This window comes from Bombina bombina, unplaced genomic scaffold, assembly GCF_027579735.1.
Source record: "Bombina bombina isolate aBomBom1 unplaced genomic scaffold, aBomBom1.pri scaffold_734, whole genome shotgun sequence".
Classification (NCBI taxonomy): Eukaryota; Metazoa; Chordata; class Amphibia; order Anura; family Bombinatoridae; genus Bombina; species Bombina bombina.
Genome location: NW_026511211.1, coordinates 74,458 through 146,546, shown reverse-complemented (window position 1 = coordinate 146,546; position 72,089 = coordinate 74,458). Strand labels below are relative to the sequence as shown.

The window sequence follows — 72,089 nt, the reverse complement described above, 5'->3', positions numbered from 1 at the left end:
TGCTAATTGTAGCTCACAATACGTGGTCTACTTGTTGACATGCAACTTTTGTTGTGGCCAATATGTAGGAAAAACGACAAGGATGCTCAGAACCAGGTATAGTGAACACGTTAGAGACGTTAAGAACTACAATAAAAATTCCACAGTTGCCAACCATTTTAACAACTTCCATTTCACACACATTGCAAATCTATCAGTTCAAGTTATAGATATGGCCACATTGCCAATCAGGGGAGGGGACAAGGCCAAGATTTTGGAGAAAAAGGAATTATAATGGATACTTAAGCTTCCGACTCTTACCCCACAGGGCATGAACAGGGAATGTGATATCACTAAAATCACATAATATTTTTGTATTATCTGTTCATGCCAGGTTTAAGGATAAGAGGCAGATGTTATTAGCTCTACCTTCTCCTTGTCCCCACTTCTATTCAGTTTTTTATAGTCGTTTATGTTGTTCTTTATGCAGTTTTCTTTAGGTCTCTTTTTTCCATTATTTTCAGCGTGTATTCATATACATTGTAGCCAAATAATCATGATAGCCTGTAGTATATAACATTGCAGGCTTTATATATCAAATATTTTTATATTTCAACCCCATTTTAGTATGAACTGCTATGGGGGATTGTTTATTGTATGTGTGTGACATTTTTGGCTTCCTGTATCTTTTCATTTGATCAATTAAGTATTTATTATGTATTTGCTGCCTATGAATTATTAATGACTTTTTTGAAGTCTCTTCTACTCCATGAATAGTAAGCCATTTGTACCTCAATATCCTGTGTCTAGTAACTTGCATTCTGTTTTTAACTTTTTTTATTTGTGTGGCAATGAAATAGTTAACTCTATGGCTCACACTGCATAAATAGACAGCGTTTTTACAGAGTTCCTTGTCTATGAGTAAGCGCCTGTAAGGGGGCGCGAAACGCATAAGATATCCTTGCAAGTTTTAACCTGCCATGTCTGTATCGCTTTTTAATGTTTAATAAAATTTAGATTTTTTAGCATCAAGTTTGGGAATGAGTGCCTGCCGTACTTTTTTGCTCTTCGTATTGCTCGTCTTTCTTCCTTGGTCAGATTGTCATTGAATCTTCTGGGTGTTTTCTTAGGTATCTGTTACAGTAAATAGTTGGTCACAGTGTGGATGGTGGAATTATCTGAGTGCGGATCAAAACGTCCTTTGGACCTGAATACTTCAATTCCGTCCGTATCTGTACCAAAATGTTCCTTCAGTCGGAGATTCCTACCGAATTTCTGAATATCTAAATATAGATCAAACTCATTACTCTTTGTTTAACAGACTTAATTCGGCTGCGCCCAAATGGCGATTGCTGATGTTGCATACCATATTCATTGTCTCATCTGTAGCGGAGGGAGGCAGGTGGTGCCTCCCCCCTCCTCGTGTGTGGCCTTGACCTCGGCCTAAAAAACGGTGTCCTGCAATGGGTGGCAGGGAAGTAGTGTTAGTATTGGGGTTGTCCCACTGTTGGTAACCTCTTCCGCCTCTGGATCGTGTCATGATCCCTCTAAATCCACCTTCCTCTCCTCCCATATTGGTGTCAGCATCTGAGCTCTCCCCTGATCTTGTGTCAACTGTGATGATGCTCTTTTTGGTGAATCTTCTTTCCCTCCTGGGGCGGACCGCTCGTCTTTCTTCAGGTGCCATCATCCACCTATAAATACTTTTATGAGTATAATCCAGATTCACTGTTTGTAGTTTTCTATTTTTAAATGATATCAACTCTTGTTTGGATTAACAAATTGGAGACGCAAATTAAATTATACAATCTGTATTAGTGTCTGACCTCAGGATGACGGATTTTTCTTGTTCATATATTTGTATTTCAACTTTAATCTCTTTAAAGAGACGGCCAACCTCTCTAATTACCAATAGCATTAGGTCAAAACAGCATTTATTAAGTATTTTACACCAATTGATGCAAAATTCAGTGTTGGACCGGCCTATGGTAGGTACATTCCTTACCCTAAAACCTCTAGGGATCATGCGCTTTTTGTGGTAATCTGAGAGGTATGTCCCGTGTAGGTTGAGATCAACCTCCCTTTGCTTTAATTTCACTAGTGTGTTGTATAATGATTGATGTGACTCCTCTACTTGCTGTTCCTCTACTGATCCAAAGCGGATATTTTCCGCGTCTTCATCGGTGAATGTAAAGATGTCTTCATGTTTATCCTCTGTCAAATTGACAGGCACATCAATAGCTCCGGATACCATGGATGTCATATCAGGATATGTATCATAGAGCTGGAGGGGAAGGAATCAAAAGGTCAACTTTGATTCAGAGCCAGAGGCTCATTACTCCAACCCTTGGCACAATTTGAGGATTTTCCCCTACAGCCATGGGTAAAACAACAGAGGTCCTATATACGGGACTCCACGGACTTCATCTCGCACATTGTACCACTTACTGATATCAAACCTACAGACATCTTGGTCACGCTCGATGTCTCAAGTCTATACACCGTTATACCACACAGGTCTGGAATAGCGGCAGTAGCAAAATGTCTGAGACAGACGCCATATGTTGGTCCTCCCGAGGAAGTATTGATCACCCTCTTGGATATCTGTTTATCTGAGAATTATTTTCACTTTGACAAGACTTTCTAGTTACAAACCTCTGGGACTGCGATGGGGTCAAATGTGGCCCCATCTCTGGCCAATTTATTTATGGCTGACTATGAGGTCAATAGGATGAGGGTCTTTAAGAAACATGAGATCAAATACTATTGTCGCTACATAGATGACCTCTTTCTTATATGGCAGGATGGAGAAGCCGCGTTAACGCCTTGGATTCAGAGTCTCAACGAGATGGAAGGTACCATCAGATTCAGTCATACTATGAATACGGAAACAGTTGACTATCTCGATGCAAGGATCTTCAAAAAAGCGACTGACCGAAACTCCATTCTACATGCCAGGAGTTGTCATCAACCTAACTTAATTAAAAATATTCCCAAGACGCAGTTCCAGAGAGTAATACGGAACAACACTGATCAAATCAAGTGTCTGTCACAGCTAGACGAAATGTCGCAGAGGTTCATAGAGAGGGGCTACAACAACAAAAAGTACTAACTGAGATGCGCTCTCAGGCCGCCGATCCTGCACCAATGAAATTTGCAGAAGATCAATACCCAAAACAGATGACCTTTGTGACAACCTATTCACCGGATATAAACTAAGTAATTAGAGCATTAAAGGGATAGTAAACTCAAAAAATATTTAATTTCTTTATAAAACATCCTTAAGTATTATACATATTTACAATAAGTACCTATTAAAAGTTTCCTGTCCTTTTCTTGTTATTTCTAAAACAAATACCATATTTCGCCAAACCCAGTTTTTCCTCATTCTGCATACCCTATAAAGATGTTCTACCTAGGTAGAAACATCATGGTGGCCCGCATGCGCATATAACATATTTTCTGAGTAATGCATGTGCATTTTGGTTCCCCTCAGTTCTTCTGTGGCACGTCATCAAAAATCAGGGTAGACAGCTCTCAGCGCTGAAAAGACCCCTCGGACCCCAGCTACTGAAATCATGTGTGTTATTAATGACAACCAGCTGCATGTCAGCAGTCACTTCCTGCAGTGCTTGAAATCACAAACATTATACAATTACACTACACGCTGCTTAGCACTGCACCTCCTTATATCAGTATCTCCATATATTCTATTAGACATTGGTGGGCGTGGCACACCAGAGCGCTCTTAGCGCTGAAGATTCACTGCTGGTTGAAGGTGATTGTTCTAACTATCAAAATAAGAAGTCCAATGTTTTGGAACTTACATTATCACAGCCTCCATGCTAGCCCAACTTCCCCCAGCCCCGCCGTCAAACACCGCAGAGATTCACGGAGCTAGCCGGCTCCCCTCAGCATTACTCTCAGCCTCAAACCCACAAAAGTGACTCCAGACTTAATATATAGAAAAACTTTATTATAACAAAAAAGCCATAAGAAAGAGTTTTTTTTTCTATATGAAGTCCGGAGTCACTTTTGAAGGTTTGAGGCTGAGAGTAATGCTGAGGGGAGCTGGCTAGCTCTGTGAATCTCTGCGGTGTTTGACGGCGGGGCTGGGGGAAGCTGGGCTAGCATGGAGGCTGTGATACTGCAAGTTCCAAAACATTGGACTTCTTATTTTGATAGTTAGAACAATCACCTTCAGCCAGCAGTGAATCTTCAGCGCTGAGAGCGCTCTGGTGTGCCACGCCCACCAATGTCTAATAGTATATATGGAGATACTGATATAAGGAGGTGCAGTCAGTGCTAAGGAGCGTGTAGTGTAATTGTATAATGTTTGTGATTTCAAGCACTGCAGGAAGTGACTGCTGACATGCAGCTGGTTGTCATTAATAACACACATGATTTCAGTAGCTGGGGTCTGAGGGTCAGTGGGATCACAATCTGTCACAGGGGGGGGGGGGGGGCAAGGGTCACATTGTCAGGATCCCCATTAACCCTGTCATTGCTGTGGCTCAGGAGTAGCAGAAAACATTTGTTAATGTTACATGAATACACTGAGATTAGCCAGGAAATAAAAATGTCACTGTGAATCTCTGTGGTGTTTGACGGCTGACAGTGGGACTGGGGGAAGCTGGGCTAGCATGGAAGCTGTGATAATTTATGTTCCAAAACATTCACCTTCAGCCAGCCTGGCTATGAATATTAAAATGTAATGGGCAGAACACGTCCCTATTGGATGGGGCACGAAGATAATTTTACATAAACCCTGCCTATTTTTATGGGAGGTCTTTAATGCTCATTTTACAGAAATTAACAAGTTAAAGCAAACATATTTAGAAGCTTCGTTTCAGTAAAAAAAAGTAGGTTTATTTTATAACATATGTTTATATAATTATAATAATGACTTATTTTCTTAATATTTTACAAAGATTTCTAACCCTTTAAGTGATGATTGGAAGCTACTGGAGGCAGATCCAACACTACCATTCAGGAGTTGGAATGCCCCACGCATAGGATACAGGAGGGGTCGCAGCCTCATGGACTTTCTGATGAAAACAGAAGAAAGGGTGTTACAGATGTATAAGTTGTGTTACGTGCAATGGGATGATCGCAGGCACGCACTTCCAACATCCTGAACGAAGAATATATGAGATCAAGTTCTTCCTGACCTGTACCACACCATACATCATTTACCTACTGAATTGTCCCTGTAAAAAATACTACAAGGGAAAACCACTGATGATGCAAGAACCAGGATGGTGAACCAACGATCAAGCATCAGAACAGCCATCAACAAGGGGAAATCAGATCAACCTGTAGCCCGCCACATTTTGGAGGCAGGACATACAGTGAAAGACCTAAGATTCCGCATCATCGATTATGTCCCTAAGCTCAGAAGAAGTGGAGACAGAGCAAAGATCCTCTTACAAAAAGAGGCTAGATGGATTTACGAACTGGGAACCCTGAGTCCGAGGGGACTTCATGTACACACAGGATGGCAGTGCTATCTATAGTGGTGCAAAGTAATGTGAGAGTCCACACTCCATGGCTATACTTTGGATCTACACTTAGGGTGTAGTTCCTTATTACCAGTATTTGCAAGTAATATGAGAGTCCACATTCCATGGCTAGAATTTAGACCTACACTCAGGGTGTAGATCCTTATTTGGAAATGTAGATCCTTATTTGGAAATTTATTCCAATGTGGGCACGATGGCCTAGCTAGGGCAATTTAATATCGTTAGTGACATAGTCTTAGCTATGAAAACATAATTTATGCTTACCTGATAAATTTATTTCTCTTGTAGTGTATCCAGTCCACGGATCATCCATTACTTGTGGGATATATTCCCTTCCCAACAGGAAGTTGCAAGAGGATCACCCACAGCAGAGCTGCTATATAGCTCCTCCCCTCACATGTCATATCCAGTCATTCGACCGAAACAAGACGAGAAAGGAGAAACCATAGGGTGCAGTGGTGACTGTAGTTTAATTAAAAATTTAGACCTGCCTTAAGAGGACAGGGCGGGCCGTGGACTGGATACACTACAAGAGAAATAAATTTATCAGGTAAGCATAAATTATGTTTTCTCTTGTTAAGTGTATCCAGTCCACGGATCATCCATTACTTGTGGGATACCAATACCAAAGCTTAAGTACACGGATGATGGGAGGGACAAGGCAGGAACTTAAACGGAAGGAACCACTGCCTGTAGAACCTTTCTCCCAAAAACAGCCTCCGAAGAAGCAAAAGTGTCAAATTTGTAAAATTTTGAAAAAGTGTGAAGCGAAGACCAAGTCGCAGCCTTGCAAATCTGTTCAACAGAGGCCTCATTTTTAAAGGCCCAGGTGGAAGCCACAGCTCTAGTAGAATGAGCTGTAATCCTTTCAGGGGGCTGCTGTCCAGCAGTCTCATAGGCTAAGCGTATTATGCTTCGAAGCCAAAAGGAGAGAGAGGTTGCCGAAGCTTTTTGACCTCTCCTCTGTCCAGAGTAAACGACAAACAGGGCAGATGTTTGACGAAAATCTTTAGTTGCCTGTAAGTAGAACTTCAAGGCACGGACTACGTCCAGATTATGTAAAAGACGTTCCTTCTTTGAAGAAGGATTAGGGCACAATGAAGGGACAACAATCTCTTGATTGATATTCCTGTTAGAAACCACCTTAGGTAAAAACCCAGGTTTAGTACGCAGAACTACCTTGTCTGAATGGAAAATCAGATAAGGAGAATCACAATGTAAGGCAGATAACTCCGAGACTCTTCGAGCCGAGGAAATAGCCATCAAAAACAGAACTTTCCAAGATAAAAGTTTAATATCAATGGAATGAAGGGGTTCAAACGGAACTCCCTGAAGAACTTTAAGAACCAAGTTTAAGCTCCACGGAGGAGCAACAGTTTTAAACACAGGCTTAATCCTAGCCAAAGCCTGACAAAAAGCCTGGACGTCTGGAACCTCTGCCAGACGCTTGTGCAAAAGAATAGACAGAGCAGAGATCTGTCCTTTTAACGAACTAGCTGATAAGCCTTTTTCCAAACCCTCTTGGAGAAAGGACAATATCCTAGGAATCCTAACCTTACTCCATGAGTAACTCTTGGATTCGCACCAATAAAGGTATTTACGCCATATCTTATGGTAGATTTTCCTGGTAACAGGCTTTCGTGCCTGTATTAAGGTATCAATAACTGACTCGGAGAAGCCACGCTTTGATAGAATCAAGCGTTCAATCTCCATGCAGTCAGTCTCAGAGAAATTAGATTTGGATGATTGAAAGGACCTTGTATTAGAAGGTCTTGCCTCAGAGGTAGAGTCCATGGTGGACAGGATGACATGTCCACTAGGTCTGCATACCAGGTCCTGCGTGGCCAGGCAGGCGCTATCAGAATCACAGATGCTCTCTCCTGTTTGATCTTGGCAATCAGTCGAGGGAGCAGAGGAAACGGTGGAAACACATAAGCCAGGTTGAAGAACCAAGGAGCTGCTAGAGCATCTATCAGCGTCGCTCCCGGGTCCCTGGACCTGGATCCGTAACGAGGAAGCTTGGCGTTCTGGCGAGACGCCATGAGATCCAGTTCTGGTTTGCCCCAACGATGGACCAGTTGAGCAAACACCTCCGGATGGAGTTCCCACTCCCCCGGATGAAAAGTCTGACGACTTAGAAAATCCGCCTCCCAGTTCTCCACGCCTGGGATGTGGATCGCTGACAAGTGGCAAGAGTGAGACTCTGCCCAGCGAATTATCTTTGAGACTTCTAACATTGCTAGGGAACTCCTGGTTCTCCCTTGATGGTTGATGTAAGCCACAGTCGTGATATTGTCCAACTGAAATCTGATGAACCTCAGTGTTGCTAACTGAGGCCAAGCTAGAAGAGCATTGAATATTGCTCTTAACTCCAGAATATTTATTGGGAGGAGTTTCTCCTCCTGAGTCCACGATCCCTGAGCCTTCAGGGAGTTCCAGACTGCGCCCCAACCTAGAAGGCTGGCATCTGTTGTTACAATCGTCCAATCTGGCCTGCGAAAGGTGATACCCTTGGACAGATGGACCCGAGATAGCCACCAGAGAAGAGAATCTCTGGTCTCTTGATCCAGATTTAGTAGAGGGGACAAATCTGAGTAATCCCCATTCCACTGACCTAGCATGCATAATTGCAGCGGTCTGAGATGCAGGCGCGCAAATGGCACTATGTCCATTGCCGCTACCATTAAGCCGATTACTTCCATGCACTGAGCCACTGACGGGCGTGGAATGGAATGAAGGACACGGCAAGCATTTAAAAGTTTTGATAACCTGGACTCCGTCAGGTAAATTTTCATTTCTACAGAATCTATCAGAGTCCCTAGGAAGGAGACTCTTGTGAGTGGTGATAGAGAACTCTTTTCCACGTTCACTTTCCACCCATGCAACGTCAGAAATGCCAGAACTATCTCTGTATGAGACTTGGCAATTTGAAAGCTTGACGCCTGTATCAGGATGTCGTCTAGATATGGAGCCACCGCTATGCCTCGCGGTCTTAGAACCGCCAGAAGTGAGCCCAGAACCTTTGTAAAGATTCTCGGGGCAGTAGCCAACCCGAAGGGAAGAGCTACAAATTGGTAATGCCTGTCTAGAAAGGCAAATCTTAGGAACCGATGATGATCTTTGTGAATCGGTATGTGAAGGTAGGCATCCTTTAAGTCCACTGTGGTCATGTACTGACCCTCTTGGACCATGGGTAGGATGGTCCGAATGGTTTCCATTTTGAATGATGGAACTCTGAGGAATTTGTTTAAGATCTTTAGATCCAAGATTGGTCTGAAGGTTCCCTCTTTCTTGGGAACCACAAACAGATTTGAATAAAATCCCTGTCCTTGTTCCGTCCGCGGAACTGGGTGGATCACCCCCATTACTAGGAGGTTTTGTACACAGCTTAGGAATGCCTCTTTCTTTATCTGGTTTTCTGATAACCTCGAAAGATGAAATCTCCCTTGAGGAGGAGAAGCCTTGAAGTCCAGAAGATATCCCTGAGATATGATCTCCAACGCCCAGGGATCCTGGACATCTCTTGCCCACGCCTGGGCGAAGAGAGAAAGTCTGCCCCCCACTAGATCCGTTTCCGGATAGGGGGCCGTTCCTTCATGCTGTCTTGGGGGCAGTAGCAGGTTTTCTGGCCTGCTTGCCCTTGTTCCAGGACTGGTTAGGTTTCCAGGCCTGTCTGGAATGAGCAACAGTTCCTTCCTGTTTCGGAGCGGAGGAAGTTGATGCTGCTCCTGCCTTGAAATTTCGAAAGGCACGAAAATTAGACTGTTTGGCCTTTGATTTGGCCCTGTCCTGAGGAAGGGTATGACCCTTACCTCCAGTAATGTCAGCAATAATTTCTTTCAAGCCGGGCCCGAATAAGGTCTGCCCCTTGAAAGGAATATTAAGTAATTTAGATTTAGAAGTCACGTCAGCTGACCAGGATTTAAGCCATAGCGCCCTCCGCGCCTGAATGGCGAATCCGGAATTCTTAGCCGTTAGTTTAGTCAAATGTACAATGGCATCAGAAACAAATGAGTTAGCTAGCTTAAGTGCTTTAAGCTTGTCCATAATTTCATCCAATGGAGCTGTGTGAATGGCTTCTTCCAGAGACTCAAACCAGAATGCCGCAGCAGCAGTGACAGGCGCAATGCATGCAAGGGGCTGCAGGATAAAACCTTGTTGAACAAACATTTTCTTAAGGTAACCTAATTTTTTATCCATTGGATCCGAAAAAGCACAACTGTCCTCAACCGGGATAGTGGTACGCTTTGCTAAAGTAGAAACTGCTCCCTCCACCTTAGGGACCGTTTGCCATAAGTCCAGTGTAGTGGCGTCTATTGGGAACATTTTTCTAAATATAGGAGGAGGGGAAAAGGGCACACCAGGTCTATCCCACTCCTTGCTAATAATTTCTGTAAGCCTTTTAGGTATAGGAAAAACATCAGTACACACCGGCACCGCATAGTATCTATCCAGCCTACACAATTTCTCTGGAATTGCAACTGTGTTACAGTCGTTCAGAGCAGCTAAAACCTCCCCAAGCAATATACGGAGGTTCTCAAGCTTAAATTTAAAATTAGAGATCTCTGAATCAGGTTTCCCCGGATCAGATCCGTCACCCACAGAATGAAGCTCTCCGTCCTCATGTTCTGCAAACTGTGACGCAGTATCAGACATGGCTCTTACAGCACCTGCGCGCTCTGCATCTCTCCTAATCCCAGAGCTATCGCGCTTGCCTCTCAATTCTGGCAATCTAGATAATACTTCTGACAGGGTATTATTCATGATTGTAGCCATGTCCTGTAAAGTAATTGCTATGGGCGTCCCTGATGTACTTGGCGCCATATTAGCGTGCGCCCCCTGAGCGGGAGGCAAAGGTACTGACACGTGAGGAGAGTTAGTCGGCATAACTTCCCCCTCGTCGTCTGGTGATAATTCTTTTATAGATAAAGACTGATCTTTATTATTTAAAGTGAAATCAATACATTTAGTACACATATTCCTATGGGGCTCCACACTGGCTTTCAAACATAATGAACAAATAGATTCATCTATGTCAGACATGTTTAAACAGACTAGCAATAAGACTGGCAAGCTTGAAAAACACTTTACAACAAGTTTACAAGCAATATAAAAAACGCTACTGTGCCTTTAAGAAGCACAAAACCTGTCCCAAGTTGAAATAACAATGAACCAAAGCAGTTATACCAACCAAATTTTCACAGTGTATGTATTAAGTTAGCAGAGCATTGCACCCACTTGCAAATGGATGATTAACCCCTAATACCCAAAACGGACTAACAATAGAAAAAAACGTTTTTTAAAACAGTCACACACACTGCCACAGCTCTACTGTGACTTTTTACCTCCCTCAATATGACTTTTGAAGCCTTTTGAGCCCTCTAGAGAAGTCCTGGATCATGCAGGAAGAAGCAGGAAGTCTGAGTCTGAATTTTTACTGCGCAAAAAAGCGCTAAAATAGGCCCCTCCCACTCATATTACAACAGAGGGAAGCCTCAGTTAACTGTTTCTATGCAGAAATTAAGCCAGCCATGTGGAAAAATTATGCCCCAATAAGTTTTATCACCAAATGTACGTTAAAAAACGATTAAACATGCCAGCAAACGTTTTAAAACACATTTTTTGAAGAGTATATATCTCTATTAATAAGCCTAATACCAGTCGCTTTCACTGCATTTAAGGCTTTACTTACATCTTTATTAATAAGCCTGATACCAGTCGCTTTCACTGCATTTAAGGCTTTACTTACATTACTTCGGTATCAGCAGCATTTTCTTAGTCAATTCCATTCCTTAGAAAATATTTTACTGCACATACCTTATTTGCAGGAAAACCTGCACGCCATTCCCTCTCTGAAGTACTTCACTCCTCAGAATGTGTGAGAACAGCAAGTGGATCTTAGTTACTTCTGCTAAGATCATAGAAAACGCAGGCAGATTCTTCTTCCAAATACTGCCTGAGAAAAAAACAGCACACTCCGGTGCCATTTAAAAATAACAAACTTTTGATTGAAGAAATAAACTAAGTATAAAACACCACAGTCCTCTCACGACCTCCATCTATGTTGAGGGTTGCAAGAGAATGACTGGGTATGACATGTGAGGGGAGGAGCTATATAGCAGCTCTGCTGTGGGTGATCCTCTTGCAACTTCCTGTTGGGAAGGGAATATATCCCACAAGTAATGGATGATCCGTGGACTGGATACACTTAACAAGAGAAATAAAGCTACGCATAATGTGGCCCTTATGGTCAAATTACTTACATCTACTAGCTATACCATTTATAATTGATATACTATTTTTTGGCCAGACCCTTATGGTCCCCACTAGCAGTTTGATGTTGACTGACCAAGATACAGGGAATATTTATGTATGCAGTTTCTCGGGACTCTCGTCTATTTTTTGTAACATATGATCTCATTTACAAATTTTTGCCTTGATATGTCTTTACTTTGTTTCCCTCCGGACTATGTCAGGATATGTATACATACACATTGTTTTGAACATGTTTTTAATTCTTTGAGTGTACACATCTTAGTAGACACATCACATCTAGCACTTAACACATTTATTATGAATATCATGGCCTGCAGTGGTTTAGGTAGTTTCATCTCATATGTTTACTATTTAGGTATGGTCTTGATTTCCACCCAATATTGCACATGATGACATACGGCACTAACTCTTTGTGCACTAATCTGTCACTTTCAGGGAAATCTCTTTTTAGAGATTTTCCTACATTATAGGATTCATTTGGATTAGATGCTTTTAGGTAGTACAGCGACATGCTTATTTGGTTTGTTGGTTCCTTAGATGCACCTAGAACATATGATTATATTTTGTGGCTACACAAAGGCATGCTCTGTGATGTTGCTGTTAGGGGATGATGCACGCCCAACGATGGCTGTAATTGGTGGGGAGTAAGTTATTGAGACGCCCACTCATGATGTTAGCGGTTACGCCCACTCAGGAATGACAGCTCTTGGGTCTTGAAAATTGATGATGACTGGCATTTTTATACTAATATGTACTTTTTTTGATGACCACATAGTTTCTTGTTACAATCGCCTAGTAAATGATTGGATCTACAATCATTCGTCCCAGGAGTTTAACCTTGCAGCATTGTTATATCGGTCTGATCATGGGACTGTGTGTGCTCATGGACATGTTATCAGGGGATTTCTGAGCGATCGATGTGTTGTGTCGATACGCTACACGGTGATGTTTTTATAAGGTACAGTGGTGTGGCATAATCATATTAGCGGAAGGTGTTGTTGTCTAGTTAGCTCTTATAATGTCTAGCCCCATGGCATATACAAATGTCCTCTATTGTAGTAGCATAGAAGAATATAGGGCTGTCATTGAATAGATGTGAATGACATGTATTTCTTCGACGTGCCACTTTGGATTATAAACAAAAGGTTTAATATTCACCAATTAGGAACCGGGCGTGACATATGAAAATGTGTCTCCAATACTCTCTAGTGGAGTGGTGGTGACTAGGGGTGTGTGGTCCCGGTCCTTGTGCATGATTGGTTCTTTGTGAAAACATTCGAAATTGCGAGCGTAATGATAGTTTTGCTGTATGGGATAATTATGTGTATGTTAGGTTGTGTTTCGATAAGGGGCTTGACAGACGGATGGATTAGTTTGAGCAGGTACGGCCGTGATTGGTATTGATGCGGATCGATCGTGATATAAAAGTGTTGTTTTTTTCCCACGCTCTTGAGTCGGAGGGTGTTGATAAGCGTGACACTAACATCTGCAGCGCTTTCGCACTGAACATGGCTATAATATAGGGAGAGAGGTTTTTTTGTCAACAACTCTAACGTAACACGTTGTATAGTAAATAGCAGGCTCATGTCCACCAATGCGACACGATGGGTGTTACACTTTTTACTACTATTTTGGATACACTCCACATGATTGGATTATCAGGAGTGTGTGGTTGGTCCTGAACCTCAACCCGGGAAACCATGATCGTAGTAAATGTTCAAATGTTTTATTTGAGTTATTGAATTATGTTTCAGGAATACCAAATACCCTGCAGGCCTTGAGACAATTAATGCACACTTATACACTTGTTTATTTTCTGAGATGTACTCACTATTACATAGGATTGCACACTATGTCTAATACAATGTTAACCTATCAGAAGCTTTGTTTCTTCTGTCTTGACACGTAGACAGCCACGATTGGCTGAGATGAAGGGGAGGGTTTCACTTGCCTTTAAAAGTTTGCCATTTTGCACTGTTGTTTGTCAGAGGAAGGGACTGTTTTTGTGTCCCGAAACGTCACACTAATAAAGATTTGTTGTTTCACAGACGGCTGAAGACCAGCGAGTGCTTAATCCTTGAACTTATCTACAATTTTCACAGCACCCTGGTGGTTGTGGAACGACAGTGAGATGGCACACACATACATAAATATACACACACAGCTCAGTGTACAGCTACAAACAAATTTCATATACTCAATATAAAAGACAATTTTGTTTTATTTTCATATAAAAAAAAAAAAAAAAACTTTAAAAAGTTACTTTGCAAATATGTATCTACACATAATTGTTTCATAATGTCTCACATCTGATATATAGCAAATCTCTTAACGGTTTTCAATAGCGTGTTATAAATACCGCTACTAAATGTGAATATCAAACGGTGTCTAATTAATAATCCTCAATAGACATATGCAATAAAAACAATGCAAACACTTGTCTGGCCAGACTAATGTATACGTTAGACACCGTTTGGTAGCAGTATTTATAACACACCATTGGGCGTTTGCTGGTATTAGAGAGACAGAATGCAAACACTTGTCTGGCCAGACTAATGTATACGTTAGACAACCGTTTGGTAGCAGTATTTATAACACACCATTGGGCGTTTGCTGGTATTAGAGAGACAGAATGCAAACACTTGTCTGGCCAGACTAATGTATACGTTAGACACCGTTTGGTAGCAGTATTTATAACACACCATTGGGCGTTTGCCGGTATTAGAGAGACAGAATGCAAACACTTGTCTGGCCAGACTAATGTATACGTTAGACACACATTTGGTAGCAGTATTTATAACACACCATTGGGCGTTTGCTGGTATTAGAGAGACAGAATGCAAACACTTGTCTGGCCAGACTAATGTATACGTTAGACACACATTTGGTAGCAGTATTTATAACACACCATTGGGCGTTTGCTGGTATTAGAGAGACAGAATGCAAACACTTGTCTGGCCAGACTAATGTATACGTTAGACACCGTTTGGTAGCAGTATTTTATAACACACCATTGGGCGTTTGCTGGTATTAGAGAGACAGAATGCAAACACTTGTCTGGCCAGACTAATGTATACGTTAGACACACGATTTGGTAGCAGTATTTATAACACACCATTGGGCGTTTGCTGGTATTAGAGAGACAGAATGCAAACACTTGTCTGGCCAGACTAATGTATACGTTAGACACACATTTGGTAGCAGTATTTATAACACACCATTGGGCGTTTGCCGGTATTAGAGAGACAGAATGCAAACACTTGTCTGGCCAGACTAATGTATACGTTAGACACACATTTGGTAGCAGTATTTATAACACACCATTGGGCGTTTGCCGGTATTAGAGAGACAGAATGCAAACACTTGTCTGGCCAGACTAATGTATACGTTAGACACACATTTGGTAGCAGTATTTATAAACACACCATTGGGCGTTTGCTGGTATTAGAGAGACAGAATGCAAACACTTGTCTGGCCAGACTAATGTATACGTTAGACACACATTTGGTAGCAGTATTTATAACACACCATTGGGCGTTTGCCGGTATTAGAGAGACAGAATGCAAACACTTGTCTGGCCAGACTAATGTATACGTTAGACACCGTTTTGGTAGCAGTATTATAACACACCATTGGGCGTTTGCTGGTATTAGAGAGACAGAATGCAAACACTTGTCTGGCCAGACTAATGTATACGTTAGACACACATTTGGTAGCAGTATTTATAACACACCATTGGGCGTTTGCCTGGTATTAGAGAGACAGAATGCAAACACTTGTCTGGCCAGACTAATGTTACGTTAGACACCATTTGGTAGCAGTATTTATAACACACCATTGGGCGTTTGCCTGGTATTAGAGAGACAGAATGCAAACACTTGTCTGGCCAGACTAATGTATACGTTAGACACACTTTTGGTAGCAGTATTTATAACACACCATTGGGCGTTTGCTGGTATTAGAGAGACAGAATGCAAACACTTGTCTGGCCAGACTAATGTATACGTTAGACACACATTTGGTAGCAGTATTTATAACACACCATTGGGCGTTTGCCGGTATTAGAGAGACAGAATGCAAACACTTGTCTGGCCAGACTAATGTATACGTTAGACAACCGTTTGGTAGCAGTATTTATAACACACCATTGGGCGTTTGCTGGTATTAGAGAGACAGAATGCAAACACTTGTCTGGCCAGACTAATGTATACGTTAGACACACGTTTTGTAGCAGTATTTATAACACACCATTGGGCGTTTGCTGGTATTAGAGAGACAGAATGCAAACACTTGTCTGGCCAGACTAATGTATACGTTAAGACACCGTTTGGTAGCAGTATTTATAACACACCATTGGGCGTTTGCCGGTATTAGAGAGACAGAATGCAAAACACTTGTCTGGCCAGACTAATGTATACGTTAGACCACCGTTTGGTAGCAGTATTTATAACACACCATTGGGCGTTTGCTGGTATTAGAGAGACAGAATGCAAACACTTGTCTGGCCAGACTAATGTATACGTTAGACACCGTTTGGTAGCAGTATTTATAACACACCATTGGGCGTTTGCTGGTATTAGAGAGACAGAATGCAAACACTTGTCTGGCCAGACTAATGTATACGTTAGACACCGTTTGGTAGCAGTATTTATAACACACCATTGGGCGTTTGCTGGTATTAGAGAGACAGAATGCAAACACTTGTCTGGCCAGACTAATGTATACGTTAGACACCGTTTGGTAGCAGTATTTATAACACACCATTGGGCGTTTGCTGGTATTAGAGAGACAGAATGCAAACACTTGTCTGGCCAGACTAATGTATACGTTAGACACCGTTTGGTAGCAGTATTTATAACACACCATTGGGCGTTTGCTGGTATTAGAGAGACAGAATGCAAACACTTGTCTGGCCAGACTAATGTATACGTTAGACACACATTTGGTAGCAGTATTTATAACACACCATTGGGCGTTTGCTGGTATTAGAGAGACAGAATGCAAACACTTGTCTGGCCAGACTAATGTATACGTTAGACACCTTTTGGTAGCAGTATTTATAAAACACCATTGGCGTTTGCTGGTATTAGAGAGACAGAATGCAAACACTTGTCTGGCCAGACTATTGTATACGTTAGACACACGATTTGGTAGCAGTATTTATAACACACCATTGGGCGTTTGCTGGTATTAGAGAGACAGAATGCAAACACTTGTCTGGCCAGACTAATTGTATACGTTAGACACATTTGGTAGCAGTATTTATAAACACACCATTGGGCGTTTGCTGTATTAGAGAGACAGAATGCAAACACTTGTCTGGCCAGACTAATGTAATACGTTAGACACCGTTTGGTAGCAGTATTTATAACACACCATTGGGCGTTTGCTGGTATTAGAGAGACAGAATGCAAACACTTGTCTGGCCAGACTAATGGTATACGTTAGACACCGATTTGGTAGCAGTATTTATAACACACCATTGGGCGTTTGCCTGGTATTAGAGAGACAGAATGCAAACACTTGTCTGGCCAGGACTAATGTATACGTTAGACACACGATTTGGTAGCAGTATTTATAACACACCATTGGGCGTTTGCCTGGTATTAGAGAGACAGAAAGCAAACACTTGTCTGGCCAGACTAATGTATACGTTAGACACCTTTGGTAGCAGTATTTATAACACACCATTGGGCGTTTGCTGGTATTAGAGAGACAGAATGCAAACACTTGTCTGGCCAGACTAATGTATACGTTAGACACCGTTTGGTAGCAGTATTTATAACACACCATTGGGCGTTTGCTGGTATTAGAGAGACAGAATGCAAACACTTGTCTGGCCAGACTAATGTATACGTTAGACACCGTTTGGTAGCAGTATTTATAACACACCATTGGGCGTTTGCTGGTATTAGAGAGACAGAATGCAAACACTTGTCTGGCCAGACTAATGTATACGTTAGACACCGTTTGGTAGCAGTATTTATAACACACCATTGGGCGTTTGCCGGTATTAGAGAGACAGAATGCAAACACTTGTCTGGCCAGACTAATGTATACGTTAGACACACATTTGGTAGCAGTATTTATAACACACCATTGGGCGTTTGCCGGTATTAGAGAGACAGAATGCAAACACTTGTCTGGCCAGACTAATGTATACGTTAGACACCGTTTGGTAGCAGTATTTATAACACACCATTGGGCGTTTGCCGGTATTAGAGAGACAGAATGCAAACACTTGTCTGGCCAGACTAATGTATACGTTAGACACCGTTTGGTAGCAGTATTTATAACACACCATTGGGCGTTTGCCGGTATTAGAGAGACAGAATGCAAACACTTGTCTGGCCAGACTAATGTATACGTTAGACACCGTTTGGTAGCAGTATTTATAACACACCATTGGGCGTTTGCCGGTATTAGAGAGACAGAATGCAAACACTTGTCTGGCCAGACTAATGTATACGTTAGACACACATTTGGTAGCAGTATTTATAACACACCATTGGGCGTTTGCTGGTATTAGAGAGACAGAATGCAAACACTTGTCTGGCCAGACTAATGTATACGTTATAAATACTGCTACCAAACGGTGTCTAACGTATACATTAGTCTGGCCAGACAAGTGTTTGCATTCTGTCTCTCTAATACCAGCAAACGCCCAATGGTGTGTTATAAATACTGCTACCAAACGGTGTCTAACGTATACATTAGTCTGGCCAGACAAGTGTTTGCATTCTGTCTCTCTAATACCGGCAAACGCCCAATGGTGTGTTATAAATACTGCTACCAAACGGTGTCTAACGTATACATTAGTCTGGCCAGACAAGTGTTTGCATTCTGTCTCTCTAATACCAGCAAACGCCCAATGGTGTGTTATAAATACTGCTACCAAATGTGTGTCTAACACACCATTGGGCGTTTGCTGGTATTAGAGAGACAGAATGCAAACACTTGTCTGGCCAGACTAATGTATACGTTAGACACCGTTTGGTAGCAGTATTTATAACACACCATTGGGCGTTTGCCGGTATTAGAGAGACAGAATGCAAACACTTGTCTGGCCAGACTAATGTATACGTTAGACACCGTTTGGTAGCAGTATTTATAACACACCATTGGGCGTTTGCTGGTATTAGAGAGACAGAATGCAAACACTTGTCTGGCCAGACTAATGTATACGTTAGACACCGTTTGGTAGCAGTATTTATAACACACCATTGGGCGTTTGCTGGTATTAGAGAGACAGAATGCAAACACTTGTCTGGCCAGACTAATGTATACGTTATAAATACTGCTACCAAACGGTGTCTAACGTATACATTAGTCTGGCCAGACAAGTGTTTGCATTCTGTCTCTCTAATACCAGCAAACGCCCAATGGTGTGTTATAAATACTGCTACCAAACGGTGTCTAACGTATACATTAGTCTGGCCAGACAAGTGTTTGCATTCTGTCTCTCTAATACCGGCAAACGCCCAATGGTGTGTTATAAATACTGCTACCAAACGGTGTCTAACGTATACATTAGTCTGGCCAGACAAGTGTTTGCATTCTGTCTCTCTAATACCAGCAAACGCCCAATGGTGTGTTATAAATACTGCTACCAAATGTGTGTCTAACACACCATTGGGCGTTTGCTGGTATTAGAGAGACAGAATGCAAACACTTGTCTGGCCAGACTAATGTATACGTTAGACACCGTTTGGTAGCAGTATTTATAACACACCATTGGGCGTTTGCCGGTATTAGAGAGACAGAATGCAAACACTTGTCTGGCCAGACTAATGTATACGTTAGACACCGTTTGGTAGCAGTATTTATAACACACCATTGGGCGTTTGCTGGTATTAGAGAGACAGAATGCAAACACTTGTCTGGCCAGACTAATGTATACGTTAGACACCGTTTGGTAGCAGTATTTATAACACACCATTGGGCGTTTGCTGGTATTAGAGAGACAGAATGCAAACACTTGTCTGGCCAGACTAATGTATACGTTAGACACGGTTTGGTAGCAGTATTTATAACACACCATTGGGCGTTTGCTGGTATTAGAGAGACAGAATGCAAACACTTGTCTGGCCAGACTAATGTATACGTTAGACACCGTTTGGTAGCAGTATTTATAACACACCATTGGGCGTTTGCCGGTATTAGAGAGACAGAATGCAAACACTTGTCTGGCCAGACTAATGTATACGTTATAAATACTGCTACCAAACGGTGTCTAACGTATACATTAGTCTGGCCAGACAAGTGTTTGCATTCTGTCTCTCTAATACCAGCAAACGCCCAATGGTGTGTTATAAATACTGCTACCAAACGGTGTCTAACGTATACATTAGTCTGGCCAGACAAGTGTTTGCATTCTGTCTCTCTAATACCGGCAAACGCCCAATGGTGTGTTATAAATACTGCTACCAAATGTGTGTCTAACGTATACATTAGTCTGGCCAGACAAGTGTTTGCATTCTGTCTCTCTAATACCGGCAAACGCCCAATGGTGTGTTATAAATACTGCTACCAAACGGTGTCTAACGTATACATTAGTCTGGCCAGACAAGTGTTTGCATTCTGTCTCTCTAATACCGGCAAACGCCCAATGGTGTGTTATAAATACTGCTACCAAACGGTGTCTAACACACCATTGGGCGTTTGCCGGTATTAGAGAGACAGAATGCAAACACTTGTCTGGCCAGACTAATGTATACGTTAGACACACATTTGGTAGCAGTATTTATAACACACCATTGGGTGTTTGCCGGTATTAGAGAGACAGAATGCAAACACTTGTCTGGCCAGACTAATGTATACGTTAGACACCGTTTGGTAGCAGTATTTATAACACACCATTGGGCGTTTGCTGAAAACCGTTAAGAGATTTGCTACATATCAGATGTAAGGTATTGTGATGCAACTTTTTTTTAAATCTTTTTTTATATGAAAATAAAACAAAATTGTCTTTTATACTGAGTGTTTGAAATTTGTTTGTAGCTGTATACAACACTGTTAACTCATTTCTTTAAAAACAACTGCAGTTCAGCTTGTAAAAGTAAGATCTTGAAGATATATAGATGCATTTTTAACTATATTTTAAAGTAAATCATTTAGTTTGTAGCGCTCTCTCCTTTTTATTTAAATATATATATATGTTTGTGTTTTCACTATAAGTTGATTTCTTTATTATTTGTTGCTCTAATGATTTGCTGCATTTGTATTTCTGATACCAATTTTTCACATTCTGGGATATTCACAACTGCCTCATTGCTTTATAATGAAAAATATGATGTGTTGCAGCTAAGGGCAAAAAGTTATGCCTGTAGGGTACTTGCTACCACAGACAGGGCACAGTAAGATTTGCCATGAAGCCACCAATCACATTAGTAAAGGCCAGGAGATTAGATACACTCCACATAAAACAAACCTGTAAAACCTCAAGAAACAGCTATATTTTATCTGAGAAACGCATTGCTGTTTTTATATTATTAAAGTTTTGATCTTACCACTTGCTGCCAAACAATTATTTGCCTACTCTCCACCATCCTGAATGGTATAACAGATGTTTGGGAAACGTTTATTTGGATCTACCCCACTGCTGTTGGTGATTTGCGATATTTGCACCAAGAGGGGTGCTTTCTCACATGTGAGCGATTTTCCTAATTACCTTTGCACTTTACCACAAGAGTACATGCAATACTAGGCCATGTGGCGCTTCTGTTTTTCTTCATCCTCCACAGATCACCGATTTTGGAATTCTGACCTACGACCCCATCCCCCACAGATAGCAGCCTGGACTTGGACTGTTTCAATTTGATTTTACTGGTTTGGATTCTACCCTATATTGATATATGGACTTTTTTGCCATTACAATTGTCACTTTTTATATTATATTTGTCTTGTTTTAATCGGTATAGAGATACACGACTCAACTGTTCAGTTATATATTAACTGTTTAAAGACATTTACAGTTGTCATATTTACACTTCTAGATTCATCCTATCTAACCTAGGGCGCCGCCTATTTTTCTTGTGTATGATCCCATGACGTAACACTGAGGTACTAGAGAAGAGCTGGTTTCTGAGCAGGATCCCATGACGTAACACTGAGGTACTAGAGAAGAGCTGGTTTCTGAGCAGGATCCCATGACGTAGCACTGAGATACTAGAGAAGAGATGGTTTCTGAGCAGGATCCCATGACGTAGCACTGAGGTACTAGAGAAGAGATAGTGCTACGTCATGGGATCCTGCTCAGAAACCATCTCTTCTCTAGTACCTCAGTGCTACGTCATGGGATCCTGCTCAGAAACCATCTCTTCTCTAGTACCTCAGTGCTACGTCATGGGATCCTGCTCAGAAACCATCTCTTCTCTAGTACCTCAGTGCTACGTCATGGGATCCTGCTCAGAAAGCAGCTCTTCTCTAGTACCTCAGTGCTACGTCATGGGATCCTGCTCAGAAACCATCTCTTCTCTAGTACCTCAGTGCTACGTCATGGGATCCTGCTCAGAAACCATCTCTTCTCTAGTACCTCAGTGCTACGTCATGGGATCCTGCTCAGAAACCAGCTCTTCTCTAGTACCTCAGTGCTACGTCATGGGATCCTGCTCAGAAAGCAGCTCTTCTCTAGTACCTCAGTGCTACGTCATGGGATCCTGCTCAGAAACCATCTCTTCTCTAGTACCTCAGTGCTACGTCATGGGATCCTGCTCAGAAACCATCTCTTCTCTAGTACCTCAGTGCTACGTCATGGGATCCTGCTCAGAAACCATCTCTTCTCTAGTACCTCAGTGCTACGTCATGGGATCCTGCTCAGAAAGCAGCTCTTCTCTAGTACCTCAGTGCTACGTCATGGGATCCTGCTCAGAAACCAGCTCTTCTCTAGTACCTCAGTGCTACGTCATGGGATCCTGCTCAGAAACCAGCTCTTCTCTAGTACCTCAGTGCTACGTCATGGGAAGAGCTGGTTTCCGAGCAGGATCCCATAACGTAGCACTGAGGTACTGGTGCCAGTGTATGATCCAGTAAATATTACAGATAAATAGAATGCATGGAATATCTGTTTTTATTAATTTAATTTTACAATATTTGAACATTGAAGAAGAAAAAAAAAAAAAAAGTTATACTACAGTGACACAAGCTCGGCCTGTTGTATGTGGCTCTGTCTTTACACTACAGTTCATCACTATTACGGAGCGCACCCCATCGTTCATCACTCCATCCTCCCACAGAGTTCTCTGTCCCTCCTTTTGTCCTGCGGAGCATCCAGCTGCTGGAGGTATTGCCACTGTTCCCTCTGGCAAAATCCCACTTGGCCCTGTTTATTTCTAATATAACCACCCACTGACCCAAAAAATTATTTACTCTACCAATCCACCCCCTACAATGTTCCAAAACAGCAACATATCTCCTTTTCAATAGTTTATGGTTAATAAAATTATAATAAAAGAAACAAGAGATTTATAGGAAGTTGGATTCGGGGACACAGAAGCAAAAAGGACAAAAGGGAGATGTAAGGTACCAGGAAAATAAAGGGAATATTGAGCAGGCTGTTGGGGAGTGGTCCCTTTGGGAATATTCAGAAAATTCTGTTTCCATATTCCTTCATTCAAGTTCATTTGCGGATATACGGACTGCGGATAAAAAGAAAAAAAAAGAAATAAGAGATTGCAGAGAGAAAGCAGTATGCACGTGAGCAGCAATTCCACATGGTATATTACACACCGGATCACCAGTCATAACGGCGAGACGGTCTGGAAGAGCTATCCTCCGGCCCCTGAATAGCCAGTTGCTCCTCTGCACCACGTCGTCTATACGAGACACCCCTCTGCCCTCTGTATCGTGAGGTCTCCCTATGCCACTCCTCATCAAAGCGTGCAGCGTCATCTGGAGAAAGATCATGTGATCATTTAATAAAAAATATCGCATTTTTATGAAAAAACAAAAATAGGTACATTTTTCTGTCTTGTGCAAAATAAAATAATAAAAAAGCAGCCATGAGATTCCTGTACATCACTAACACCACCATAGGAACCTGATCGCGGTGTCACGTAGTACAACTAGCAATACTGGCTAATGCCAAACACTAAACAGATGGCTACAATATTAGCTGCTTAAAACTAGACAATTATTTCTTCAATATCAAGTAACCGACTTAATCAGGTGCTTTACAAATAAATGATACTTTATACAAAGCCTTTTCATACTAAGACCTGTTACAAATTACAGTTAGCAAATACAATTACATTTAAATTCCCAGTGATAACTAAATCTTGGTACACAGACACTAGCTGACCGAGCAGAGGTGACACACAGCGTCACACATTACTAAACACTAGCTGACCGAGCAGAAGTGACACACAGCGTCACACATTACTAAACACTAGCTGACCGAGCAGAAGTGACACACAGCGTCACACATTACTAAACACTAGCTGACCGAGCAGAAGTGACACACATTACTATACTAAACACTAGCTGACCGAGCAGAAGTGACACACATTACTATACTAAACACTAGCTGACCGAGCAGAAGTGACACACATTACTATACTAAACACTAGCTGACCGAGCAGAAGTGACACACAGTACTATACTAAACACTAGCTGACCGAGCAGAAGTGACACACATTACTATACTAAACACTAGCTGACCGAGCAGAAGGGACACACATTACTATACTAAACACTAGCTGACCGAGCAGAAGTGACACACATTACTATACTAAACACTAGCTGACCGAGCAGAAGTGACACACATTACTATACTAAACACTAGCTGACCGAGCAGAAGTGACACACATTACTATAGTAAACACTAGCTGACCGAGCAGAAGTGACACACATTACTATACTAAACACTAGCTGACCGAGCAGAAGTGACACACATTACTATAGTAAACACTAGCTGACCGAGCAGAAGGGACACACATTACTATACTAAACACTAGCTGACCGAGCAGAAGTGACACACATTACTATACTAAACACTAGCTGACCGAGCAGAAGTGACACACATTACTATACTAAACACTAGCTGACCGAGCAGAAGGTACACACATTACTATACTAAACACTAGCTGACCGAGCAGAAGTGACACACATTACTATAGTAAACACTAGCTGACCGAGCAGAAGTGACACACATTACTATAGTAAACACTAGCTGACCGAGCAGAAGTGACACACAGTACTATACTAAACACTAGCTGACCGAGCAGAAGTGACACACATTACTATACTAAACACTAGCTGACCGAGCAGAAGTGACACACATTACTATACTAAACACTAGCTGACCGAGCAGAAGTGACACACATTACTATACTAAACACTAGCTGACCGAGCAGAAGTGACACACATTACTATACTAAACACTAGCTGACCGAGCAGAAGTGACACACATTACTATACTAAACACTAGCTGACCGAGCAGAAGTGACACACAGTACTATACTAAACACTAGCTGACCGAGCAGAAGTGACACACATTACTATACTAAACACTAGCTGACCGAGCAGAAGTGACACACAGTACTATACTAAACACTAGCTGACCGAGCAGAGGTGACACACATTACTATACTAAACACTAGCTGACCGAGCAGAAGTGACACACATTACTATAGTAAACACTAGCTGACCGAGCAGAGGTGACACACAGTACTATACTAAACACTAGCTGACCGAGCAGAAGGGACACACATTACTATACTAAACACTAGCTGACCGAGCAGAAGTGACACACATTACTATACTAAACACTAGCTGACCGAGCAGAAGTGACACACATTACTATACTAAACACTAGCTGACCGAGCAGAAGGGACACACATTACTATACTAAACACTAGCTGACCGAGCAGAAGGTACACACATTACTATACTAAACACTAGCTGACCGAGCAGAAGGTACACACATTACTATACTAAACACTAGCTGACCGAGCAGAAGGGACACACATTACTATACTAAACACTAGCTGACCGAGCAGAGGTGACACACAGCGTCACACATTACTATACTAAACACTAGCTGACCGAGAAGAGGTGACACACAGCGTCACACATTACTATACTAAAAACTAGCTGACCGAGCAGAAGTGACACACATTACTATAGTAAACACTAGCTGACCGAGCAGAAGTGACACACATTACTATACTAAACACTAGCTGACCGAGCAGAAGTGACACACATTACTATACTAAACACTAGCTGACCGAGCAGAAGTGACACACATTACTATAGTAAACACTAGCTGACCGAGCAGAAGTGACACACATTACTATACTAAACACTAGCTGACCGAGCAGAGGTGACACACATTACTATACTAAACACTAGCTGACCGAGCAGAAGTGACACACATTACTATACTAAACACTAGCTGACCGAGCAGAAGTGACACACATTACTATACTAAACACTAGCTGACCGAGCAGAAGTGACACACATTACTATACTAAACACTAGCTGACCGAGCAGAAGGGACACACATTACTATACTAAACACTAGCTGACCGAGCAGAAGGTACACACATTACTATACTAAACACTAGCTGACCGAGCAGAAGTGACACACATTACTATACTAAACACTAGCTGACCGAGCAGAAGTGACACACAGCGTCACACATTACTATACTAAACACTAGCTGACCGAGCAGAAGTGACACACATTACTATACTAAACACTAGCTGACCGAGCAGAAGTGACACACATTACTATACTAAACACTAGCTGACCGAGCAGAAGTTACACACAGTACTATACTAAACACTAGCTGACCGAGCAGAAGGTACACACATTACTATACTAAACACTAGCTGACCGAGCAGAAGTGACACACATTACTATACTAAACACTAGCTGACCGAGCAGAAGTGACACACATTACTATAGTAAACACTAGCTGACCGAGCAGAAGTGACACACAGTACTATACTAAACACTAGCTGACCGAGCAGAAGTGACACACATTACTATAGTAAACACTAGCTGACCGAGCAGAAGTGACACACATTACTATACTAAACACTAGCTGACCGAGCAGAAGTGACACACATTACTATAGTAAACACTAGCTGACCGAGCAGAAGTGACACACATTACTATAGTAAACACTAGCTGACCGAGCAGAAGTGACACACATTACTATAGTAAACACTAGCTGACCGAGCAGAAGTGACACACATTACTATAGTAAACACTAGCTGACCGAGCAGAAGTGACACACATTACTATACTAAACACTAGCTGACCGAGCAGAAGTGACACACATTACTATAGTAAACACTAGCTGACCGAGCAGAAGTGACACACATTACTATAGTAAACACTAGCTGACCGAGCAGAAGTGACACACATTACTATAGTAAACACTAGCTGACCGAGCAGAAGTGACACACATTACTATACTAAACACTAGCTGACCGAGCAGAAGTGACACACATTACTATACTAAACACTAGCTGACCGAGCAGAAGTGACACACATTACTATACTAAACACTAGCTGACCGAGCAGAAGTGAGACACAGTACCACACATTACTAAACACTAGCTGACCGAGCAGAAGTGACACACATTACTATAGTAAACACTAGCTGACCGAACAGAAGTGACACATTACTATAGTAAACACTAGCTGACCGAGCAGAAGTGAAACACAGAACCGCACATTACTAAATATACTTATTTGAAGCAACCCGAGGATGAAAACCACGTTCCGTTCGTAACACCACCTTATCCGAATGGAAACCAAGATAAGGAGAATCACATTGCAATGCCGAAAGCTCAGATACTCTGCAAGCAGAAGAAAAGCAACCAAAAACAAAAAACATTCCAAGATAACTCAATATCAATGGAAGGCATAGGTTTAAACGGAACTCCTTGAAAAACTCTAAGAACCAAAGACAACTCCAAGGAGGAGTAAGAGGTCTAAATACAGACCCTATACTAGTCAGAGCCTGACAAAAGGATTGTACAGCTGGAACCGCTGCCAGACGTTTGTGTAACAAAAAAGACAAAGCAGAAAAACTGTCCCTGTAGGGAACTAGCGGAAAACCCCTTCTCCAATTCTTCGTGGAGAAAGGACAAATTCTGGGAATCTTTACCCTACTTCATGAGTAACCCTTGGATTCACACCAAGAAAGAAATCGCACCATATCTTATGGGAAATCTTCCAAGTAACAGGCTAACATGCCTGAATTAAGGCATCTATGACCGAATCAAAGAAAACTTGCTGGCATAGATCAAACGTCCAACCCCCAAGCAATCAGCTTCAAAGAAACTAAAGGGTGAAGAAGAAATCCCAACTCAACGGATGAGTTCAAGGCTACAGAGATGACGCGATCAGCAGATTAGCATGTCAAAGCCTGCGAGACCACACAGAAGCGGGGAGAAACACCAATGTCTTTTCCTATATGATGAAACCAAACCCGACGCAACGGAGAAAAAATAGATCCTAGTCCAAAGAACTGCCAAGGCAGTTACCAGCTCGGACTGGGGCCCCCAAACCTGGACCCGTATCCCGAAAACTAGGCACACAGACAAGATGCCATGATATCCAACTCTTGCTGACCCCATTGGAAAGTCAGGTAGGAGATACTCCCAGATGGAGATCCCACTCTCCTGGAAGAAAAAGACTGACTGCCCAGAAAATTCGCTTCCCAAGTGTCCACCCCTGGGATATGGATCACTGACAGATAGCAAGAATAAAACTGGGCCGAATCCAACTGAGGCTAGAACAGAAAAGACTTGAAGCTAGCTCTCAGTTGTAGGAAATCGAAGAACAGACTCCGCTAGTGTCCACACTCTGCTAATCATGTACCCTGGGACATGTGATCCAGAGACAACCACCATAAAAAAAAAAAATCCCTTGTCTCCTGCTTCAAAGTTAATTGAGGAGATAAGCTTGCATAGACTCCGTTCCATTGTCAGAGTATGCTCAACCGCACAGGACTGAAATGGAATGAACAAACAGAAATATAAGAGTCGCAAGGCGCTGCTCATGGTATCAACCTCTGAAGGATGAAAGGTGGAGTGGACCTCACCGGGGATTGAACCTGCAACCCTCGGGTCTTCACAGAGCTCAGCCACAGTGCCATAGCATGCTGAGCTATCCGTCCAGCCAACGTCCAGTCTATCACCATTAGCCCGAATACTCCTATGTACTGAGCCACTGAGGGCTGAGAAGAGGGCTGAAGGTCCAAACCATTAATGATAGACCGTTAGTTCCTGACCTCAGTCAGAAAAATCCTAATGGATGTGGAATCTGCCATGATTCCCAAAAAGCTACCCTTGTACCTTTCCAAAGTCATTCTCCACCCGTGAGCTCACGGGAATAATACCAAATCCATGGAAATCCTGCTTGCTGAAAGAATGACACCTGGACTAGGATATTAGCCAGAGAGGGCATCATTGCAATGCCCCATAAGAGCTCGGAACTGAAAGGAAGACCACAAACGGGAAGTGTTTGACCATAAAAGCAAACCCAAGAACCTGAGACAACTCTTGTGAACGGCATAGGAAGAAACTTGACCCTGAATTTACCGTTGACATAAATTGACCCTCTAGAATCAAGGGAAAAATTTACCAGATCCTGTATCCAAGTACTAATCAGGCCCGACCCTACTTAGCTTCCGAGATCAGACTAGATCGGGCGCATTCAGGGTGGTGAGACCAAAGGCTCCATATTAGAACCGGACCAACCACCTCAGGTCTGAGATGTCTCTAAGGCAGCGTAAGGACGTCTCTCCTTTTGTCTGATCCTTAGACAACCTAGAAAGCAGAAAACATTTGAGCTTGAAAACAAACCAGAGCGAAACAGAAGGCAGTTAAAGCTCAGATCTTATTCTCAGGAGTCCTGCTGTGTGGCTGGTGCCCCTGGCAGCTGCCTGGTTGCTCCTAAACAAGGCCCTGGGGGGGAGTCAAAGTGTAATGATCATAAAAATAAATATTTAAATTTGTAAGATCAGATCGATATTAACCACCCTGCCACTATGAACGTTTTTAGTTGGAAGTGAAGCAGTCTGAATCAAGCAAGCACTAGCAGCAGTACTTTACTTACCGGCACTGACTTAGACCTGCCTCGCCTGTGTGACTCGCAATCTCAACGGCTCTATCACACGTGTCCATGTAGCTATGCTGCTGCAGTGCCGCTTCTATTTGAGCACTTGCAGTCAAAATTGTGTGCATGGGACAGAGGTGGGTGGAGCAGGAGGCTAAGCTGTCTGGTGACAAAGGGTGATCATTAATATGTGAACCGGAGTCATCCACACCCGGTCCACATATTTCAGGTGCAGGGGCTCCCATCTGCCTATATGCCAGGCCAGGACTTCATTTGTCACTTTCCGGCTAAATGATCCTTCCTTCCACAGTTCCACGATGCTTATTAGTTGATGACCCATTGAGAGTGCCCCCCCCGACCCTCCCCCCGCATCTTCCGCCATTACCAACAATATTTTTGTGTACCCCCAACCGGCCTGCCAAGTACCCCCAGGGGTACACGTACGCCAGGTTGGGAACCGCTGCTCTAAGGGTATAGAAGTTCACGTAGTGATGGAAACTACTCCTTCCCCCCAAAGGAATATCGTCCAGCCTTTTAGCTGACACGACCATGGGAAACAGTCTGGTAAATATAATGCCTAAGGCACCCATTCCATCTGAAATTCTCAGTAACATGGAGAAAACGTTATACTGGCAATTCCTCCAGCGATGCTTTAAAGCTACGGAAAAAGCATCATAACCCCGAGGGGAGTGTGAAGGACACGCAGGGCACTGCATGAGGGCCATAAAATTTTGATTGAATAAATCGTAATCAAATCTGAACATAGGACACAATACTGTTTAAATATGAAAAATAACTATTCTTGAGTGCGTCTGTGTCATCCTTAGTCATAAAGGAGGAACTAACAAAGAAACAGTTGAAATTCATTTAATACAATACACACAGAATAAGACGCTACTGTCTCTTTAATTCTGAAAGTAATATGAGATTTTGTACCATCCTACGTCACCAGGATGAGTTAAACAAAACAGCCGAAATTCTTTTAATAAAATGGACACAGAAAAAAAATCTTACTGTCTCTTTAAATTTTAAAAGAACGTTTTATTTCTGTTGTGCAGAAATAAACCAATAACAATATAAATACTGCTGTAACTAGACATTTCTATGTACATCAAAAGCAAAGTCTCTACAAAGAACCGCAGAGCACTGCCTGTCGGTCACAAAATATTTTGGACACTAAGTAGAAAGTCGTGGCAGGGATTGACCGGTGTCACCAGACTCCTAACAGCCACCGCTGTAGAAGGATTATATACAATAAAATTTGACACAGGAAATGTCTCTTTAAATTGTTTTTTTATTTTTTTAAAAGAATAACATTATTCCCTTATATCAACTGTAGAAATGGTAAAAAAATAGCAGCAGTAGCCCGGTTCAAACTCACAACCTTTGGGATGGGAGGCAGAGTACCTGACCACTGGGCCACAGGAACCCCTTACTTTTGGTAAAGAAACTTGCAAGGTATCAATACCCCTCAGTAGGAAAAACTGCTAATGTACTTTCTGAGCAGTATGGTCCCTAAACACGAAAAACATAGGCTACAGTTCAAAAAGTCAGCGTCCCACTGCCCAGGCTGTCTTAAGTATGCCTATAACATGGGAAACCCCACATAAACTGATCCACATATGAAAAGTGCAACAGGGCGCGATACACTCCCAACCCCACGTGTGCATGGACTTAACAAATCTTCCGTTCAGCATATAGTACTATTGAACCGCCGGGAGATGTAACAAGTGCGCCATGTAAATGGCGTCCCCAAGGACCGCCCATCGTGGACATTGCCAAACGGAACTCCTTGCATAACAGTTATCTCCCGGGTGGTATCTTAGATTAAAGAAACCGCCGGGAGATAAAAAAAAAAGGCGCACAACAAAAATGGAGGCTCTCAAGGACCGCCCTTTGTGGGCGTACACAGACGTAACTCAGCTCCCGGGCGGCATGTCTGTCAGTAACCGCCAGGAGATGAGAGTGACACAAAAACGCTCAATTACCCCTGCAGAGGGAAACAGCCGTACAGACATCTCCCGGTCGGCATGTTTTCTTATGAAACCGCCGGGAGATGCGATAGATGATAGAGCCTCTTCTATAACGTCAGGACTTGCACCTAAAAAGCAATTTATTCAATGCTTGCAAGTTAGTGGCTACAGTACCCCTGACACCATCCACATAATGTCCAGATAAAGACAGTCCACAACGTGTGAAAACATACCCTCTTAGGGAAATACCATCACAGTCATCTCCCTGACGGCATGGTGCTTAAAGTAACCGCCGGGAGAACGTTACTGTCTCATATGAGGCCTCTCTAAAGAGCCTAAGCTCAAATGTGGCCATGTTAAACGCTACCGTCTCTGTTACGGTCTCCTGGTACTATATAAATGTAAAGTACACACATGGGACATGTGCTGTCTCACAAACCTGAAGGAAGAGCCCATGAGTTTCTAAGGGCTTCCCATTTACCAAGTGAGTGGCCGACTGCTTCTGAGCTTTCTGTCCAGGCCCAGAAATAAAAAATGGCACTTACCTCCCATCTGCCGACAGCAAAGGCAGCTCCCAGGCATGTGAAGTCCAACTGCTCACATGGACCTGATGATGAGGAAAATACCGAGTAATATCCCTCAGATAGGGCAGCAACAGTAGATGGGAGGCGCAGTGAGAATGATGTCCCATTGCTTTAAAGCCACCAAAAGCTTCTCTTTCTTACTGAAGAGACTGATCAGGTCTAGGCTACACCCAGCACTATCAGCACAATAATAAACTCTCGATTGAAGAATCTAAACTAACGCATTGCATTGTATTTCACCTTAGTTCACAGCTTCTAGGCAGCTCCAGCAGATAATCCCTATGCACTTTTGCATTCTACTAAAACAGCAATAGATATAGATACAGCCATAGAAGGAAATGTATGGGGGGAGTTCGAGCTGTACAATTCAGAAACTAAAAAGAAAGGGTTAATGGCGCTGCAGTATGCATTTGCAGCTAAAGTCATTCAAGTACATTTTATATTTTGTCTCTATCCCAAGTCGTTTTATGTCCCTTAACCCAAATGTTTTCTTTAATGATTCAGATAGAGCAGACATTTTAAGCAACTTTCTAATTTACTCCGATTATCAATTTTATTTAAAAAGCAGGAATCAGCCCATTTTAGGTTCAGCACCCTGGATAGCGCTTGCTTATTGGTGGCTACATTTAGCAAACCAATAACAAAGCATAACCAAAAATAGGCTGGCTCTTAAAGGGACAGTCTACTCCAGAAATGTTATTGTTTAAAAAGATAAATAATCATTTTATTACCCATTCCCCAGTTTTGCATAACAAACAGTTATATTAATATACATTTTACCTCTGTGATTACCCTGTATCTAAGTCTCTGCAGACTGCTCCTTATCTCAGTTATATTAATATACTTTTTACCTCTGTGATTACCTTGTATCTAAGTCTCTGCAGACTGCTCCTTATCTCAGTTATATTAATATACTTTTTACCTCTGTGATTACCCTGTATCTAAGCCTCTGCAGACTGCTCCTTATCTCAGTTATATTAATACACATTTTACCTCTGTGATTACCCTGTATCTAAGTCTCTGCAGACTGCTCCTTATCTCAGTTATATTAATATACTTTTTACCTCTGTGATTACCCTGTATCTAAGTCTCTGCTGACTGCCCCTTATCTCAGTTATATTAATATACATTTTACCTCTGTGATTACCCTGTATCTAAGCCTCTGCAGCCTGCCCCTTATCTCAGTTATATTAATATACATTTTACCTCTGTAATTACCCTGTATCTAAGCCTCTGCAGACTGCTCCTTATCTCAGTTATATTAATATACTTTTTACCTCTGTAATTACTTTGTATCTAAGCCTCTGCACACTGCTCCTTATCTCAGTTATATTAATATACTTTTTACCTCTGTAATTACCTTGTATCTAAGCCTCTGCACACTGCTCCTTATCTCAGTTATATTAATATACTTTTTACCTCTGTGATTACCTTGTATCTAAGCCTCTGCAGACTGCTCATTATCTCAGTTATATTAATATACTTATTACATCTGTGATTACCTTGTATCTAAGCCTCTGCAGACTGCCCCTTATCTCAGTTATATTAATATACATTTTACCTCTGTGATTACCCTGTATCTAACCCTCTGCAGACTGCCCCTTATCTCAGTTATATTAATACACTTTTTACCTCTGTGATTACCCTGTATCTAACCCTCTGCAGCCTGCCCCTTATCTCAGTTATATTAATACACATTTTACCTCTGTGATTACCTTGTATCTAAGCCTCTGCAGACTGTCCCTTATCTCAGTTATATTAATATACTTTTTACCTCTGTGATTACCTTGTATCTAAGCCTCTGCAGACTGCTCCTTATCTCAGTTATATTAATATACTTTTTACCTCTGTGATTACCTTGTATCTAAGCCTCTGCAGACTGCCCCTTATCTCAGTTATATTAATATACTTTTAACCTCTGTGATTACCTTGTATCTAAGCCTCTGCAGACTGCTCCTTATCTCAGATATATTAATATACTTTTTACCTCTGTGATTACCCTGTATCTAACCCTCTGCAGACTGCCCCTTATCTCAGTTATATTAATACACATTTTACCTCTGTGATTACCCTGTATCTAAGCCTCTGCAGACTGCTCCTTATCTCAGTTATATTAATACACTTTTTACCTCTGTGATTACCCTGTATCTAAGCCTCTGCAGACTGCTCCTTATCTCAGTTATATTAATATACTTTTTACTTCTGTGATTACATTGTATCTAAGCCTCTGCAGACTGCTCCTTATCTCAGTTATATTAATATACTTTTTACTTCTGTGATTACCTTGTATCTAAGCCTCTGCAGACTGCCCCTTATCTCAGTTATATTAATATACTTTTTACTTCTGTGATTACATTGTATCTAAGCCTCTGCAGACTGCTCATTATCTCAGTTATATTAATATACTTTTTACCTCTGTGATTACCTTGCATCTAAGCCTCTGCAGACTGCCCCTTATCTCAGTTATATTAATATACTTTTTACCTCTGATTACCCTGTATCTAAGCCTCTGCAGACTGCTCCTTATCTCAGTTATATTAATACACTTTTTACCTCTGTGATTACCTTGTATCTAAGCCTCTGCAGACTGCTCCTTATCTCAGTTATATTAATATACTTTTTACCTCTGTGATTACCTTGTATCTAAGCCTCTGCAGACTGCTCCTTATCTCAGTTATATTAATATACTTTTTACCTCTGTGATTACCTTGTATCTAAGCTTCTGCAGACTGCTCCTTATCTCAGTTACATTAATACACTTTTTACCTCTGTGATTACCCTGTATCTAAACCTCTGCAGACTGCCCCTTATCTCAGTTATATTAATATACTTTTTACCTCTGTGATTACCCTGTATCTAACCCTCTGCAGCCTGCCCCTTATCTCAGTTATATTAATATACATTTTACCTCTGTGATTACCTTGTATCTAAGCCTCTGCAGACTGCCCCTTATCTCAGTTATATTAATATACATTTTACCTCTGTGATTACCTTGTATCTAAGCCTCTGCAGACTGCTCCTTATCTCAGTTATATTAATATACATTTTACCTCTGTGATTACCTTGTATCTAAGCCTCTGCAGACTGCCCCTTATCTCAGTTATATTAATATACTTTTTATCTCTGTGATTACCTTGTATCTAAGCCTCTGCAGACTGCTCCTTATCTCAGTTATATTAATATACTTTTTACCTCTGTGATTACCTTGTATCTAAGCCTCTGCAGACTGCTCCTTATCTCAGTTATATTAATATACTTTTTACCTCTGTGATTACCTTGTATCTAAGCCTCTGCAGACTGCTCCTTATCTCAGTTATATTAATATACTTTTTACCTCTGTGATTACCTTGTATCTAAGCCTCTGCAGACTGCCCCTTATCTCAGTTATATTAATATACATTTACCTCTGATTACCTTGTATCTAAGCCTCTGCAGACTGCCCCTTATCTCAGTTATATTAATATACTTTTTACCTCTGTGATTACCCTCTATCTAAGCCTCTGCAGACTGCTCCTCATCTCAGTTATATTAATATACTTTTTACCTCTGTGATTACCCTGTATCTAAGACTCTGCAGACTGCCCCTTATCTCAGTTATATTAATATACTTTTTACTTCTGTGATTACATTGTATCTAAGCCTCTGCAGACTGCTCCTTATCTCAGTTATATTAATATACTTTTTACTTCTGTGATTACCTTGTATCTAAGCCTCTGCAGACTGCTCCTTATCTCAGTTATATTAATATACTTTTTACTTCTGTGATTACCTTGTATCTAAGCCTCTGCAGACTGCTCCTTATCTCAGTTATATTAATATACTTTTTACCTCTGTGATTACCCTGTATCTAAGCCTCTGCAGACTGCTCCTTATCTCAGTTATATTAATACACTTTTTACCTCTGTGATTACCTTGTATCTAAACCTCTGCTGACTGCTCCTTATCTCAGTTATATTAATATACTTTTTACCTCTGTGATTACCTTGTATCTAAGCCTCTGCAAACTGCTCCTTATCTCAGTTCTTTTGAAAAAACTTGAATTTAGCCAATCAGTGCCCTCTCATGTGTAACTCCAAGGGCGTGGTTACAATGTTATCTGTATGGCACACATGAATTAATGCTGGGTGAAAAACTTCCAAATGCATTGAAATAAGGGGCGGTCTTCAAGGGCTTAGAAATTAGCATATAAGCCTACCTAGGTTTAAGCTTTCAACACAGAATACCAAGAGGACAAAGCTATACTACAGAAAAATTTAAGTTTTTAAAAAACTAAATCTAATTATATGGCTAACAGCTGCCAGTACCAAAGATGGATGCAAATAGGTAGCGGGGGGAGGGGGGGTCAAATCCATCTTTCTGCCAGTACTTAAGATGGCGAGAACAATTGTGTGGTGGGGGAGGGAAGAGAGCTGTTTGGGAGGGATGGGAGGGATCGGAGGGGGGGAGGGGGGGGGGGGAAATGTTACAGGTGGGAGGCTGATCTCTACACTAAAGCTAAAATTAACCCTACAAGCTCCCTAAAAGCTACCGGGCATAATACAAGTGAGGTGCGCAGCGGCATTTAGCGGCCTTCTAATTACCAAAAAAAGCAATGCCAAAGTCATAAGTCTGCTATTTCTGAACAAAGGGGATGCCAGAGAAGCATTTAAAACCATTTGCGCCATAATTGCACAAGCTGCTTGTAAATAATTTCAGCGAGAAACCTAAAAAGTTTGTGAATAAAAAAACAAACACATTTTTTTTTATTTGATCGCATTTGGCAGTGAAATGGTGGCATGAAATATACCAAAATGGGCCTAGATCAATACTTTGGGTTGTCTACTAAAATAAAATATATACATGTCAAGGGATATTCAGGGATTCCTGACAGATATCAGTGTTCTAATGTAACTAGCGCTAATTTTGAAAAAAAAAAAAAATGGTTTGGAAATAGAAAACTGCTACTTGTATTTATGGCCCTATAACTTGCAAAAACAGCAAAGAACATGTAAACATTGGGTATTTCTAAACTCAGGATAATATTTAGAAACTATTTAGCATGGGTGTTTTTTGGTGGTTGTAGATATGTAACAGATTTTGGGGGTCAAAGTTAGAAAAAGTGTTTTTATTCCATTTTTCCTCATATTTTATAAAAAAAAAAATGTTATAGTAAATTATAAGATATGATGAAAATAATGGTATCTTTAGAAAATCCATTTAATGGTGAGAAATACGGTATATAATGTGTGTGGGTACAGTAAATGAGTAAGAGGAAAATTACAGCTAAACACAAACACCGAAAAAATTTAAAAATAGCCCTGGTCCCAAACGGTCAACAAATTGAAAAGTGCTCTGGTCACTAAGGGGCTAAGGATATTTGTGATTATAAAGAACGGGTGTCTTTTACAGCAAGTGTTTATTAATTAATTAATTTATTTATTACAATGTATTTTATGACATCCACACAAATTAGACCAGCCTATTTTTATTACTAACCCTCTGCTAGGGATGTGTTTGTTTTTTTTAATATAATTTATCCATTTACATTAAGTGGGGCTCATTCAAAATCGATCCATACAAGCGCTGGTATTATCTTTTCATATCTTTATGCTACAGGTATAGCTCAGAGACAGGAGGCACACAGCCATGCCTACCGGTATAGCTCAGAGACCGAGGCACACAGCCATGCCTACCGGTATAGCTCCAAGACCGAGGCACACAGCCATGCCTACCGGTATAGCTCAGAGACCGAGGCACACAGCCATGCCTACCGGTATAGCTCAGAGACCGAGGCACACAGCCATGCCTACCGGTATAGCTCCAAGACCGAGGCACACAGCCATGCCTACCGGTATAGCTCAGAGACCGAGGCACACAGCCATGCCTACCGGTATAGCTCAGAGACCGAGACACACAGCCATGCCTACCGGTATAGCTCCAAGACCGAGTCACACAGCCATGCCTACCGGTATAGCTCAGAGACAGGAGGCACACAGCCATGCCTACCGGTATAGCTCAGAGACCGAGGCACACAGCCATGCCTACCGGTATAGCTCAGAGACCGAGGCACACAGCCATGCCTACCGGTATAGCTCCAAGACCGAGGCACACAGCCATGCCTACCGGTATAGCTCCAAGACCGAGGCACACAGCCATGCCTACCGGTATAGCTCCAAGACCGAGGCACACAGCCATGCCTACCGGTATAGCTCAGAGACCGAGGCACACAGCCATGCCTACCGGTATAGCTCAGAGACCGAGGCACACAGCCATGCCTACCGGTATAGCTCAGAGACTGAGGCACACAGCCATGCCTACCGGTATAGCTCAGAGACCGAGGCACACAGCCATGCCTACCGGTATAGCTCAGAGACTGAGGCACACAGCCATGCCTACCGGTATAGCTCCAAGACCGAGGCACACAGCCATGCCTACCGGTATAGCTCAGAGACCGAGTCACACAGCCATGCCTACCGGTATAGCTCAGAGACCGAGGCACACAGCCATGCCTACCGGTATAGCTCAGAGACCGAGGCACACAGCCATGCCTACCGGTATAGCTCCAAGACCGAGTCACACAGCCACGCCTACCGGTATAGCTCCAAGACCGAGTCACACAGCCACGGCTACCGGTATAGCTCAGAGACCGAGGCACACAGTCATACCTATCGGTATAGCTCCAAGACCGAGTCACACAGCTTAGGGCTGCGCATCTTCACTGTTCTCACGATTCGATTACGATTATCATGGTAACGATTCGATTCGGCGATGCATTACTGCCCATGATTTTCATGAACTTGTTCTATTATATATATATATATATACACACAAACATATATATATATATATATATACATACACACACACACACATATATACACATACATATACACACACACACAGACACACAATAGTAGGGTTACATATATTCTCAGAACCTCTCTGCAGTAGGATTGTAGGATTACAGTTCCCTGTCAGACTCGCCTGGCATGTATGGGGTTAATGGTGCCTATCTGCGAGTTGCCTATTCTATGTCACCTGTCTTTATATAATATAAGCCTTTCCAAGCCGCCTCCTCCCCTGTATGTCAGTTTGTTTATTTTTTTTATTGCAAGTACTGTGAGTTTGCCCTCCCTTCACTGACTGCTGCTTTATTTAACACTATTGGTATTGGTAGTACTAGCAGTCAGTGAATTAGCTGCTGATAACGTAGAACAGCGATAGGCAGAGGGATTATATGAATTCCTGTGACACTGGCTACCGAGAGCCTCTCTCTGACGTGCACAATATTGCACTACGTAGAACAGCGATAGGCACTGACTGCTAGTACTACCAATAGTATTAAGTAAAGCAGCAGTCAGTGAAGGGAGGGCAAACTCACAGTGCTTGCAATAAAAAAATAAACAAACTGACTTGTGCACGCCCCTGAGTCTACATGTTTTCTCATAGAAAGGATGTAAGTTTCAATCGAGACAGAGGTAAATTTGATGAAAGCATGGGAAAACTGGGATTTTTGTTTTACAATTGTATTCTCTGTCTGATTACATGTCAGCAATACTGTAAGCAGCGATAAAATGAATGTATACAAGGGCAGGACAGTGTATTTATTGTGCCGTGGTCCTGTGATTACAGCTTCCAGCCTTGGGTGAGGGTTGTGTAAACCATTTAGTATCACTGATTTCTAATTAGTTTAAGACCTGTGACCACAAGGGCTCCGGCGCCAATGGAGGCGAGTCTTAGGGCCAGCTCAAACACATCTCTCCCAGTTCGGACCTAGCATTAAATAAAGCAGCAGTCAGTGAAGGGAGGGCAAACTCACAGTACTTGCAATAAAAAATATAAACAAACTGACATACAGGGGAGGAGGCGGCTTGGAAAGGCTTCTGTTGTGGCTCCAGTACATTAGTCAAGTTTAAAAACGGAGCAATGAGTAAAACAGGAAACTGACAGTACAAGACCCATTTCCTCACATACCGAATCCCCTGCCCATGACGTCACTGACCCGGAATCGATTCAGATCTTCACTGCATCGATGCAAATTCGTTCACTGCTGCATCGTGATGCATTCGGTGTGACGATTATTTTTGATAGCCCTAACAGCCATGCCTATCGGTAAAGCTCAGAGACCGAGGAACACAACCATGGCTACTGATAAAGCTCCAAGACCCAGCAAATGCATATGCTTTGTATAGTGGATTCAACGCAGGTTTCATACTGAATATGGCCAAATATCATAAAACTAATCCGATTTGATTGAAATAAGGGGAAATTCTTACACTGGGTCAAGTGCAGATTGTTTAGTAGAGAGCATTTCAGAGACAAGAAACACTTCAGACATTACACTGAAAATATCTCAAATCATTAAAAAGGGTCAGACTCAAAACTGAACCCCCAGTAATAGGGACAGTCTACACTAAAATTGTTATAGATCCCGCCTTTACTACACATTCCCCAGCCTTGCACAAGCTACATTGTTATATTAATATACTTTATAACCTTTAAAACTCTATATTTCTGCCTGTTTCAAAGGCTCTATAGACAGCCTCTTAATCACATGCGTTGTTTTTCATAACAGGAGACTGCTAGTTCATGTGGGCCATATAGATAACAATGTGTTCAAACCCGAAGAGTTATTTAAGATTTAGCACAGTACTAAATGAAAGTCAATAGGTAATAAATAAAAGGTCATGTGATCAGGGGGCTGTCAGAAGAGGCTTAGATACAAGTTAATTACAGAGGTAAAACAAATATTAATATAACTCTGCTGGTTATGCAAAACTGGGGAATGGGTAATAAAGGGATTATTTATATTTTTTTATAAAAAAAAATTCTATTGTACACTGTCCCTTTAAGGAAAACACCGAAATATGCATTATTTAGTTATACTTGGTTTTGCCCTAATTTAACTATAAAACTATGCTTGTTCCACTACACTATTGAACTATGCATTATTTTACGTGTCTGGTTTTGCCATAACTATATTGTTAAGTTTTTCAGCTGCCCTATAGATTGGTGTGCATGCTGTACAATTAAGTATGGTGCAAACCCTACAAAATGCTACATACTGCAAATGCCTACTGTGCCAATACCGGTTTTCTGACGGCGGCTGTGCCTCGCTAACACCGGCGGTATTCTGACGGGGGCTGTGCCTCGCTAACACCGGCGGTTTTCTGACAGGGGCTGTGCCTCGCTAACACCGGCGGTATTCTGACGGGGGCTGTGCCTCGCTAACACTGGCGGTATTCTGACGGGGGCTGTGCCTCGCTAACACCGGCGGTTTTCTGACGGGGGCTGTGCCTCGCTAACACCGGCGGTTTTCTGACGGGGGCTGTGCCTCGCTAACACCGGCGGTTTTCTGACGGGGGCTGTGCCTCGCTAACACCGGCGGTTTTCTGACGGGGGCTGTGCCTCGCTAATACTGGCGGTTTTCTGACGGGGGCTGTGCCTCGCTAACACCGGCGGTTTTCTGACGGGGGCTGTGCCTCGCTAACACCGGCGGTTTTCTGATGTGGGCTGTGCCTCGCTAATACTGGCGGTTTTCTGACGGGGGCTGTGCCTCGCTAACACCGGCGGTTTTCTGACGGGGGCTGTGCCTCGCTAACACCGGCGGTTTTCTGACGGGGGCTGTGCCTCGCTAACACCGGCGGTTTTCTGACGGGGGCTGTGCCTCGCTAACACCGGCGGTTTTCTGACGGGGGCTGTGCCTCGCTAACACCGGCGGTTTTCTGACGGGGGCTGTGCCTCGCTAATACTGGCGGTTTTCTGACGGGGGCTGTGCCTCGCTAATACCGGCGGTTTTCTGACGGGGGCTGTGCCTCGCTAATACCGGTTTTCTGACATATCACACCCAGCACATGCTGTACCTGCACTAGCTGCTGCCGCTGTCAGTCATTACATATCACACCCAGCACATGCTGTACCTGCACTAGCTGCTGCCGCTGTCAGTCATTACATATCACACCCAGCACATGCTGTACCTGCACTAGCTGCTGTCAGTCATTACATATCACACCCAGCACATGCTGTACCTGCACTAGCTGCTGCTGCTGTCATTACATATCACACCCAGCACATGCTGTACCTGCACTAGCTGCTGCTGCTGTCACTCATTACATATCACACCCAGCACATGCTGTACCTGCACTAGCTGCTGCCAGTCATTACATATCACACCCAGCACATGCTGTACCTGCACTAGCTGCTGCTGCTGTCATTACATATCACACCCAGCACATGCTGTACCTGCACTAGCTGCTGCTGTCAGTCATTACATATCACACCCAGCACATGCTGTACCTGCACTAGCTGCTGCTGTCAGTCATTACATATCACACTAAGCACATGCTGTACCTGCACTAGCTGCTGCTGCTGTCACTCATTACATATCACACCCAGCACATGCTGTACCTGCACTAGCTGCTGCTGCTGTCACTCATTACATATCACACCCAGCACATGCTGTACCTGCACTAGCTGCTGCTGTCATTACATATCACACCCAGCACATGCTGTACCTGCACTAGCTGCTGCTGTCAGTCATTACATATCACACCCAGCACATGCTGTACCTGCACTACCTGCTGCTGCTGTCAGTCATTACATATCACACCCAGCACATGCTGTACCTGCACTAGCTGCTGTCAGTCATTACATATCACACCCAGCACATGCTGTACCTGCACTAGCTGCTGTCAGTCATTACATATCACACCCAGCACATGCTGTACCTGCACTAGCTGCTGCTGCTGTCACTCATTACATATCACACCCAGCACATGCTGTACCTGCACTAGCTGCTGCTGTCAGTCATTACATATCACACCCAGCACATGCTGTACCTGCACTAGCTGCTGCTGTCAGTCATTACATATCACACCCAGCACATGCTGTACCTGCACTAGCTGCTGCTGTCAGTCATTACATATCACACCCAGCACATGCTGTACCTGCACTAGCTGCTGCCAGTCATTACATATCACACCCAGCACATGCTGTACCTGCACTAGCTGCTGCTGTCAGTCATTACATATCACACCCAGCACATGCTGTACCTGCACTAGCTGCTGCCGTCAGTCATTACATATCACACTAAGCACATGCTGTACCTGCACTAGCTGCTGCTGTCAGTCATTACATATCACACCCAGCACATGCTGTACCTGCACTAGCTGCTGCTGCCGTCAGTCATTACATATCACACTAAGCACATGCTGTACCTGCACTAGCTGCTGCTGTCAGTCATTACATATCACACCCAGCACATGCTGTACCTGCACTAGCTGCTGCTGCCGTCAGTCATTACATATCACACCCAGCACATGCTGTACCTGCACTAGCTGCTGCTGCTGTCATTACATATCACACCCAGCACATGCTGTACCTGCACTAGCTGCTGCTGTCAGTCATTACATATCACACCCAGCACATGCTGTACCTGCACTACCTGCTGCTGCTGTCAGTCATTACATATCACACCCAGCACATGCTGTACCTGCACTAGCTGCTGCTGCTGTCACTCATTACATATCACACCCAGCACATGCTGTACCTGCACTAGCTGCTGCTGTCAGTCATTACATATCACACCCAGCACATGCTGTACCTGCACTAGCTGCTGCTGTCAGTCATTACATATCACACCCAGCACATGCTGTACCTGCACTAGCTGCTGCTGTCAGTCATTACATATCACACCCAGCACATGCTGTACCTGCACTACCTGCTGCTGCTGTCAGTCATTACATATCACACCCAGCACATGCTGTACCTGCACTAGCTGCTGCTGTCAGTCATTACATATCACATCCAGCACATACTGTACCTGCACTAGCTGCTGCTGTCAGTCATTACATATCACACCCAGCACATACTATACCTGCACTACCTGCTGCTGTCAGTCATTACATATCACACCCAGCACATACTGTACCTGCACTACCTGCTGCTGTCAGTCATTACATATCACATCCAGCACATACTGTACCTGCACTACCTGCTGCTGTCAGTCATTACATATCACACCCAGCACATGCTGTACCTGCACTACCTGCTGCTGCTGTCAGTCATTACATATCACACCCAGCACATGCTGTACCTGCACTACCTGCTGCTGCTGTCAGTCATTACATATCACACCCAGCACATGCTGTACCTGCACTAGCTGCTGCTGTCAGTCATTACATATCACACCCAGCACATGCTGTACCTGCACTACCTGCTGCTGCTGTCAGTCATTACATATCACACCCAGCACATGCTGTACCTGCACTACCTGCTGCTGTCAGTCATTACATATCACACCCAGCACATACTGTACCTGCACTACCTGCTGCTGTCAGTCATTACATATCACATCCAGCACATACTGTACCTGCACTACCTGCTGCTGTCAGTCATTACATATCACACCCAGCACATACTGTACCTGCACTACCTGCTGCTGTCAGTCATTACATATCACATCCAGCACATACTGTACCTGCACTACCTGCTGCTGTCAGTCATTACATATCACACCCAGCACATGCTGTACCTGCACTACCTGCTGCTGTCAGTCATTACATATCACATCCAGCACATACTGTACCTGCACTACCTGCTGCTGTCAGTCATTACATATCACACCCAGCACATGCTGTACCTGCACTACCTGCTGCTGTCAGTCATTACATATCACACCCAGCACATGCTGTACCTGCACTACCTGCTGCTGTCAGTCATTACATATCACATCCAGCACATGCTGTACCTGCACTACCTGCTGCTGTCAGTCATTACATATCACATCCAGCACATACTGTACCTGCACTACCTGCTGCTGTCAGTCATTACATATCACACCCAGCACATACTGTACCTGCACTAGCTGCTGCTGTCAGTCATTACATATCACACCCAGCACATGCTGTACCTGCACTAGCTGCTGCTGTCAGTCATTACATATCACACCCAGCACATGCTGTACCTGCACTAGCTGCTGCTGTCAGTCATTACATATCACACCCAGCACATGCTGTACCCTGGTCCGTAGTGACACAGAGGGTAACATAATATTTATAACTGTAAGAAAGCAGCCAGGCCCACTCCTCATTCTTAAAATAAAAAAAACTTCACCCCCTGCGCTAGATAAACAAAATAGACCAGAACCACAATATAAAAAGATATCCCAAAATCTTAAATAGTCAAAATATTGTGGGCGCCTATAAAAAGGCAGATCAAAGAGGTAAAATATAGAAATATAAACAAATAAGTACTTTATATACAAGACATCCACATTTATTATAACCATGAACAGATTAAAATAAATTAGATATAGCCGGCAAATGTTTATCGATACTTTGTGTACAACGTCTCTAGCTGCAATCAGAGTATAAAACCACACGGATAACTACAATTATATATAGAAGCGCTCCATACAATAAAATGTGCAAGCATTTATACACGTGCTGCTGTAAATAGAACAGTTAGACAATACTGGCTCACAGCGGTGATATCTGGTGAACAATGTAACACTCTGAAAACTTCTTGGCAGTTATGATCAACAAGGTAATACCTTAGATGGCTCTGGGGCTCCGGGTATCCTTACTACTATGTTTACAAGCTCGTGAACTCCCAGTGTGGTTGCGCAGAAAGTAGGCCGGTGTGTACAGTATCATTCACAGATCCTCACAGAATTGTCAAATAACAGCAACGCGTTTCAGCTCGTACAGAGCCTTTTTCAAGCCAATAAAAATCCACCTTCATCTGCCTCCATGTTACATCCTTAGGACCATCTTATGTAGTCTTTTAAATTCTTATGTATAATTGCACATCCAAAATCTATAAACAGTGATATGTCATAAAAGAACTCTTATAACAAGTGCATGTAACACCAGAGGGCGCTAATATGATTAAAAATTGTGTATACCCAATTTAAAAAGATTTTTTAAAAACAAATGAACAATGGTATATAGTAATGGATAATGGTACCTCATTAAATAAAATGTCCCAGTTTAAAAGTCCACTAGAAAATGTATAGTCTTATAATTGGACACATAAGTTCAAAATTTTTTTTTTTTTTTTTTTTTTTTTTTTTTTTTCCCTTGACTGTCGGCAGTGGACTCTCCCTGATTCAGAATCAGGATCCTTCTTTTTCCAAAACGAAGCCAATCTGTGTAGGATTTAAACACAAACAAGATCGACCATTGTGTGTATCCACAGACCCAATATATTTCACACAGCAGTATTCAATTTCCAGGGTACTCACACTTTTGCAGAGCACACCAGTGTGCTTGTGGGAACGGACTGGTTATCAGAGCAAACCAGCTTGCTCTCTCCGGTATGCTCTCTCCTCGCAGGTGTGGATAATGACAGATCCACTGGCGCCTCACAGTAAATCAGTGTACTGAGACTTCACTTAGCAGCGGCTTGGTAATGAGAACCTCACTTGTTAAGGAATGGCAGACAATGATGATAAAAAACAAATCTTTAATCATTAGTAAAACCAAAATCCTTACAATACAAGTGGGTGGACAATGTGTAACAATAAAATTTGCTACGCGTTTCTCGGCTCACTTAGCCGTTTCCTCAGGCATATTAAAAACACATTTTTAGCCCGGCTATATAGTGCCGCTCATTACCAAACCAAAACTATACCCTCCCCCTTCCTTTGCTAGGGGGTGTGTGTAGGCTATCCAATCAGTGAATATCATTTTCATACCCAAAAGTTGTTATCATACAACCACCAACTCTCACTTGGTATACAAATAAAATAATGTATCCATAATGTCCCTACATTTAACAAATCACATACTAAAACATATTTAAAAACAAATTCAAAGAAACACTTGTTGCAATTGCTCTTTCACCTATTGTCGTATAGCCAGTCTATATTTTGTTCAGCATGTAAATATTCTCCTCTATAGGATTGTAAAAGTAAACATGATGGTTCACATTAAAAACAATGAAATCGGATTGTCGACCCTAATATATCTCAGCAATATAAACATATTTCACCTCCAAAGTACAACCAAATCGACGATTGAACCATTACTTTTGGTATAGTTTGTATATAAGCTTAACTGAACATATAATAAAATATATAAACCTAACAATTTTAATGTTCCGGCTCCTAAAATAATTTTTATGACAATAAATCAGCTAGTACAATTTGCACTGGCCACTGTATTTATATAATTTTGATACATTAAATGCACTGTATTTTTAGTGAAGAAAGTTCGCCAGTAAAATTTTTTTTTTTTTTTTTTTTTTTTTTTTTTTTTTTTTTTTTTTTTTTTTTTTTTTTTTTTTTTTTTTTTTTTTTCTCTTCCACTGACCGGCAAATTTATGTGATAGTGATATATATAGTGCACCGGATACTAAGTAACACAAATTTTATATAATAATACGTGTAATAAGAATTTTGTATAAAATCTATATATATAAGCGTACAATTATTATTATTTATAAATCTATATGGAATATAAAATTTCCCTCAATCCATCTATCATCTGTGGTACAATTGTAATAATATATATTAATATTGTGTGATAAAATATAATGTGAAAATATAGTGATTATACTAGTATAAATATAATGTGAAAAACTAGTAATAACTAGTGCATAAGTGTGATAGTAATAGAAGTATCCCTTTGTTTGTGTACTAATTGTATTATGCAACCATCTAATGCAGATATAAATTGTGACTCTAAAGTGAATACATTACCAATATACATATATATATATATATACACACATATATATATACATATATATACATATATATACATTTCATTTAGGATTTTTTTAAAAATGCATAACATTATAATCTTAGTGATATGTGTTTATTAATGTGAACAACACCTCTATATTTCTCTATATGTGCTTATAATTTGGTGTGTTTATGTGTGGAATAGATCAATCATGTGATCTTGAACTTCAGTGTAACAGGCCGATATAAACATTGAATATGGTCTAATATATCGTATATTATAAAATAATTAAATTACAGGAACTAACATACTGAATGTCTGTAAGGACATCAAAATAATAATATTATGGTGTATATAACTGTACTGACAATCCTCCCCTAACTTGACTATTAATAATGATCTGTCTATTATAGACAGATCATTATTAATAGTCAAGTTAGGGGAGGATTGTCAGTACAGTTATATACACCATAATATTATTATTTTGATGTCCTTACAGACATTCAGTATGTTAGTTCCTGTAATTTAATTATTTTATAATATACGATATATTAGACCATATTCAATGTTTATATCGGCCTGTTACACTGAAGTTCAAGATCACATGATTGATCTATTCCACACATAAACACACCAAATTATAAGCACATATAGAGAAATATAGAGGTGTTGTTCACATTAATAAACACATATCACTAAGATTATAATGTTATGCATTTTTAAAAAAATCCTAAATGAAATGTATATATATGTATATATATGTATATATATATGTGTGTATATATATATATATATGTATATTGGTAATGTATTCACTTTAGAGTCACAATTTATATCTGCATTAGATGGTTGCATAATACAATTAGTACACAAACAAAGGGATACTTCTATTACTATCACACTTATGCACTAGTTATTACTAGTTTTTCACATTATATTTATACTAGTATAATCACTATATTTTCACATTATATTTTATCACACAATATTAATATATATTATTACAATTGTACCACAGATGATAGATGGATTGAGGGAAATTTTATATTCCATATAGATTTATAAATAATAATAATTGTACGCTTATATATATAGATTTTATACAAAATTCTTATTACACGTATTATTATATAAAATTTGTGTTACTTAGTATCCGGTGCACTATATATATCACTATCACATAAATTTGCCGGTCAGTGGAAGAAAAAAAAAAAAAAAAAAAAAAAAAAAAAAAAAAAAAAAAAAAAAAAAAAAATTTTACTGGCGAACTTTCTTCACTAAAAATACAGTGCATTTAATGTATCAAAATTATATAAATACAGTGGCCAGTGCAAATTGTACTAGCTGATTTATTGTCATAAAAATTATTTTAGGAGCCGGAACATTAAAATTGTTAGGTTTATATATTTTATTATATGTTCAGTTAAGCTTATATACAAACTATACCAAAAGTAATGGTTCAATCGTCGATTTGGTTGTACTTTGGAGGTGAAATATGTTTATATTGCTGAGATATATTAGGGTCGACAATCCGATTTCATTGTTTTTAATGTGAACCATCATGTTTACTTTTACAATCCTATAGAGGAGAATATTTACATGCTGAACAAAATATAGACTGGCTATACGACAATAGGTGAAAGAGCAATTGCAACAAGTGTTTCTTTGAATTTGTTTTTAAATATGTTTTAGTATGTGATTTGTTAAATGTAGGGACATTATGGATACATTATTTTATTTGTATACCAAGTGAGAGTTGGTGGTTGTATGATAACAACTTTTGGGTATGAAAATGATATTCACTGATTGGATAGCCTACACACACCCCCTAGCAAAGGAAGGGGGAGGGTATAGTTTTGGTTTGGTAATGAGCGGCACTATATAGCCGGGCTAAAAATGTGTTTTTAATATGCCTGAGGAAACGGCTAAGTGAGCCGAGAAACGCGTAGCAAATTTTATTGTTACACATTGTCCACCCACTTGTATTGTAAGGATTTTGGTTTTACTAATGATTAAAGATTTGTTTTTTTATCATCATTGTCTGCCATTCCTTAACAAGTGAGGTTCTCATTACCAAGCCGCTGCTAAGTGAAGTCTCAGTACACTGATTTACTGTGAGGCGCCAGTGGATCTGTCATTATCCACACCTGCGAGGAGAGAGCATACCGGAGAGAGCAAGCTGGTTTGCTCTGATAACCAGTCCGTTCCCACAAGCACACTGGTGTGCTCTGCAAAAGTGTGAGTACCCTGGAAATTGAATACTGCTGTGTGAAATATATTGGGTCTGTGGATACACACAATGGTCGATCTTGTTTGTGTTTAAATCCTACACAGATTGGCTTCGTTTTGGAAAAAGAAGGATCCTGATTCTGAATCAGGGAGAGTCCACTGCCGACAGTCAAGGGAAAAAAAAAAAAAAAAAAAAAAAAAAAAAAAAAAATTTTGAACTTATGTGTCCAATTATAAGACTATACATTTTCTAGTGGACTTTTAAACTGGGACATTTTATTTAATGAGGTACCATTATCCATTACTATATACCATTGTTCATTTGTTTTTAAAAAATCTTTTTAAATTGGGTATACACAATTTTTAATCATATTAGCGCCCTCTGGTGTTACATGCACTTGTTATAGGAGTCTGATTCACTTTACTTTCATAGTATATGTGTTGAGAGGTGCAGCTGTAGTTTTATTATATATATCAGACTGTTAATTATCATTTGTCTGTAAAGGGTTGTTTATATATTTTTTTCGTGTGAAGCCCATATTCATATGGGTTTCTTTGACTAGAGATATTCCTTCTAATTGCACTTTAGCGCCCTCTAGTGATTGTACATCACACATATTATGTCATAAAAGAATATTTTTATATTTATTAAAAAAAAAAAACTTAACTAAAAAGTTCTTAAAATATGAAACCATTTGATCTAATGTCACATAAAAAACAGACAGAAAAAAACATAGTTTCTACATTTAAAATGATATATAATCCGATAGATATTCAATATTACATAATAAACAAGAGTAAATCCTAAAAACTGTATTATTTCAGGAAACACAATAAAACCTTTTCTAAATTAAGTCCTTTGGGGGGTAAAGGTATCAAAATTGAAAATAGATCTTTCTCCGATTTGTAAAATATATTTCTGTGCATCACCCCCTCTTTCCCTATCAGTCAGTTTAGCAATACCAATATAAATTAAAATATTTCAAATTTCCCCAATTATACTTTACAAATTGTCTAGGAACTGGCAGTTCCTTATTCCCACCTGTCTCTGCATTTTTGATGGACAGGATGTGTTCACAAATTCTCTCTCTCAGGGGTCTGGTTGAATGAAACATATTGACAAGCACATTACACAACATTCTTATCTGCACATCTGATCACACCATCTACGTTTTTCCGTTTACAGTGGAGTTAAAGGTGGAGTTTTCTTTCTAGAGGGCCTACACGACTTGCAACAGTTGCAAGGATAAAAACCGTTTATATTATTCCCAAATAAATCCCTCTCCTTACCTACTATTTTTGATTATAGTTGGGGCAAATATGTTCTTTAGATTACTGGATTTTTATAGACAAAAAAATGGATAATCTAACAGTTGTTCCCCAATTATATTATCTTGTTTAAGAATATGCCAGTGCTTCCGAAATATTTTCTCAATTAATTTATGGTTGGCATATTTAGTTTTAAATGGTATTCTTAAATAATTACCATCTTCTTCTGTCTTTACCTTTTTCTGTAGGAGTGTATTCCTCTCTATTATAGTAGTCTGTTGTCTTATGTTCTCAATTTTATCTCCTCATATCCTCCATCTATGAATTTTACTTTAAGAATCTCTAAGACCTGAAATCCACCTCTTTACTATAATTCTTTCTTAACCTCAACATTTGCCCTTTTGGGATATTTTATTTCCATCGGTTATGACGACAACTAGTGGAGTGTATAAAGGAAAAGGGATTTTCTATTTAGATACCCTTACCCCCAATGGTCTTAATTTAGAAATGGATTTATCATGTTTCACGAAAAGAAAATGTATGCTTACCTGATAAATGTATTTCTTTTTTGACACGATGAGTCCACGAATCATCTCAATTACTAATGGGATATTCACCTTCTGGTCAGCAGGAGGCAGCAAAGCGCACCACAGCAGAGTTGTATATATAGCTCCTCCCTTCCCTCCCACTCCAGTCATTCGACCGAAGTTAGGAAGAGAAAGGAAAAGCCAAGGTGCAGAGGTGTCTGAAGTTTACAATAACCCACAACCTGTCTAAAAGAACAGGGCGGGCCGTGGACTCATTGTGTCAAAAAAGAAATAAATCAGGTAAGCATAAATTTTCTTTTCTTTTTTAAGACACGATGAGTCCACGGATCATCTCAATTACTAATGGGACCCAATACCAAAGCTAGAGTACACAGATGATACGGGAGGGACAAGACAGGGAACCTAAACTGAAGGCACCACTGCTTGAAGAACCTTTCACCCAAAAGCTGCCTCAGCCGAGGCAAAGTAGCGAAACCTGAAAAAAAAATTTTGAAAAAGAGAGAAAAAAAAAACAAAAAAAAAAAACAGAAGACAAGTTTGCGTTCTTGCAAATCTGTTCCACAGAAGCGTCATTATGGAATGCCCATAAGAAAGCAACAGCCCTCATGGAACGAGCCGCAACACTTTCTGGAGGCTGAAATTCAGCAGTCTCATATGCAAAACTTATACTCGTCATTCAAAAAGAAAGAGAAGAAGCCGTAGTTTTCTGTCCCGTGCGTTTACCCAAGAAAACCACAAACAAAGAGACTGACGACAGACCTCAGTCTGCAGGTAAAACGTTAAGGCACGTACCACATCCAAATTGTACAGAAGTCCATCCTTCTGAGAAGAAAGATTAGGACACAATAAAAGAACAACAAAGGAGATTAATGATCTGATCAGAAACTACCGTAGGAAGAAATCCTAAGTTAGTGTGAAAACTACCCTATCCGAATGGAAAATAAGATAAGGGGACTCATATTGGAATGCTGAGAGCTCTGACACTCTCTGAGCAGAAGAAGTAGCAACAAGAAATAAAACTTTCCAAGATAATTTAACATCTTAGGAAAACCATGGGCTCAAACGGAACCCCTTGAAGAACTCTGAGACCTAAAATCAGACTCCAAATAGGAGTAACAGAAAAGAACACAGGCCTGATCCTGATCAAGGCCTGACAAAATGATCGTACATCTGGGACATTTGCCAGATGTTTTTGTAACAAAAAAAGGATTTGACGATAAACCCTTTCTCCAAAACCTCTTGGAGAAAAGACAATTTTAGGAATACTAATCTACTCCATGAGTAGCCATGGATTCAAACCAAGAGATATTTACGTCATATCTTATGAGAAATATTTCTAGTGATAGACTCACGATCCTAGAAAAAGCCCCACTTGGATAATATTAAGTGTTCAATCTCCAAGCAGTCAGTTTCAGAGAAACCAGATTTGGATGAAGGAAGGGCCCTTGAATTAGAGGACCTTCCTCAACGGAAATCTCCAAGGTGACAGAGAAGACATGTCCACCTGATCTGCATACCAAATCCTGCGAGGCTAAGCCGGTGCTATGAGGATCACCGATGCCCTCTCCTGCTTTATTCGAACGATGACCCGAGGAAGAAAAGCAAACGGAGGAAATAGCTGGAGAACACTTCCGAAGGGAGTTCCCACTCCCCCGGATGAAAGGTCTGCCTACACAAGAAATCCGCCCCCAGACGTCCACCCCTGGGATGTGGATCGCCGACAGATAGCAAGAATGGGCCTCTGCCCACTGATTATATTGGATACCTCTGTCATCGCTAAGGAACTCCTCGGTCCTCTCTGATGACTGATGTAAGCCACTGACGTTACTTTGTTCGACTGGAACCTGAGAAACTGGGCCGAGGCTAACTGAGGCCAGGCCATAAGAACATTGAAGATCACTCCCAGCTCCAAAATGTTTATAGGAAGAACGGACTCTGGCTGAGCCTTTATGGAGCCCCAGACTGCTCCCTACCCTAGAAGGCTGGCGACTGTTGACACCATCAACTAAGATGGTCTCTGAAAACAGGTTCCCTGGGAGAGATGATCCAGAGAAAACCACCATAGAAGAGAAACCCTTGTCTCCTGTTCCAGAAGAATACGAGGAGACAAATCCGTATAATCTCTGTTCCATTTGCCTGAACATGCTAAACTGCAGAGATCTGAGGTGGAATCGAACAAACAGGAAGATGTCCATTGCCGCCACTATCAACCCGATTACCTCCACGCACTGAACCACTAATGGCCGAGGAGGGGACTGAAGGAATCGACAAGTATTGATAAACTTCGATAACCTGACTTCCGTCAGAAAAATCTATTATAGTTCCCAAGACAGTTACTCTTGCATTTGGGACTAAGGAACTCTCCTCCAAATATACCTTCCACCCGAGAAATCGTAAGAAGGATAACATCAAGTCCGAGTGGAATCTTGCTTGTTCTAATGATGGCGCCTGGACTAGTATATCGTCCAGATAGGATGCCACAGCAATGACCCTTAACCGAAGCACCGCCAACAGGGATCCCAGAACCTTTGTGAAAATTCTGGGAGCTGTGGCAAGACCAATGGAAAGAGCCACGAACTTGTAATGTTTGTCCAGAAAGGCAAACCTTAGAAACTTGTGATGATTCTTGTGAATGGTGATGTGCAGGTACACGTCCTTTAAATCCACTGTTGTCATAAATGATCCACTTGGATCAGAGAAAAAAATTTGTTTAGATTCTTGAGATCTAAAATTGGTCTGAAGGTTCCTTCATTGTTTTGGGGGCCACCAACAAATTGGATTAAAGACCCCGACCCTGTTCCTGTATTGGAACTGGAGAAATCACTCCCAGGATGGGAAGGTCTCTTACGCAGCGTAAGGATGACTCTTTTTGATTGGTCTGCAGATAATCTTGAAAGCATAACCTGCCTCTGGGAGGAAAACCATTGAACTCTAGTTTGTATCCCTGGGACACTATTTCTATTGTTCAGGGATCCTGACCATCTCTAAACCAAGTCTGAGAGAAGAAGGAATTCTGCCCCCTACAAAATCCGATTCCGGATCAGAGGCGAACCCTTCATGCTGTTCTTGATTCAACAGCAGGCTGATTGAATTGTTTTCCCCCCATTATTCCAATATTGATTGGGTCTCCATAACGGAGAAAAAACAATATCTGATTGGAGGCAACAGAGAAAGAATTTCCCTTGAATTTTCGAAAAGGAACGAAAATTACTCTGTCATCCATTTAGTTTGTCTCTCTTATCTCGAATGAGAAGATAAACCTTACCAAGATATCAGAGATAATCTCCCACAGGCCAGGTCCAAACAAGATCTTCCCCTTGTAAGGGATTGACAAAAAATAATACTAAGATGAGGCATCCGCAGACCAAGACGTGTCTAACGCTCTGCGGCCATATGGCAAAGCCTGAAATCTCAGCTCCCAGATTAAAAACCTGAAGGGGAGCATCTGAACTAAAGGAGATGGTTCGCTGAATCGCCTTTATCCTATCCTGGAATTCCTCGAGAGGAGTGTGTGTCCAAATACAGTCAGGCAACGCATCAACCAGTACGCCGCTGCACTGGTAAGAGAGCAATACAAACCATAAATAAGTTTAACCCCTGACGGGGACACATTCTTTGGTAGGATCTGCTTTATTTGGAGAAAAGGGGGAACCCCCCATCCAATCATTGTAGCCCTATTTGGAACAAACAAAGCCTCTACCATGAAGAGCACGTCAAATTGTTTATATAGCTTACTGGACTTACTAGGATTGACCAATGTCCAGGGTAGCACCAACCTCCTTAAGTAGCAAACTGAGGTGTACAAACTTAAACTGAAACAAAACAACCTCAGTACTAAACAAAGGAATTACCCATACAGAGTCTGAGATTTCCTCCTTAAATACTACCAAAGTATCTTTCTCTACAGGCCTCATGTAAGAAAATTCGGAATAGCAACTACAGTATCAGTAAAATTAACTGATTAAACACACTTTGTCAATTGTTTTGCCTACAGCATGAGAAAAGCAAACAATGCAACAGATATCGCTTCAATGATATGTCTTGCAAAGTAACTCCCTGTGGGGTTCATGAGGAAGCGCAGGGCACTGCATGTATATACAGAAAAATCTCACAACATAAAGAATAGAGAAAAAAGGTCTCCGGGAACAATCTGACTCACATATAGATGATTATCAAAGAAAAAGTTAACATAGAAAAAAACGTTACGGTTTCTTTAATTTTTAAAAGTGAAACTTTCCTGCGTATACAATTCATCACTGTGAGCTACTTGAGTTCTTGTGCAAACATGTCTGATTCAATACAACACAATGCAACCCCTTCTATACTTCAGCTAAACCTAGCTAAGGTGCCAGCTAGCCCTGCTGCACAGCAAAAATTCCGGACTCATTGCTGTAGGACTGTCCGGTACAGAGAACAAACACCTAGATGTCATTTCTAAATAAGCTCTATGCATGCTCTCTCAAAACTAAAGCTCAGGGTGCTGCTGGGAAACCTAGTGCAGCGAGTTGTATCCAGCAGTCTAGTGCGCATGTCTGTGGGTCTGGCTCTGACGTCAGAGAAACTCAAGCCTTTTGCGCTGACCCCTCTGTTCCTTCCGATAACGGAAGCATAGTACAGTGGCGCGCAACAACCTTGGCGCCACACCAAAACTCCGCCCATCGTGGGCGTTACCAAAAGCCATCTCCCAGTCGCCATTAATGTATAACAAGTGAAGGCGCCGGGAGAACAACAACAACAACAACAACAACAGACCGGCCAAACCTCCAAGCAACAACAACAACAACAACAACAACAACAACAACAGACCGGCCAAACCTCCAAGCATGTAACTGTCAGTCAGACCCACAGTCCAAATGTGAAAGCATCACACTGAACTTGCAAGCACTAGCCGATATAAAAATGTAAAGTGCTGAGCCGCAGCCAGTCCCAGATATACAGCCTAAACAAGGAACAACCACACATGGAGCCTGCAGTATTAGCCCACAGCAACATGCAATATATTAGGTCGCTGTCAGTCCCAGACAAACATGGAACTACCCCACAGTGAGCCCGCAGCATTAGCCCACATCAACATTTAACGTATTGAGTAGCAGTTAGCCTCACACTGAGCTTGCAGTAATATCTATATCAATCTGCAAAGTCCCGGTCGGCTATTAATCAACCGCCAGGAGGAGAGCTAATGTATCACATACAGCCCCATGCGTTCAACTGTCCAAGGAATCCCCTAAAACGCCTAGGAGAAATAAACTCTGTAACCCTTAATAAAGAGTCAAATTTAATGAGGTCTAAATAAAAAATAAAGTGTCTAACCGTCTTCTGAGTTTACTTCTACTCCCCAGAAAGTCAGCAATTACCTCATTTTCTGCCTGACAGCAAGGCAGTTCCAGGTTTAAGAGGTCCTCTCCCTCACATGGACCTGTAATATAACGAAAGTCCTGAGTAAATATCCCTCAGATTTTCTAGGTAAGGGCAGCATTAGTATGGGAGGCGCAGTGAGAATTATGTCCCACAAGTTCCCATTGCTTTAAAGTCACCAAATGCTCTACTGAAGAGACTGATATGGACTATGGCTACACCCTAGAACAAAGCAGCACAATCTTGCACTACTTTAAAAATAATAAACTCTTGATTGAAGAATCTTAACTAACACCTCACTTTACCTCTTCCTATCACTAACGTAGGGAAAGAGAATGACTGGGGTGGGAGGGAAGGGAGGAGCTATTTAACAGCTCTGCTATGGTTCTCTTTGCCGCCTCCTGCTGACCAGGAGGTGAATATCCCATTAGTAAATGAGATGATCCGTGGACTCATCGTGTCTTAAAAAATAAATACAGTTTTTAGGATCTCCTCTTGTTCACTATGTAATATGGAGTATCAATGATATAGATATATATGTTTAAATATAGAAACTATATTTTTTATGTGAGATTAGATCAAATGGTTTCAGATTTCAAGACATATTTAGTAAACGTTTTTTAATAAATATAAAAATATTCTTTTATAAGATATCACTGTTTATACTCAACTATCTGTTAAGTTTAAGAATTGGATGTTCAATTATAACTAAGAATTCATAAGACTACATGAGATGGTTCTAAGGACGTAAATATTGACGTTCGCTTTAATGCAAAATAAAGGTATAAATGGAGGCAGATGAAGGTGGATTGTCATTGGCTTGAAAAAGGCTCTGTACGAGCTGAAACGCGTTGCCATTCAACAATTCTGGGAGGATCTGTGAAGGACACTGTACACTATGGGAGAGTCATCAGCTTAAACGGAACACCAGGAACTACATAGGAATGGAGCTTGGCGGCTTACTTTCTGCACAACCACACTGGGACTATGTGAGCTTGTAAGGATACACATACCCGGAGCCATCTAAGGTAGTACCTTGTTGATCATAACTGTCAAGAAGTTTTCAAAAAGTATAGCCATTCCTCATTCTTACCAATAAATGTAGACCCTGGTAGGACACTAAACGATTACGCCCCCAGTGCCTCAAACTCACTTTCATCCATATTGACGAAATCCTGCCTTTCCTCTCGGTCTCCTGTACGGTGGTTGTGTGAGCGCTGCATAATATGCGCCCTCTCGCGTATGTGATGTCCTATGCTCATTTGTTCCATACCACTATCCGAGTCGCGCACAGTGCGGCGAGTTTCACGGATCTGAAAAAGCAAAACAAGATAAGTATGTGAGTGTTTGTAACACACAGAAACATCTACACTAGTGTGAGGTATACTCAACCCCCCCAGAGTGTAACACACAGAAACATCTACACTAGTGTGAGGTATACTCAACCCCCCCAGAGTGTAACACACAGAAACATCTACACTAGTGTGAGGTATACTCAACCCCCCCAGAGTGTAACACACAGAAACATCTACACTAGTGTGAGGTATACTCAACCCCCCCAGAGTGTAACACACAGAAACATCTACACTAGTGTGAGGTATACTCAACCCCCCCAGAGTGTAACACACAGAAACATCTACACTAGTGTGAGGTATACTCAACCCCCCCAGAGTGTAACACACAGAAACATCTACACTAGTGTGAGGGTATACTCAACCCCCCCCCAGAGTGTAACACACAGAAACATCTACACTAGTGTGAGGTATACTCAACCCCCCCCAGAGTGTAACACACAGAAACATCTACACTAGTGTGAGGTATACTCACCCCCCCCCCCAGAGTGTAACACACAGAAACATCTACACTAGTGTGAGGTATACTCAACCCCCCCAGAGTGTAACACACAGAAACATCTACACTAGTGTGAGGTATACTCAACCCCCCCCAGAGTGTAACACACAGAAACATCTACACTAGTGTGAGGTATACTCAACCCCCCCCAGAGTGTAACACACAGAAACATCTACACTAGTGTGAGGTATACTCAACCCCCCCCAGAGTGTAACACACAGAAACATCTACACTAGTGTGAGGTATACTCAACCCCCCCAGAGTGTAACACACAGAAACATCTACACTAGTGTGAGGTATACTCACCCCCCCCCCCCAGAGTGTAACACACAGAAACATCTACACTAGTGTGAGGTATACTCAACCCCCCCAGAGTGTAACACACAGAAACATCTACACTTGTGTGAGGTATACTCACCCCCCCCCCAGAGTGTAACACACAGAAACATCTACACTAGTGTGAGGTATACTCAACCCCCCCAGAGTGTAACACACAGAAACATCTACACTAGTGTGAGGTATACTCAACCCCCCCAGAGTGTAACACACAGAAACATCTACACTAGTGTGAGGTATACTCAACCCCCCCAGAGTGTAACACACAGAAACATCTACACTAGTGTGAGGTATACTCACCCCCCCCCCCCAGAGTGTAACACACAGAAACATCTACACTAGTGTGAGGTATACTCACCCCCCCCCCCAGAGTATAACACACAGAAACATCTACACTAGTGTGAGGTATACTCACCCCCCCCCCAGAGTGTAACACTGATAAACATCTACACTAGTGTGAGGTATACTCACCCCCCCCCCAGAGTGTAACAAACAGAAACATCTACACTAGTGTGAGGTATACTCACCCCCCCCCCCCCCCAGAGTGTAACAAACAGAAACATCTACACTAGTGTAAGGTATACTCACCCCACCCCCCGAGTGTAACACTGATAAACATCTACACTAGTGTGAGGTATACTCACCCCACCCCCCGAGTGTAACACTGATAAACATCTACACTAGTGTGAGGTATACTCACCCCTCCAGGGGCTGTGCGCATGTGTGACGTCTCCTGATACACTTTAGGTGCCCTACTCCCAGCCATGTTAGAATACGAGATGACCGTAGATGAGGAATACGTCTGACAGTTTGGCCCAGAGGACATCTGCTCCTGTGTGAGGATAATGCATAAGTGAGACTGATGTAAAGGAAGGAGAAGCATTAAACCGGGGGGGGGGGGGGGGGGCAGAGAAGCCCGTGACAAAGGGGGGGGGGGGGGGGGAAGAGAAGCCTGTGACCAAGAGGGGGGGGGAGAGGGAGAGAAGCCAGTGACCAAGAGGGGGGGAGAGGGAGAGAAGCCAGTGACCAAGAGGGGGGGAGAGGGAGAGAAGCCAGTGACAAATTGGGGGGGGGGGGGGGGGGAGAGAACGCAGAGAAGCACATGACCGGAGGGGAGGGGTTGAACTGAAGCGCAAAGGTTCAAGGAGCGAAAAAGTGAGACCATGAGACGAGGAGTGAGAACAAGAGGGCGTGTAAATCAGTGCACAATACTCACCGCACCCCCCATCAAATCGTTCATCATCCCAAACATGTCCAGGAAGCCCCCACCCTACGAGGCAAATCACAACATCAGAGGCGGAGCTTACTCCGGTTCCCACACCCTGTGCAACACGCCCAACACTCACCATTCCCAGCATTCCAAACGGCGTCACTGCACCCGGCTAGTGCACAGCAGCACGGGGCGTCCAGAGAGGCAAAGGGAAAGTAAACAAGACTACAGTGAGACCCCCTAAATGCTCATTATCAGGACAGGCTCAGACAGTGCTAGGTGTGTAATGTAGTGTGACCCAGTGACTGCACATTATCAGGACAGGCTCAGACAGTGCTAGGTGTGTAATGTAGTGTGACCCAGTGACTGCACATTATCAGGACAGGCTCAGACAGTGCTAGGTGTGTAATGTAGTGTGACCCAGTGACTGCACATTATCAGGACAGGCTCAGACAGACAGTGCTAGGTGTGTAATGTAGTGTGACCCAGTAACTGCACATTATCAGGACAGGCTCAGACAGTGCTAGGTGTGTAATGTAGTGTGACCCAGTGACTGCACATTATCAGGACAGGCTCAGACAGACAGTGCTAGGTGTGTAATGTAGTGTGACCCAGTGACTGCACATTATCAGGACAGGCTCAGACAGTGCTAGGTTTGTAATGTAGTGTGACCCAGTGACTGCACATTATCAGGACAGGCTCAGACAGACAGTGCTAGGTGTGTAATGTAGTGTGACCCAGTGACTGCACATTATCAGGACAGGCTCAGACAGTGCTAGGTGTGTAATGTAGTGTGACCCCCTGACTGCACATTATCAGGACAGGCTCAGACAGACAGTGCTAGGTGTGTAATGTAGTGTGACCCAGTGACTGCACATTATCAGGACAGGCTCAGACAGTGCTAGGTGTGTAATGTAGTGTGACCCAGTGACTGCACATTATCAGGACAGGCTCAGACAGTGCTAGGTGTGTAATGTAGTGTGACCCAGTGACTGCACATTATCAGGACAGGCTCAGACAGTGCTAGGTGTGTAATGTAGTGTGACCCAGTAACTGCACATTATCAGGACAGGCTCAGACAGACAGTGCTAGGTGTGTAATGTAGTGTGACCCAGTAACTGCACATTATCAGGACAGGCTCAGACAGACAGTGCTAGGTGTGTAATGTAGTGTGACCCAGTGACTGCACAATATCAGGACAGGCTCAGACAGTGCTAGGTGTGTAATGTAGTGTGACCCAGCGACTGCACATTATCAGGACAGGCTCAGACAGTGCTAGGTGTGTAATGTAGTGTGACCCAGTGACTGAACATTATCAGGACAGGCTCAGACAGTGCTAGGTGTGTAATGTAGTGTGACCCAGTGACTGCACATTATCAGGACAGGCTCAGACAGTGCTAGGTTTGTAATGTAGTGTGACCCAGTGACTGCACATTATCAGGACAGGCTCAGACAGACAGTGCTAGGTGTGTAATGTAGTGTGACCCAGCGACTGCACATTATCAGGACAGGCTCAGACAGTGCTAGGTGTGTAATGTAGTGTGACCCAGTGACTGAACATTATCAGGACAGGCTCAGACAGTGCTGGGTGTGTAATGTAGTGTGACCCAGTGACTGCACATTATCAGGACAGGCTCAGACAGTGCTAGGTGTGTAATGTAGTGTGACCCAGTAACTGCACAATATCAGGACAGGCTCAGACAGTGCTAGGTGTGTAATGTAGTGTGACCCAGCGACTGCACATTATCAGGACAGGCTCAGACAGTGCTAGGTGTGTAATGTAGTGTGACCCAGTGACTGCACATTATCAGGACAGGCTCAGACAGTGCTGGGTGTGTAATGTAGTGTGACCCAGTGACTGCACATTATCAGGACAGGCTCAGACAGTGCTAGGTGTGTAATGTAGTGTGACCCAGTAACTGCACAATATCAGGACAGGCTCAGACAGACAGTGCTAGGTGTGTAATGTAGTGTGACCCAGTGACTGCACATTATCAGGACAGGCTCAGACAGACAGTGCTAGGTGTGTAATGTAGTGTGACCCAGTGACTGCACATTATCAGGACAGGCTCAGACAGTGCTAGGTGTGTAATGTAGTGTGACCCAGTGAATGCACAATATCAGGACAGGCTCAGACAGTGCTGGGTGTGTAATGTAGTGTGACCCAGTAACTGCACATTATCAGGACAGGCTCAGACAGTGCTAGGTGTGTAATGTAGTGTGACCCAGTAACTGCACAATATCAGGACAGGCTCAGACAGTGCTAGGTGTGTAATGTAGTGTGACCCAGTGAATGCACAATATCAGGACAGGCTCAGACAGTGCTAGGTGTGTAATGTAGTGTGACCCAGTAACTGCACATTATCAGGACAGGCTCAGACAGTGCTAGGTGTGTAATGTAGTGTGACCCAGTGACTGCACATTATCAGGACAGGCTCAGACAGTGCTGGGTGTGTAATGTAGTGTGACCCAGTGACTGCACATTATCAGGACAGGCTCAGACAGTGCTAGGTGTGTAATGTAGTGTGACCCAGTGACTGCACATTATCAGGACAGGCTCAGACAGTGCTAGGTGTGTAATGTAGTGTGACCCAGTGACTGCACATTATCAGGACAGGCTCAGACAGTGCTGGGTGTGTAATGTAGTGTGACCCAGTGACTGCACATTATCAGGACAGGCTCAGACAGTGCTGGGTGTGTAATGTAGTGTGACCCAGTGACTGCACAATATCAGGACAGGCTCAGACAGTGCTAGGTGTGACTATAATTTACCTGTATACTGCGGGGGGGTGCAGGGCGGGGCAGGGCAGGCACAGTCCCATCTGTTATGCCCAAAAATGGTGACATCCCAGAGAACATGTGTCTCATGTGCTGCCGATGCAGCGTAAACGGGTCCCTGCGGAGAAATGTCTCAGTGCAATATGTAATTGTGCAACAGTCGGGGGGGGTTTAGGGAGATACATTGCGCTGGTGCCGGGGAAGTGAGATATACTGCGCTGGTGCCGGGGGGGCAGAGGGAATGAGATATACTGCGCTGGTGCCGGGGGGGCAGAGGGAATGAGATATACTGCGCTGGTGCCGGGGGGGCAGAGGGAATGAGATATACTGCGCTGGTGCCGGGGGGGCAGAGGGAATGAGATATACTGCGCTGGTGCCGGGGGGGCAGAGGGAATGAGATATACTGCGCTGGTGCCGGGGGGGGCAGAGGGAATGAGATATACTGCGCTGGTGCCGGGGGGGCAGAGGGAATGAGATATACTGCGCTGGTGCCGAGGGGGCAGAGGGAATGAGATATACTGCGCTGGTGCCGGGGAAGTGAGATATACTGCGCTGGTGCCGGGGGGCAGAGGGAATGAGATATACTGCGCTGGTGCCGAGGGGGCAGAGGGAATGAGATATACTGCGCTGGTGCCGAGGGGGCCGAGGGAATGAGATATACTGCGCTGGTGCCGGGGGGCAGAGGGAATGAGATATACTGCGCTGGTGCCGAGGGGGCAGAGGGAATGAGATATACTGCGCTGGTGCCGAGGGGGCAGAGGGAATGAGATATACTGCGCTGGTGCCGAGGGGGGCAGAGGGAATGAGATATACTGCGCTGGTGCCGGGGAAGTGAGATATACTGCGCTGGTGCCGGGGGGCAGAGGGAATGAGATATACTGCGCTGGTGCCGAGGGGGCAGAGGGAATGAGATATACTGCGCTGGTGCCGAGGGGGCAGAGGGAATGAGATATACTGCGCTGGTGCCGGGGGGCAGAGGGAATGAGATATACTGCGCTGGTGCCGAGGGGGCAGAGGGAATGAGATATACTGCGCTGGTGCCGAGGGGGCAGAGGGAATGAGATATACTGCGCTGGTGCCGAGGGGGCAGAGGGAATGAGATATACTGCGCTGGTGCCGAGGGGGCAGAGGGAATGAGATATACTGCGCTGGTGCCGAGGGGGCAGAGGGAATGAGATATACTGCGCTGGTGCCGAGGGGGCAGAGGGAATGAGATATACTGCGCTGGTGCCGAGGGGGCAGAGGGAATGAGATATACTGCGCTGGTGCCGAGGGGGCAGAGGGAATGAGATATACTGCGCTGGTGCCGGGGGGGCAGAGGGAATGAGATATACTGCGCTGGTGCCGGGGGGGCAGAGGGAATGAGATATACTGCGCTGGTGTCGGGGGGGGCAGAGGGAATGAGATATACTGCGCTGGTGCCGGGGAAGTGAGATATACTACGCTGGGGGTAATATTTACTGCGCTGGTGCCGGGGGGTAGAGGGAATGAGATATACTGCGCTGGTGCCGGGGGGGGCAGAGGGAATGAGATATACTGCGCTGGTGCCGGGGGGGGCAGAGGGAATGAGATATACTGCGCTGGTGCCGGGGGGGGGGCAGAGGGAATGAGATATACTGCGCTGGTGCCGGGGGGGGGGAAGGGCAGAGGGAATGAGATATACTGCGCTGGTGCCGGGGGGGGGGAAGGGCAGAGGGAATGAGATATACTGCGCTGGTGCCGGGGGGGCAGAGGGAATGAGATATACTGCGCTGGTGCCGGGGGGGCAGAGGGAATGAGATATACTGCGCTGGTGCCGGGGGGGCAGAGGGAATGAGATATACTGCGCTGGTGCCGGGGGAGGGCAGAGGGAATGAGATATACTGCGCTGGTGCCGGGGGGGGGGGGGCAGAGGGAATGAGATATACTGCGCTGGTGCCGGGGGGCAGAGGGAATGAGATATACTGCGCTAGTGCCGGGGGGGTAGAGGGAATGAGATATACTGCGCTGGTGCCGGGGGGGCAGAGGGAATGAGATATACTGCGCTGGTGCCGGGGGAGGCAGAGGGAATGAGATATACTGCGCTGGTGCCGGGGGGGTAGAGGGAATGAGATATACTGCGCTGGTGCCGGGGGGGCAGAGGGAATGAGATATACTGCGCTGGTGCCGGGGGGGCAGAGGGAATGAGATATACTGCGCTGGTGCCGGGGGGGCAGAGGGAATGAGATATACTGCGCTGGTGCCGGGGGGGCAGAGGGAATGAGATATACTGCGCTGGTGCCGGGGGGGCAGAGGGAATGAGATATACTGCGCTAGTGCCGGGGGGGCAGAGGGAATGAGAAATACTGCGCTGGTGCCGGGGGGGGGGGGGGGCGACATTGATCTCTGTACTCACATGAGAAACATGTCCTGGTCTTGTAGCTCCGAATCTCTCATAAAACGAAACATGATGCGCAACCACGGCACTGCTGCTGTAAAAACGCACAACATGTGAGACACACACACTACATCTCCCTTCTATTCCTACCCACACACTACATCTCACAGCTATTCGTGCACACACACACTACATCTCACAGCTATTCGTGCACACACACACACACTACATCTCACAGCTATTCCTGCACACACACTACATCTCACAGCTATTCGTGCACACACACTACATCTCACAGCTATTCGTGCACACACACACACACTACATCTCACAGCTATTCCTGCACACACACACACTACATCTCACAGCTATTCCTGCACACACACACACTACATCTCACAGCTATTCCTGCACACACACACACTACATCTCACAGCTATTCGTGCACACACACACTATATCACATCGCTATACACACACACTACATCACATTGCTATACACACTACATCACATTGCTATACACACACACTACATCACATTGCTATACACACACACTACATCACATTGCTATACACACACACTACATCACATTGCTATACACACACACTACATCACATTGCTATACACACACACTACATCACATTGCTATACACACACACACACTACATCACATTGCTATACACACACACACACTACATCACATTGCTATACACACACACTACATCACATTGCTATACACACACACTACATCACATTGCTATACACACACTACATCACATTGCTATACACACACACACTACATCACATTGCTATACACACACACACTACATCACATTGCTATATACACACACTACATCACATTGCTATACACACACTACATCACATTGCTATATACACACTACATCACATTGCTATACACACACACACTACATCACATTGCTATATACACACACTACATCACATTGCTATACACACACACTACATCACATTGCTATACACACACACACTACATCACATTGCTATATACACACACACTACATCACATTGCTATACACACACACTACATCACATTGCTATACACACACACTACATCACATTGCTATACACACACACTACATCACATTGCTATACACACACACACACTACATCACATTGCTATACACACACACTACATCACATTGCTATACACACACACACTAAATCACATTGCTATACACACACACACTAAATCACATTGCTATACACACACTACATCACATTGCTATACACACACTACATCACATTGCTATACACACACACACTACATCACATTGCTATACACACACTACATCACATTGCTATATACACACACTAAATCACATTGCTATACACACACACACTAAATCACATTGCTATACACACACACACTACATCACATTGCTATACACACACACTACATCACATTGCTATACACACACACACTACATCACATTGCTATATACACACACACTAAATCACATTGCTATACACACACACACTAAATCACATTGCTATACACACACACACTACATCACATTGCTATACACACACACACTACATCACATTGCTATACACACACACTACATCACATTGCTATACACACACACTACATCACATTGCTATACACACACACACTACATCACATTGCTATACACACACACTACATCACATTGCTATATACACACACACTACATCACATTCCTATACACACACACTACATCACATTGCTATACACACACACACACTACATCACATTGCTATACACACACACACACTACATCACATTGCTATACACACACACACTACATCACATTGCTATACACACACACACTACATCACATTGCTATACACACACACACTACATCACATTGCTATACACACACACTACATCACATTGCTATATACACACACACTACATCACATTGCTATACACACACACACTACATCACATTGCTATATACACACACACTACATCACATTGCTATACACACACACACTACATCACATTGCTATACACACACACACTACATCACATTGCTATACACACACACTACATCACATTGCTATACACACACACTACATCACATTGCTATATACACACACACTACATCACATTGCTATACACACACACTACATCACATTGCTATACACACACACACTACATCACATTGCTATACACACACACTACATCACATTGCTATACACACACACACACTACATCACATTGCTATACACACACACTACATCACATTGCTATACACACACTACATCACATTGCTATACACACACACACCACATCACATTGCTATATACACACACTACATCACATTGCTATACACACACACACTACATCACATTGCTATACACACACACACCACATCACATTGCTATATACACACACTACATCACATTGCTATACACACACACACTACATCACATTGCTATACACACACACTACATCACATTGCTATACACACACTACATCACATTGCTATACACACACACACCACATCACATTGCTATACACACACACACTACATCACATTGCTATACACACACACACTACATCACATTGCTACACACACACACTACATCACATTGCTATACACACACACACACACTACATCACATTGCTATACACACACACTACATCACATTGCTATACACACACACACTACATCACATTGCTACACACACACTACATCACATTGCTATACACACACACACACTACATCACATTGCTATACACACACACTACATCACATTGCTATACACACACTACTATTCCTATACACACACACTACATCACATTGCTACACACACACTACATCACATTGCTATACACACACACACTACATCACATTGCTACACACACACTACATCACATTGCTACACACACACTACATCACATTGCTACACACACACTACATCACATTGCTATACACACACACACACTACATCACATTGCTACACACACACTACATCACATTGCTATACACACACACACACACTACATCACATTGCTATACACACACTACATCACATTGCTATACACACACACTACATCACATTGCTACACACACACTACATCACATTGCTACACACACACTACATCACATTGCTACACACACACACACTACATCACATTGCTATATACACACACTACATCACATTGCTATACACACACACTACATCACATTGCTATACACACACACTACATCACATTGCTATACACACACACTACATCACATTGCTATACACACACACACTACATCACATTGCTATACACACACACACACTACATCACATTGCTATACACACACACTACATCACATTGCTATACACACACACACTACATCACATTGCTATACACACCACTACATCACATTGCTATACACACCACTACTACATTCACAATGCTATAACACACACACTACATCCCATTGCTATACACACACAATACATCACATTGCTATACCACACACACTACATCACATTGCTATATACACACACTCAACATCACATTGCTATACACACACACATACATCACATTGCTATACCACAAACACTAAATCACATTGCTATAACACAACACTACATCACATTGCCTATACACACCACACTACATCACATTGCTATATACACACACTACATCAACATTGCTATACACACACACTACATCACATTGCTATACCACACACACTACATCACATTGCTATACACACACACCTACATCACATTGCTATACACACACACACTACATCACATTGCTATACACACACCACTACATCACATTGCTATACCACACCACACTAAATCACCATTGCTATACACACACACACTACATCACATTGCTATATACACACACTACATCACATTGCTATACACACACACACTACATCACATTGCTATATACACACACTACATCACTTTGCTATACACACACACACACTACATCACATTGCTATACACACACACTACATCACATTGCTATACACACACACTACATCACATTGCTATACACACACACTACATCACATTGCTATACACACACACACTACATCACATTGCTATACACACACACACTACATCACATTGCTATACACACACACACTACATCACATTGCTATACACACACACACTACATCACATTGCTATATACACACACTACATCACATTGCTATACACACACTACATCACATTGCTATACACACACACTACATCACATTGCTATACACACACACACTACATCACATTGCTATACACACACACACTACATCACATTGCTATACACACACACTACATCACATTGCTATACACACACACACTACATCACATTGCTATACACACACTACATCACATTGCTATACACACACACTACATCACATTGCTATATACACACACACTACATCACATTGCTATACACACACACACTACATCACATTGCTATACACACACACACACTACATCACATTGCTATACACACACTACATCACATTGCTATACACACACACACACTACATCACATTGCTATACACACACACTACATCACATTGCTATACACACAACTACATCACATTGCTATACACACACACACTACATCACATTGCTATATACACACACTACATCACATTGCTATACACACACTACATCACATTGCTATACACACACACACTACATCACTTTGCTATACACACACACTACATCACATTGCTATACACACACACACTACATCACATTGCTATATACACACACACTACATCACATTGCTATACACACACACACTACATCACATTGCTATACACACACAACACTACATCACATTGCTATATACACACACTCTACATCACATTGCTATACACACACACTACATCACATTGCATATACACACACACTACATCACATTGCTATACACACACACTACATCACATTGCTATACACACCACACTACATCACATTGCTATACACACACCACTACACTCACATTGCTATCACACACACACTACTCACATTGCTATACACACACACTACATCACATTGCTATACACACACACACACTACATCACATTGCTATACACACACACACTATATCACATTGCTATACACACACACTACATCACATTGCTATACACACACACTACATCACATTGCTATACACACACACTACATCACATTGCTATAACACACACACTACATCACATTGCTATACACACACACACACTACATCACATTGCTATATACACACACACTACATCACATTGCTATACACACACACACACTACATCACATTGCTATACACACACACACACTACATCACATTGCTAGACACACACACACTAAATCACATTGCTATACACACACACACTACATCACATTGCTATACACACACACACACTACATTCACATTGCTATATACACACACACTACATCACATTGCTATACACACACACACTACATCACATTGCTATACACACACTACATCACATTGCTATACACACACACTACATCACATTGCTATACACACACACACACTACATCACATTGCTATACACACACACACTACATCACATTGCTATACACACACACACTACATCACATTGCTATACACACACTACATCACATTGCTATACACACACACACTACATCACATTGCTATACACACACACACTACATCACATTGCTATATACACACACTACATCACATTGCTACACACACACTACATCACATTGCTACACACACACTACATCACATTGCTATACACACACACACTACATCACATTGCTATACACACACACTACATCACATTGCTATACACACACACTACATCACATTGCTATACACACACACTACATCACATTGCTATACACACACACTACATCACATTGCTATACACACACACTACATCACATTGCTATACACACACACTACATCACAAGCAGACAAACACACACACTACATCACATTGCTATACACACACACACTACATCACATTGCTATACACACACACACTACATCACATTGCTATACACACACACACTACATCACATTGCTATACACAC

At 42.4% G+C, this 72,089-nt stretch overlaps 1 protein-coding gene across 1 annotated transcript; it reads right to left on the bottom strand.

Annotated features, from left to right (window-relative positions):
• Positions 1 to 22,827: 22,827 nt before the first annotated feature.
• LOC128643651 (myeloid leukemia factor 2-like) lies at positions 22,828 to 66,091 on the bottom strand. Its single transcript, XM_053696477.1, has 8 exons — positions 66,029 to 66,091; positions 63,649 to 63,772; positions 61,013 to 61,048; positions 60,883 to 60,936; positions 60,367 to 60,498; positions 58,633 to 58,792; positions 23,505 to 23,666; positions 22,828 to 23,413 (listed from the first exon to the last, which is right to left on the bottom strand). Exons 1-7 carry the CDS (start codon positions 66,079 to 66,081, stop codon positions 23,509 to 23,511), a joined length of 717 nt encoding a protein of 238 aa, XP_053552452.1. The 5' UTR covers positions 66,082 to 66,091; the 3' UTR covers positions 22,828 to 23,413; positions 23,505 to 23,508.
• Positions 66,092 to 72,089: the final 5,998 nt, after the last annotated feature.

What these genes read in the sequence shown, in the direction of transcription:
- LOC128643651 (XM_053696477.1), bottom strand. Translation starts at nt 66,081, where the DNA reads ATGTTTCGTTTTATGAGAGATTCGGAGCTACAAGACCAGGACATGTTT. An exon ending in GACCAGGACATGTTTCTCAT is followed by an intron (nt 63,773 to 66,028) that starts GTGAGTACAGAG and finishes ATTTCTCCGCAG; the next exon opens with GGACCCGTTTACGCTGCATC. An exon ending in CACCCCCCCGCAGTATACAG is followed by an intron (nt 61,049 to 63,648) that starts GTAAATTATAGT and finishes GCTGTGCACTAG; the next exon opens with CCGGGTGCAGTGACGCCGTT.